This window comes from Arachis ipaensis, chromosome B10, assembly GCF_059453495.1.
Source record: "Arachis ipaensis isolate K30076 ecotype BB chromosome B10, ASM5945349v1, whole genome shotgun sequence".
Classification (NCBI taxonomy): Eukaryota; Viridiplantae; Streptophyta; class Magnoliopsida; order Fabales; family Fabaceae; genus Arachis; species Arachis ipaensis.
In genome coordinates, this window is record NC_142435.1 from 83,072,270 (window position 1) to 83,144,358 (window position 72,089).

General features: G+C 38.5%; 4 non-coding genes and 1 pseudogene across 4 annotated transcripts; 3 read left to right on the forward strand and 2 right to left on the reverse strand.

The window, feature by feature from the left end:
* Nucleotides 1-5,543: 5,543 nt before the first annotated feature.
* LOC148580640 (uncharacterized) lies at nucleotides 5,544-6,059 on the forward strand (annotated as a pseudogene).
* A 9,390-nt stretch (nucleotides 6,060-15,449) lies between these two features.
* On the reverse strand, nucleotides 15,450-15,556 carry LOC148580641 (small nucleolar RNA R71). The gene has a single exon (XR_015895680.1). It is a non-coding gene; the product is annotated as a small nucleolar RNA R71 (small nucleolar RNA).
* A 20,076-nt stretch (nucleotides 15,557-35,632) lies between these two features.
* Nucleotides 35,633-35,741, reverse strand: LOC148580642 (small nucleolar RNA R71). The gene has a single exon (XR_015897748.1). It is a non-coding gene; the product is annotated as a small nucleolar RNA R71 (small nucleolar RNA).
* Nucleotides 35,742-47,826: 12,085 nt separating this feature from the next.
* LOC148580643 (small nucleolar RNA R71) lies at nucleotides 47,827-47,934 on the forward strand. Its single transcript, XR_015899537.1, has one exon. It is a non-coding gene; the product is annotated as a small nucleolar RNA R71 (small nucleolar RNA).
* A 10,895-nt stretch (nucleotides 47,935-58,829) lies between these two features.
* On the forward strand, nucleotides 58,830-58,933 carry LOC148580644 (small nucleolar RNA R71). Its single transcript, XR_015899148.1, has one exon. It is a non-coding gene; the product is annotated as a small nucleolar RNA R71 (small nucleolar RNA).
* Nucleotides 58,934-72,089: the final 13,156 nt, after the last annotated feature.

Sequence of the window (72,089 nt, forward strand, 5' to 3'; positions counted from 1 at the left end):
CAAGAAATTGTAAAGGAAAAGTAAATCAAAGCATGAATTAAACCTAGATCTAAGATGAAAATTAACCTAACCTAGTTCTAGAGAGAAGAGGGAGCTTCTCTCTCTAGAAATCTAACTAAAGGCTCATATTGGCTAAACTAATTGCTCCCCCCTTGCCCAAGCTTGAATTCTGCATGAAATAGCATTAGAAATGAGTTGGGTTGGATCCAAAGTGCTTCAGAAATTGCTGGGGGCGATTTCACCTTAGTGGGCCACGGCAGAATCGGCACGCACGCGTATATGGCGCGTGCGCGCCCCTTAACGCAAAGCAACATATAACAAATTTTATATCATTTCGAAGCCCCGGATGTTAGCTTTCCAACTCAACTAAAACCGCCTCATTTGGACCTCTGTAACTCAAGTTATGGTCGATTGAGTGCGAAGAGGTCGGACTTGACAGCTTTATGGTTCCTTCATTTCTAAATGAGTTCTCCCACTTTGTATGCTTTTCTCCTCATTTCTTCCATCCAATACTTGCCCTATGAAACTAAAATCACTCAACAAATACATCAAGGCATCGAATGGAATTAAAGTGAATTAAAATTACCAATTTTAGGGCCTAAAAAGCATATTTTCACATTTAAGCACAATTCAAGGGAGAATTACAAAACCATGCTATTTTATTGAATAAATGTGAGAAAAAGGTGATAAAATCCCCCAAAATAAGCATAAGATAAATCATGAAATCGGGGTTTATCAAATCTCCCCACACTTAAACTAAGCATGTCCTCATGCTAAAATCAAGAAAGAAGCAAAAAGACATCAACATTTATTCAATGCAAACTAACTACATGCAACCTATCTATATGCAATCTATCTACATGAATGCATCCACTTAGTCAAAATAAATCAATTCCCAAGAATACATATACAAACACAAGGGCTAAGGCAATAGCAATCACTCAACCCACAATTGAATTGAATTATTAAAAAGATTTTACAAACTTGCAAGAAAAGAGATGATCATGGGTGGAAACATGTAATTGAGCGATCGAACCCTCACTAGATGTGTATCCGCTCTAGGCACTCAATTGTATGGGGTTGATTCACTCAATTCTCCCCTAATCATGCTTTCCAAGATTTGTTTTTCATCTAACAATCAACAATTATTTCATGCATGCATACAAATATCATGAGGACTTTCCCATAGGTTGTAATGGGGCTAGGGTCAAGGTAGGGTGCATATGGTCAAGTGAGCTTGAAATTCGAATCTTTGATTAACTTAAACTTCCCACTTAACCTATGACAACCTATACAATTTTAAACAAACCTAACTACCCATTCTTCACTTTTTCACACACTCATGCATTCTCTTTTTGATCACCACCCATATGCATTGACTTTTATTGAACTTTGAACTTTGGGGAATTTTTGTCCCCTTTTTATTGTAATTCTTTTTTTATATATATATTTTTTTCTTTTTGTTTTTCTCATTTTTTATTATTATTATTTTTTTTCTTCACAAGAACATCAATGCATATGGTTTATACATGATTAATACATGAGTATGTATCCAATTCCCATGATTTTTCAACAAAAATGTAAACATACTTTTATCTCTACCCAATGTTCCCAACTCTCCCAAAATCAAATGATGAACACTCTCACTAGCCTAAGCTAATCAAAGATCCAAATTAAGTGATATTTATTATTTTTCACTTAGGCTTGTAATGTGCTACAATTAAGAACAAATGGGTTAAGCATAGGCTCAAATTGGTTATCAATGGAAGATAAAAGGTAGGCTTATTTGGATAAGTGAGCTATTTGAACAATGGCCTCAATCATATAAATGCATGTATTCACAAAATAATGGACATATAGAATTAAACAAATCAGAGATTACAATCATAGGAAGAGAATAATGCACACAAGAATGAAAATAACTGGTTATATATGATGTAACCACACAATTAGGCTCAAATCTCACGTGCTTGTGTTCTTAGCTCAAAAATCATGTTCTACAAAGTATATAATTCAAGCAAGTTCTAAAAAAAAATTTTTTTTTCAATTTGGGTGCCCTATAGATAAAATCCTTGGAAAATATCATGATTTTGACTAAGCTTAATATATGCATAGGCAATGCAACCAAAAATCCTAAAAGACCTAAAAATGAAATGTAAAAGTGTTGGGATTAGGAACTTGTCACCCAAAAATGTCGAGCGGTCGGACGACCTCCCCACACTTAAAAGTTTGCACCGTCCTCGGTGCATCCAAAGATGAACAAGGGGGTATGGCGACTTTCCTAGTTGCGACCTTCAGTTGGTAGGTCAACCGATGCTGCGTGTTCTTCCTTCCGCTTCCATTTTTGCTTATGGTGCATCGATCATGAAAAATAAAATAAACACCATAAGATGGGAAAGTACAAAAGCAAGGAAGCGTGAATTGTTAGAATGAGGTGAATCACTAGAATTGAGTGAGTGAATTAGTATGACATTAATGAAAAATAGGTGTATGGGTTCTAACTTGCATGCGGTTTAGAACTCACACTCTAGTATTTAAAAATCATGTCACAATTATACAAAATAAAACATGCACTTCACTCATTCTAGTGTCCTTGAGATACTTTAAAAGACTTGTAGGCTAAAACAACCTAACAAGTAGTGAAGAAGCATAAAAGCATTCAAGCAAAAATCAAGCGATTGTGAAATTGGATAATGCATAAACATTGATTGATGTGTAGGTAGAATTACTGAAAAAAATGGTATATGAAACTCACACAACAATCAATGACACATGTTGAAGTTGTTGCAACACCTAAGTGACATAGAGGTGAAACACATGGATGCTATGGAACTTAGGAAAAGGATGTAGAAGTAAAATAAAATCAATCACATAGCAAGCATGGTCCACAAAGCTTGAAAAGCTCAAAAATACGTCACTAGGTAAGCTTTCGATCCAATTTCACAATTCCACAATCTCAATGTATGAAATAGGTGATGATCAATTAGAACAAGCATCCCAAAAAAAATGCATTAATAATGTACAATTGCCTAACAATAGATGATGAATGCATGGTGGCCAAAACATGCAATTCAAAGAGGTAAGATGCATGAAGGCAATGTAACAAGTACTTGGTATTCAAAAGTGTTAAACATGAAAAATTCCAAACCAAGTAATAAATTGCAACCTCAACAAAGGAATCTAACAATGACAATAATGACAATGATGTTAAACTAACATCCCATTAGTAATAAGCAACAGTAAACGGTAAACAAGATTAGTAATCCAACACTTATAATGGAAAACAAAAATTAAACTAACTAACTAACTAAAAGAAATGGTGTTATATGATGCTTGGTAGTGTTGGATGATATTTTAAGAATGAAAACGAAAAGAGAAGAAGGAAAGAAATGGAAAGAGGAGAAGAAAAGGAGGTGAGTGAAACAGGGCAATCCACGCGTGTGCGTCATGTGCGCGTAAGCGTGGATTGATGAAATGGAGGCGGCGCATACGCGTACATGGCGCGTCCGCGTCGATGGCTTATTTTGAGAGGGGCGCGTATGCGCAAGGTGTGCGTGCGCGTGCCTTGGGCACATAGTTGGCACACTTCAGGCACAACTCTCGGGTGAATGTATGGGAAGTGGAAAAATTCAATCCACGCGTACGCGTATATAGTGCGTCCGCGTGGATGGCCGAAATTGCTTGATTCACGCGTACACGTGGAGTTCGCTTGCGCGTGGGTGGTGCTTTGTTTTTCAAAATTTTTCTATATTTTTCACCAAACCAAGCATTCCAAACCTCCAAACAACTACCAAAACATCATAAAACCTTATTTAACCTACTAGACTACCAAACAAACTTATCAAATTAATCAAGACATGAGATTAAACCTATTTTACCAATATGTACAAAAGGGAAAATGAAAAGATGTTACCATGGTGGGTTGTCTCCCACCTAGCACTTTTGTTTATTGTTCTTAAGTTGGACTTATGGGGAGCTCTTCATCAAGGTGGCTTGTGCTTGAATCCATCCTTGAACATCCACCAATGCTTGGACTTCCATTGTGCTTCGTCATTCAAAGTTAATAACTCCAAGCTTTAATGGAGTTCTTCACAAACCATAGGCTCCCAAAGTTGATTTTCCTTGTGCAATCCAGGATCCCACACTTTGTTTTCTCACCCGTCCTTGAGTTGATCATGGTGGTTTCCTCCGGGTGGCAAGAGAGATGAATTCTCATGGAAGTACCAAACTATCCTCCTCGATCCATCCAATTGAGCACTAGTCCAACCTTTACTCCTTGAACTTCAACCATAATGAGCCTTGATTTGCAACACCAACCATGAAACATCTTTCTTTTACGCTTCATCCCACAAAGCATCCTAAGTTGACCATCCGTTTCAAGCAAGCCATATTTGTAACATCCCGCATTTTTGAAAAATCTAAATATAAATAAATTGTGATTTTACCTTATTGAGTTTAAACTTTATAATTTTAGAAATTATTTTATTAGAAATAATTAAATAGATTCGAAGATAGTTTTATTTTGAATCAATTAATATTTTTAAGTAATTTTATTATAATAGAATATTTTGTATAATTTTAGTAATTGAAAAATAAGAAAGAATTGTATAATTTAATTCAAGTAACTTTTATTCTGAAAAGGGTATGATTTATTTTATTAATTTGATATCTTATTTTATAAATTAATCAATTAAGAGAAATTGAATTCGTTTTATTAATATTTGGAGTTAAGTTAATTAATATTTTTGTGTACATTCTTATAATTGGTTATTTTATATAATTTCAAATTAGAATTCAGTAATGAAGGTGTTATATAATTAAATTTAAGAAATTTCTATTATGAATAAATTATGATTTATTTTATTAGTTTGAACTCCTAGAAATTATTTTATTAGAAATGATTAGATTGATATTTATAAATACTTTAAGTTTAAGTCAATTAATATTTATGTACAACTTATATTATAATAAATTATTTTATAAATTGAAATTAAAGTTTCAGAGATAGAAATATAATAGAGATTTGTATGATTTAATCTAGAAAATTGATATTTGAATTTAAATTGTACTTTACAAAATATAATTAACTTGTTCATTTTATAATGTAAATTAGAAATAATTGATTGCACTTAGCCATATGTTGATAAATAATGTTCCTAAATATTTTTGATAAAGTATATTTGGTTTTAAAATAACTCTACTCATCAATTTTATCAAAATATCTATTCATATCTATCTATATTCATTTATAAAATCCTAATTTTAACCCTAATATCATAAATTCCTAATTTATAACCTAAATTCCTAAATCTACAATCAGAAAAGGAAAGAAAGGGCATGGGGAGCTTAAGGGGGGGAAAACAGAAGGGAAGAAAGAAGGAAATGGAGAGCAGAGGGAGAGGGTGACGGAACAGAGAAGAAGAGGGAGAAGTGGATCGTCATCGGGGAGGGAGGAGACTGCTGCCGCAAGGAGCCCGTGCCACCATCGTCGTCATCCTCGTGAACTGCAGCGTCGCCGTTCAACCTCGTCCCGCCGCGTCTCCATGGTCGCCGTTGCTGCGAGATCGCCACCGTCGAGAAGCTGTCGTCGCGTCTTGTCCTGCCATCACCACCGTTGCCCTGGAGCTCGCCCGCCGTCGTCGTTGAGGGGCCAGCAGAGAGAGAGAACGAGCGCGGGTCAGGGTCGCCACCAAGGAGAGGAGCTATGCTCCACGCCGCCGTCGCCACCAGTCTACAACCACCACTGCGAGGGTTCCATCGCCGTCATTCCAGTGTCGCCGTTCGTGCCCTTCGTAGCCGTCGCCGTCGCCGAGCCATTGCATCGCCGGACATCATCGCTAGAGGACAGAATGGAGAAGCTAGCCAGTTCTGCTTCTGCCTCTGGTTTTTGGAATCTGAGAAGACGCAATCGCCGCTGCTGGAACTGTTATTGTTGGCGTGGCCCTGTTCTGGCTCTACTCTGAATTGTTACTGCTGCTGTTTGGCTGATGCTGAAGCTTTCCATCACCACTGGAGCTACCCGGAAACCCTGTTGTTGCTGCTCCGATCATTTATTGTAAGCTATCTGTAGTTCCAATTTTATTGAACTCCTTTCCATTTCCGACTCCATTGAATTTGAACTCTATTTTGTTGCCACCGTGGTTACTACTGCGAGAGTGAAGAATGAATCGGAAATAATGCTGCTGCCATTGATTGGAGATGCCAAACTATTGCTGCTACTACTTTGAGATGATATGGCTGCTATTAAGGTTGTTGTTCATGAGTGCAGCATTCCCAATTTCTATGGATTTCGACACTTTGAGGTAAGGGGTTTAAAACGATTTCAATTTAAGAATGCCTACAAGGTTTATTGAATAACTGCAAATAGATTTAATAGCTGTGAGTAATTGATTGATTATGTAATTATTAAATTGTGGCTGAAATTGTGATTGGAATGGTTGAGATTGTGATTTGGAATTGTTGATTTGTGATATTGATTGATTATGTGGATTGGGAATTGCTTGATGACTAATTGTTGAGAATTTCTGAATTTTAATGGGTTATGTTGGATTTGTTGCCGTTGAGTTGTTATTTGGTATATTGTAATGTTAATGAAATTGGTTGGTGATTGATTTGGAATTGGTTTTGAGGGGTTTTGAAGGGTTGGATTTCGAATATTAAATAGATTGCTGAAAAACTGATTTTTGAAATTAAAAGGTGACTTTGGAAGTGAATCCGTTATTCAATGATAATCGAAATGATATAAGAGTAAAGGCTGAGTAAAGTATAATAAAAGTTGTTGTTGGGACTCAATTTTGAGAAGTTTGAATGAACTATAGAACTAGTTATGATTTTTTCAAAGTTAAAATGTAAAACTTGATTTTCTGCATTATTTTTAAAGGAAGCCGGAAACTTTGAAAAACTATAACTATTTCTGTGATTATCGGAATTGCGTGGAACTAAGTCTGGATTGAGTTTGGGGATATAGGGAACTGGACTGCTGAATTTGAGACTTTTTCACTAAGTTTATGATTTATGGTGAATTTTTGAATCATGGATGTCAAAACTGGTTTTTCTGCAGAACGTTTAACGCAGCAGCAACTTGATTCCTCTATTGGAAATTCTGCAGTTTGAATTTTGAAATGGAACCAATTTTAAATAAAACTTTATTCCTATTGTTTTAATGCCGTAAAATTTCAGAACAATTGGACTTGTATTTTTAAAGACATGAATTTTTGAAGGATGATGCATTATGCAGAAAAAGCCAGATTCTGTTTTCTTAAATTAGTAACTTTGGGAGTTTATAACTTTTGATCCTGGATAGATATTGAGATGCAACTAATTGGAGATGAAAATTATGTTTAGTATATGTGATTTAAATTTCAGGATTTTCCATGTTTTAATAAGTGAGTTATGGGACTTGGAAGAGGTTGTGTTCAATGATTTGTAAAATAGAATTCTGCAGAAAATTACCTAACTTCCAAGCTACGTAACTCCTTCATTAAAAATGGTATGACCCTAGAACCAATTGAGAGAGAAATTTGGATGAGTTATATTTAACCATATTAATTTTGAAGGTAGTTGGATTTAATTTGGATTTTATATGAAATTTCAAATGTTGTATGGTGCTGCTGTCTTCTGGTTTTAAAACACTGCAGAACAGTCACGGTTTTGCTTATATTCCCGAAGCTATAGTCAGCGAAAAAATATGATTTTTGATTTAATAGAAAGCTTTATTCAAGACGGTCACATGGATATAAGGTTTGCACAATTCCAAATTCATTTGATATTTTAAAAACAAAATGGAAATCAGGCTGCCAAGTTGTGTTGGTAATTATTTTGGATATGGAATTTAAGAGATAGATTTTCTATTATCAAATGTTTTTGACAATATATTGCTGTGGCAAATGCTGAAAGAGGCTGATGAACTGTTGAGAAAGAAGGAACCCGTAAGGGTGGATAAGTCCTATTTTTAAAGGAGATTATGTCCAAATTTTTATAAAAAATATAAGGACTTAATCAACATAAATATTCAAGGCTTATTTAATAATAATAATTTCAATGATTCTTTTAAGAAAAGAATATTTGATCTATGAGATTGTTGGTAGGGGCGTGGGTCTAGTCCCGCTTGTTCAGTGCGTAAACCATTATGCAGGGATGGTGGTTTTGTCCCGCCTGCAGTGAGGACGGTGGTTTTATCCCGCTCACGTATTGATAAATTGTTCAGCAAGGACGGTGGTGTGATCCCGCTTGCATATTATTTTATGTACCCAGTAAGGATGGTGGTTTAATCCCACTTACTGTGGAGGCAAGGACGGTGGTTTAATCCCGCTTGCGTGTTCCGGGTAAGGATGGTGGTTTAATTCCCGCTTGTCTATGGAACCTACGGATAAGGATGGTGGTCTAATCCTGCTTATCCGAGTTGGGTCTGGCAACATAACCGACACGTGAGCTCATGGCCAGTAGGACAGGCATGCATCATATGCATCTATGTGACATTGTTTGGGTGTGTATATTGTAATTGGTTTGCCTAAGTGAATAATTCTGTTAACTGCTAATTGCTATACTTGATATAATTGCTCTTGATTGTGTTTGAACCTCATTACTTGTGTTTGTAACTGATTGGCTGGATTATGGTGAATTGGGTGCTGGTTGAATTGCTTGGGCCTGAGGCCGTGATTGGATTGTGTTTGAGGTTTAGTAAGTATGAAAGATTGAGCTGATTCAGCATAGACTTAATGAACCTATGCTTGGAACAGATTAGTCATTCATACGGTCTAGGAAAACTTTTAAGATTTTTATAAAGGAAAATATGGGTTTAGAATTTTGGATAATTAACTGATGCTTTATAAGATTTTGGATTTTTGAATGTTATGCGGTTGGTTTTCAAAATAAAAGGTTGACACGGCGAGTAAAGATCACTGCAAATGAAAACAGTTTTTCTTTTAAATACTTTTGAGTTAAATTAACTATTTGCGTTTTATTCTTTACTTTCACGGCATTCTCTACCTCTACTGAGAACATGTGGTTTGGTTCTCACCCCCAAATTTTCCACCCTTTCAGCGACAGGTTTGAAGACGCAATTTGAAGCTGCGAGCGATCAGTAGGCTTTCTTTATGGTCTTAATTGCTTTCATAGAGTCCCTCGCTATTGTCCTTTGAGATTTTATTTTACATAGAGGGGTAGGTTTAGTATATTGTATTTGAGTTTTTTTTGGTCTCTTTTGTATAAGAATTATTATCAATAATATTTATGTGATTATTGTTATTTGTGAATGTTTGAATTATGACTTTAATGAATAAAAAAAAAAACAACAAAATTTTCTGGAATTTTCTTAAAACTGAAACGCGAACTCGATACAAAGGCTCGATAATTAAGTAGTTAATACTAGAGAAGGTTACGTAATGTTCTTTCTAGTGGAAATACCCTGACTTAAGCAAGGTATTTTGCTGGACGGGACGTTACAATATTCGAGTGGGATAATAAAGATAATAGAAATGAGTTTCATCCACTCAAATGAAAGTGTAGATGGCAACCTAGGTAAAGGTGATTCCAAGGGTCTTGATAAAGCGTATTCAATTCCCATCCTCCTTTTTCTAAGGACTTCCACCTCTCCACAAGATTTCTTAATTTCAACCCTTTGTTCAACAATTTTATCTAAACATTTTCCCTTACTCAAATCACAAATGGGAGGACGAGAGATATTTACCTCCACATTGCTTTCAAATCCAATGGGGGAAAGTTCTTCATGTTCAAAGGATTTTTCACCACTAAGACTTGGTTCTTGATCTTCCTCACCAAGGGAACTTAATTCTTGCTCTATCCCATCCGATTCTTCATAAGGGATATGCCTTGGAAGGTGTGCACTTTCCTCCCTAGCATCAATTTCAATCATTTTGAAGGGGTTTTCTTCAATCCTAGACTCCCAAGGTGGTTCCGCATCTCCTAAGTCTTCAACCACTTCTTCCTCTTGTTCAATAATCTCTACCTCATCCTCTTGTTGCATTTCTTGCTTTAACTCCTCTTCTTCACCTTGGAGCTTCAAGTTCACTCCCTCACTAAGCTCCTTCGTTGCTTTTCCACATTCCACAATGGAAGTGACTTGATCGCATAGGCTTAGGCGGGATGAGACTATGTTGCCAATGGCTTCTACCATGATAGCCATTTTTGCTCTTAACTCCTCAAAATTCTTTTCATCCTCCTCGTGTTGCCTTAATATATGAGATTGAAGATCCCTTAATTCTAGCATAGAGGTTTCATCGAGAGGTGATGGTGGAAGAGAGGGTTCATTGTTTGGGGGAAAGGTATTATAGTTGGAAGGTGGTTCTTCTTGGTAGAGTTGTGGTGGTAAGTAGTATTCATCTTGTGGTTGAAAGTTTTCATGTATTGGAGGTGGTTCATCTTGGTAATAATATGGAGGGGGTGGTTCTTGAAAATATTGATGTTGGAGTAGGGGTGGCTCTATGTGTGGTTCATATGGCTCATATGTTTGTTGGTAGGATGGATATGGATTAGGGTCATATGAAGATGGTTGGTAAGAAGGGGCTTGTGAGTATGGTTGAGGGTTATATTGAGGATATGGCTCATAGGTGTATGGTGGTGGTTCTTGGAAGTCACAAGGGGATTCACCATAACCATTGGATTGGTATGCATCATAGAATGGCTCTTCTTCATAGTGTGTTGATAGAGGTTGTTGCCATGAGGATTGATCATATGCATATGGCTCCTCCCACCTTTGATTATCCCATCCTTGATACAAATCTTCATTGAAGTTCCCATTTCTTACAACATAGTTGTAATCACACTCATAGCCAAAGTGAAAATTCATGGTGAAAAGTGAAAATAAGAAATTAAAGCTAACAAGAAATAATGAAACAAAGTCCTAAAACTAGCAAAAACTAACAAGCAATCCAAAAATCAAGCTATTCACAATATTCACATATATACAATGACCAATAACATAACACCATTGATGTGTGAACTTTTGTGTGGTATAGAATTCCACTAATGAATGAAATCTTGTTGCAAGTATAGTTCTACACCAACAAAGAGTCCTCACATACAAAAATTTTGGTTGTCACGAATAACAAACCCCAAATAAGAAATAACTGGAGTATTTTGGACTCCGGGTCGTCTCACAAGGAATTGTAATGAAGTGAATGATTATTGGCTATGAAGGGGTAAAGGGGGGTTTGGTTGATAATTGGGCAAGAAAATAAATGGCAAGAAAAGTAATTCGAACAAGTAACTAAAGAAAGCAAGTAATAAAGAGAGACATTCATGGCAAAGATTGAGATCATAGGCTTTCTATCCTAGTCATGCAATGATTAATTCATCTTATTTAGTCAACTCCAACAAATAGGGAGAAAGTCAAACAAGATTAATCAATCATACCACAATAATAACAAGAATTTATCTCATTACGTCATCTCCAACATTGGAAGAAGGTATCATGTTATCCTCATACTCGGAGAAAGTCTAACAAGACTAGCTAATCTCAATCCAAAAGTCCTAATCAACTTACTAATTTAATTAGCAAAAGATTAGCGTCAATGGAAACAATATAAGCTAACAACTCTAGATCACCAACATGAGTTGGGTTTTTATGACTCAAGATTGCCTAATTACTCTCTCCAAGCCAAGAATGCTAAAAATCTACTCTAACATCCAACCAAGCATTTTGTCAAACACTTGGAAGGCATACATGGAAAGCATAGCAAAATAGCAAGGAAAGTAAATCTACACTACTCAATTGCAAGGAATTAAACAACAACAAATCAAATCAACAATAAAGGAACATGAATCATAAATTGCATTAAAGAAAAATGGAAGAGCAAAAGTGTATCAACAACAAAGTAAGCAATTACAAGAATGAAATGAAAAATTAGAGAGAGGAAGAGTAGAGGAACAAGAAATTGTAAAGGAAAAGTAAATCAAAGCATGAATTAAACCTGGATCTAAGATGAAAATTAACCTAACCTAGTTCTAGAGAGAAGAGGGAGCTTCTCTCTCTAGAAATCTAACTAAAGGCTCATATTGGCTAAACTAATTGCTCCCCCCTTTCCCAAGCTTGAATTCTGCATGAAATAGCATTAGAAATGAGTTGGGTTGGGCCCAAAGTGCTTCAGAAATAGCTGGGGGCGATTTCACCTTGGTGGGCCACGGCAGAATCGGCGCGCACGCGTACATGGCGCGTGCGTGCCCCTTAGCGTGAAGCAACATATGGAAAATTTTATATCATTTCAAAGCCCCGGATGTTAGCTTTCCAACGCAACTAGAACCGCCTCATTTAGACCTTTGTAGCTCAAGTTATGGTCGATTGAGTGCGAAGAGGCCGGACTTGACAACTTTACGGTTCCTTCATTTCTTCATGAGTTCTCCCATTTTGCATGCTTTTGTCCTCATTTCTTCCATCCAATACTTGCCCTATGAACCTAAAATCACTCAACAAATACATTAAGGCATCGAATAGAATTAAAGTGAGTTAAAATTACCAAGTTTAGGGCCTAAAAAGCATATTTTCACATTTAAGCACAATTCAAGGGAGAATTACAAAACCATGCTATTTTATTGAATAAATGTGAGAAAAGGTGATAAAATCCCCCAAGGGTGTATTGGTAAAGATTTTTTTCAGTAAAATTGCGTTGCAAGTATAGCTCTACCAACAACAATCCTCGGGTGTCAAATTTAGAAGAGGGATTTGGTTCTCACAAGTTTAACCCCAATAGAAATAACCCAAGTATTCAAACCTCAGGTCGTCTCACAAGGAATGGGCAAACATATGCTTCAACATTAGTTAGAAATCCGGGTTTGTGAGTTATGAGCATGAAAATAAATTGGAATCTTAACAAGCAAGTAATCTTAAATTGCAACATACTAATTCAATTAACTAAGCAAAACATGAGCAATTCCAATGAATAAGTAACATTCCACTTAATTCTATTATAAACCAAACAAGTAATTATAACTAAAGCAAATAATTGACAAAGTTGGTTTTCAAATATGAATAATAAAAACAACTCTTGGCTAGGCATGGGAATTGGGATCACCATCCTTGTCTAACAACCATATCTTGACAATTATAAGGAACCAAGCTCATTAAGTCTACCCTCAAAGTCTTAAGTACGTGACATCTACTCCTAGACTTGAAGTACGTCAAATGGCTTTGATCACATCAACCCATAAGTCCCAACCTACCTACTAATTAGATTAGTAGTGGGTTGGCATCAATGAGTATCAAATTGACCACCAAGGGCTCCCAAATCATCAAATCCATTAGACCCAATGACTCAAGTTTACCCAATTCCCTTGACCTAGGCCAAGAGTAAAGAAGACTACTCCATAATCAAAGTAAACAATTCATCGAACACATGGTAAGCATTAACAAAAGACATGTTCAAAATAACAATTAAATTAGAATCTACAAATACCCACTAACAATTATCAATATACAATCATCAAAACAACAAGACTAAACATAGAAATCATCAATGTAACATCAACAAGTCAATAATCAGAACATTCATGAAATGGGTATAAAATGACAAGTAACAAGGATTCATAAACTATCACAAGATATAAGCAAAATTGTAGTAAAGAATTCAAATTGAACAATTAAAACTAGCAATTAACAAGATCCAATTCATAAATCAACAAGGGAAGATCAAATTAAAACTAGATCTAGAGAGGAACAAGGGTTTCTCTCTCTAGAATCACCCAAGAACCCAAAAACTAGCAAAAAATTATGTCCTAGTGTAAAATGATTGATCCCCCCTCTCCCCCTAGCATCCTTGGGTCTTTTCCATGCAGAAACAGCTTGGAATTGGGCCTCATGAGCCTCAGAAATTGCCAGGCACGATTTCCTTTAATGAGGTCACGTGCAGCTTCCCACGCGTGCGTGCCATGCGTGCGTGCATGCGCGTCGATAGGAATCTTCTGATCCGCGCGGATGCATCCATCCTTGCACGCCCCTTCCAGCCAACCTCATCCACGCGTGCGCGTGGAGTGCGTGGGCGCGCCGATGCTGCTTTTTCCAAGATCTCAATTCTTCATGTTCCTCCCTTTTTGTACATGCTTTCTCCCTCTCTTCTAAGTCATTCCTACCCTATAACTCCTAAAATTACTCAACAAATACATCACGGCATCGAATGGCAATAGAAGAGGATTAAAATATGGCAATTTTAAGGCAAAATAAGTATGTTTTCCATCATGGAGCAATATTGGGAAGTGAACACAAAACCATGCATTTCTTGTGAATAAGTGTGAGAAATGTTGATAAAATCCCCCAAAATAAGCACAAGATAAACCACAAAATCGGGGTTTATCACTTTCCCATTTACAATTAAGTCAATTATGTTTCTGCACTTTACATTATTGCCACTTCTTTTTCTGCACTTCACTGCTTTTATTTACCTCTGAGTCATTTATGTTTCTGCCCATTTATAATTCTGCAATCACAATCTATTTTGTTTAGCTTGACTAATTCACTAATTGATTAAAATTGCTCAAATCTACCAATCTATGTGGATACGATCCCACTCCACTGTGGGTTATTACTTGACGATAATTTTGGTGCGCTTGCCAAAAGAACGAATTCATCAATTTTTGTATGGTGAGTGAATTCCGTTCATCAAGTTTTATGGCGACGTTGACGGGGATTGGTTTGATTTTGACAATGACTAAATTGATTGGAGAACTAGATTAAGCAATTTAATTACCTTGCTATTTTTTTTAGTCCTTCAATTTTTCTTGCTATTCTGTTTTCTTTTTACTTTGATTAATTTTGTCATTCATTGTTCATATTTCCATTCTTCTAACTATTTGATTAATTACATCAACCAAGCTAACCACTAATATTGACAAGAGTGATTCCTTCACTTGCCCTCTGCTTGCCGTTTGTTGAATGTATGACAAGTAGAAGGGAAAAAACTTCATCCTCCTTCGATAGTAAACCTGAGAGGACCCTCCTGAGATTAAGAAAAGAGGCAATAGGCAAAGGCATAGTTGGAGAGGAAGTAGTGGAGGAAGATCTGAGAACCACTATAGAGGAAGAGGTATATAACAATGTTGGAGAGGATACTGGTAATCATATTGGACAAGAGAGCAGAGTCTTAGGCTCCTACATCAATTCAAATCTAGGAAACTGTGGCAGCAGCATTCTGAAGCCAACAATCCATGCTAACAATTTTGAGTTGAAACCTTAACACATCACACTTGTCCAGAATAATTGTTCACAAGGAGAAGGTTCTCAAGAGGACCCAAACCAACATCTTACTACATTCTTGAGGATCTGTGACACTGTAAAGTCCAATAGTGTACACTCTGACACCTACAAGCTATCTTTGTTCTCTTTCTCACTCAAAGATAAGGCAGCAAAGTGGCTGGAAGCATTTTCCAAGGAGAGCTTAACTACATGGGATGATGTTGTGAACAAGTTTCTAGCAAGATTCTACCCTCCACAGAGAGTCAATAGACTAAGAGCCGAGGTGCAAACTTTCAAACAGCAAGATGGTGAAACACTTTATGAGGCCTGGGAGAGGTTCAAAGATTTGACAAGGAAATGTCCACCGGATATATTCAATGAGTGGGTACAACTACACATCTTCTATGAAGGGCTATTATATGAGTCAAAGCAATCAGTAGATCATTCTTCAGGAGGCTCACTCAACAAGAAAAAAACCATTGAAGAAGCCATAGATGTCATAGAGACGGTGGCTGAGAATGAGTATTTCTATGCTTCAGATAGAACTCAAAAGAGAGGAGTAATGGAGCTCAATTCCATGGATGCCTTGTTAGCCCAAAACAAAGTGATCACTACACAACTAACAGCTTTGAACAAGAAGATGGAGAAGAATCAAGTCTCAGCCATTCAAGCCCAAGCTCCTCAACAAGAAGGAGATGCACTAGAAGGAGGGAATTGGGGGTTGTGAATGTAAGAGAGAGCAAGCAATGTAAATGGCAAGAAATTAAAGTACAAAAGGTTAACTTGGCATGCAAGAAAGTAGAAGTCAAAGCAACTAAAAGCAATGAAGATGGCAATTAAAAGCTAAAAAGGAATCTTGGTGAGAATTGGTTAATTAAGGATTCCTATCATAATTGTGGACCACAAACATGGTAACTATGTGTAGATTAATCCCAATCAGTCAACCCTACATCGAGAATAAGTCAATTAGGCATAATTAATTTCAATCCACAAGTCCTAATCAACTTACCAATTAACTTAGTGAAAGATTAGCGTTAGTGGAAACTAAATGAATTAACAACCCTCACGCAATATGGAATGGACATCCACCACTCAAGTTCACCCAAACCACACAATTTCTCAACCAAGAGGGAGAAAAACTATGCAAAAATCCAAACAAGCATGTTATCAAACACTTGGTGGGCATGAAAAGAAAGCATGGTAAATGACAAGAAATAATAAATGCTACAACTACCAATTGCAAGGGAAATAAAGATAGCAACTCAATAAAGGAATAAAGAGGCATGAAACATAAAATTGCATTAAATGTAAATTAAAGTAACAAGAGTGAAAATACATAAAAGTGGCAAAAATGGAGAAAGTGACAAGATAAAATAATGAAATTAAGACAATAGAACAAGGAAAGGTAGAAGAAATTAAAGTAAAACAAGAATTAAAAAGGCAAATTAAAAGGAAAGTAAACTAAGAACCCTAATTTCTAGAGAGAAGGGGGAGCTTGTCTCTCTAGAAAATGAACTACATGATAAAAATCTACCCTAACTGCTCCCCCTTCAAATGGAGTGAGGCCTTGCTTAATATAGGGAGAATCAGCATCAAAAAGTTCAAAAACTAGGTTCTGGAGGCCCAGAAATCACCCCAGCGATTTCCATTAAATGAGTCATGCGCTGGGACGTGTGCGTACGCATGCACACATGGTTTTGTGGCTTTTGTGCGTACGCACAGGTGGTTGTGAGCACGCACACTCCAATGTGTGCTTCTCCTTTGTTTTCTTCATGTTTTTGCCCTTTGTGCATGCTTTTCCATCACTTCTCCCATCCATATTAGCCTCGTAATCCTGAAATCACTCATCAACCACATCAAGGCATCGAATGGAATAAAAGTGAAATAAAATTTAGCTATTTTAAGGCCTAAAAAGCATGTTTTCACAATTAAGCACAACTCTAGGGAGAATTACAAAACTATGCTATTTAGAGGAATAAGTGTAGGAAAAGTTGATGAAATCCACCCAAATAGAGCAAATAAATATCATGAAATGTGGATTCATCAGCCATAGACTCAAGCATTACCTAGGAGACTCACTGGATGAGAAGAGAGTGAGCTACAACCTCAGCTGAGAATGGAAGAACGTCAAGCTAGTGACGATAAAGAAGCACTAGTTGGGAGGCACCCCAACACTTTATATCCTTTTGATTTATCGCTTTCTTAGAAGTAGTTAAAAATTTTCCAATTTAGGAAGTTTAAGTTTCAGTTTAATATTTGTGTTTCATTGCCTTCTAGAGGTAGATTGTAGGTGGTAGATTAGGAAGTTTTAATATCAATTTTTGGTAGTTAGAAAAGGCTTACATTCTATTTTCTTTTATTCTGGAAATGCAATTTGATGAATATATGTACTAATGATGAGTAATTGGACTGAGAACTAGCTAAAAAGCTAAGTTTGGTGTGGCCACCAACCCACTTAATCTAGGCTTACAACCAATTGAATAATTAATTTAAAGAGTAAGCCCATAGATTAAGTTTGGCGTGGCCACCACCACACGAAGATCACCTAGCAAGCCCAATGCCATGCAAGTTAAAAGCATTTAATAAATTGGTGAACACATAAAAGTTGGTTTTAAATGTGTTCTGAAGGAGGTTAGAGGTGAAAGAATGCGAAAGGATGAAAATTAATTCACCCTCATAAACACATTAAAACCCAATGATGAACCAAATTTATTATGATGCAATAGGATTAAGGTTGGTGTCCTAAAGGACACTCATCAGTTGCTATTTCATTGGTTCAAACTATGAGAAATGTAAAGGGTTCTTTTGTCATTACTATTGGGGTTTTCGGTTTTATTTTTAGGAGAGAGAATGGGGCCCACATGATTGATATCTCAAAAAGCAAGAATTCAAAGTGTACTTGCACTTTGGAACTCAACACTTGCAAGAAGCCAAAAGTGATTAGGGTTGGTGCCTCTTCCCATGCTAGGTGCTACTTTCCAAGTGGGAAAACATTGAAGTGCTTTCACTTCCCACCGTCCAGAGTACACTTCCCACCCCTATAAAAAGCCCCTCACTTTCCCACCTCCCTTCACAAATTAAACCTCAACCTCATACACAGAAGAACCCCCACACTTTCCTCCTCTCTTCCCCTTACCTTTCTTTTCCTTTTCTTTTCCTTTTCTTGATTGGGACAATCAAGTCCTAAGTTTGGTGTTGGAGTAAAACTGTGTTTTGCTTATTCTCTTGCAATATTCCCCAACCTTCTTTAAACTTTCAAGCACCCTTTTCTCACCCCAATGGCACCACCAAGAGCCTCATCATCAAAGAAAAGAAAGACCAAGGAACCAATTTCTGGATCCTCAAGTTTAAGATTCAATGAGTATAGGTTCCTCTCATCATTCAACCAAAACCAATTTTATGGTTGGGTGAGTGAGAGATAAATTATCCCAGAGGTTGGTTCCCAGCTAGGAAGGTGGTGGAATGCTTGGTGAGAGAGTTTTATGCCAATGCTGTACCTCAACGTAGGCAAGCCTATGTCTATCTCAGCTATGTGAGGGGAAAGGCCATTGATTATAGCCCCTCCAACATAGAGAGGATGCTAATGGTGAATTGGACAAACTCCACCCGGAGCTATGAGGAAAGAATGAAGCAACAAGACCCAGGATTTGATGAAATCCTCAATGAGATCTATGTGCTGAATGTGCAATGGATAAACGACAAGGATGAGAGGCCCAATCAGATGAGAAGAAGGGATTTGAGCCCCCAAGCTAGAGGGTGGCTGGATTTTGTGAGAAGGTTTCTAATTCCCACATCCAACACTTCGGAGATAACTAAAGAGAGAGTTGTGCTCATATACAGCATAATGAGAGGAGAAGGGAGCCTAGAGCTCAAGGTTGGCATTCCCCAGCATCATCCAAAGGCTGTGTGATGAAGCAGGGGTAGAGAAAATTATTGATGAAGTGCTAGTAGAACAAGAAAAGCCCATAACTGCCAAGAAGATGGCCAAAGTGGTGGGTGTCAACCCACTTGAGAGGAGAAGGGAGCATAGAGCTCATGCTCATGTACCACAAGGGCAGCCACAATAAGAGGAAGAAGCCGAAGAGGAACCACATTTTCTAGCACTCCAACCACCACCAGACCAATAATACCAACAATTTCCTGAAGGATTCAACTGGAAACAACTGCAAGGAGACGTACACCAAATGAAGGGAGACCTACATCATCTGAGAGAAGATGTCAACCAACTCAAGGATAATCAACAAAAGCAATGGGACTAAGTGAATGAGAATATACAACAACTCCAAGGAAGTATGAAACACCTGAAGGAGCAGCAAGACCAAATCAACTGGGGAGAGATGCAAGGCAGCCTAAGAATGATTTTGGAACAACAACTACATCAAATGGGGGGCCTTGCTGAGTTCAAGCATCTTTATGAAGCAAGAACTGTAGCAAGAGGAGAATATGACTGCTACGCACAAACAAAATTGACCTACTTGTGCAATGCAGTAGCCAACATGAATCCCAGTTATCCTACCTATATGCAGAAGATGGAGGAACTCAGTGCAAGGCAGGAAGAAATAGCATACCAGCACAAAGAAATTGTGAAATCCTATATGAGAAGGCTAGGATTTTGGAAGCCCAAGGACAAAAAGGCACAAGAGGGATCCTTCAAGAAAGATGACTCCTCCCCCTCCAAAAAGAAAGACAAAGGAAAAGGGCCAACGAACTGAAGCTACTCAAGGTGGTTAAGTCCCATGGTTGACACTCTCTAAATTCTGAATTCTGTTTAAGTTTTCTTTATGTTTTAATTTCTATTTGAGAATAAATAGTAATGCTAGGATAGTTTATGTTTAAAGCTTTTTTTATGCCTTGAAGTCTTTTGTGAGTCCTTTGAAGTACAAGAAAGAAAATGCAACGTTAATTTTAAGTCTTTTCAACATCAATAAAAGAATAGTTTGTCTCCATAAGAGTTGTTGTGAGTTGTGCAAGAACAAGTGGTAAAAGAGACTAAGACCAAGAGAGGCCATTTAAAAACTAAGAGACAAGGAACTAAGTGTAGAACCTTAAATAAACTAAAAAGAAAATGAGACATGAAAGGCAACTAGGTTAGAAGGTATGACAAGTAGAGGTTAAGGGGTGTTCCTTGAATATCTATAGAACCAAGAAGTAGCAAGTAATAAAGACCCAAGGCTCTGAGCATCAACTACTAGAATAGAAAGAAACATTAAAAAGCTCAAAAGAGTTGGAAACTCTAGTCGATGCTGGTGGTGAAGATGTATCAAGAAGAGACCTGGGCAAGTAAATTCCTAGGGGTGCTTCAACACCTAGTACCCTAAAACCAACTGGTTTGGGAGTGCTAATTGAAAGCCTAACTAAAAGGTTATCTTGAGACAAAACACTTAGAGTCGTGGTCAATAAATAAAAAAGAAAGAACAACCAAAAGAAAATGAAATAACTCTTACTACTTCAAGGTGACAATCAATAAAAACGACCCCTGAAGCTTATACTTGAAAGAACCCTCAAGGATCTAGGAGTTCTTTGTGGTATTGAAACAAAAATATTCATGCATGTGTTAAACACTTAGTCCTATCCTTACTCAATTTTGCATCCCTTCAAGGTCAAAGTCTCAATTTATAAAAGGACTACTCACATTGATTTGCTTGGGACAAGCAAAGCTTAAGTTTGGTGTTGTGATGACTTGCATCATCTACCCTTTTTTCTTGTCTAAAAAGGACTATAAAAGAGCATAATCTCATTTGATCATCGTAATTTAGGAATTAATTGATGAATATTATAGTACATTGCTTTGAAATGGGGTTGTACTGAATTTCAGGTGGAAAAGAGCATCAGAAAGGGAAGAAAAACAACAAAACAAGCTGGGTGTGTGAAACTGGCGTGCCACTTGGAACAAATGCCACAAAATTGTATGGGCGTAGCATGCCAGGAGCTGGGTGTGGCACACTAGTATTGAAGTCCAGAGGGGAATCTCAAGCAATTATATGGGCATGGCATGCCAGGAACTGGGCGTGGCACGCCAGTGTAGTTTTTCAGAGAGCAATAATCAAGGCCACTAAAGGGGCGTGGCACGCCAGGCTGGGCGTGGCATGCCTAACCCCTCACATACTATGGGCGTGCTACTTGAGCCATGGGCGTGGCACGCCAGTTCATCACTCCAGAAGGGATCATCACCTGGGCGTGCCCCTTGGTATCGAAGGCGTGGCACGCCAGCTTCAAAATGACACTTGGGCGTGCCACTTGATGAGCTAGGCGTGGCACGCCAAGCTTAAGAAAGCCACAAATGAATGGGAGTGTGATGGGTGGAAATTTAGATTTCCACACAAAACTCACCGGCAAGTGTACCGGGTCGTATTAAATAGTAATTACTCACAAGAGTGAGGTTGATCCCACAGGGATTGATGGATTGAGCAATTTTAGTTATGTAGTTAGTTTAGTTAAGAAAACAGTTGATGTATTGAGTGAATTATGATCAACAGAAGCTAAATTGCATAAAAATTAAAAAGGAGAGGGGAAAGTGACAGAAAAGTAAAGTCCAGAAGAGTAAATTGCATGAAACTTAAAGTGCAAGAAAGTAAAAGAGCTTAAACTTAAAATACAAGTAATATAAATGACGGAAACTTAGATTGCAAGAAATATAAATAGTTGAAGCTTAATGTGCAAGAAATCTAAATTACTGAATCTAAATTGCTGAGGAACTTAAATTGCTGGAAGAGTAAAGGGATTTGGGGGCTCGGATTTAGAATTGAACAAGAAAAGACAAGCTAAAGTAAATCAGAAAGCTGTGAAATAAGAAATGCAGTTTAGTTACCAAGAAGAAATGTAAAATTACTTGAAGAAACAAAACAAAAAGAAACTTAGCTCAATTGTGAAATTCTAAAAGAGAAATTAAAGATCGAAGAAGAGCAATGAGATTAGGAAACAGATCTAGATCTCAATTACTCCTTTGATCAAACAGAAAAGAAATTTCAAAAGAAATAAAAAGGAAGACAGTAAATGAAACTTAAATCCAATTCTCCAATTCCCTAAACAGAAAAGTAGATATTGCAGATGAAGAGAATGAAAACAGAAAACTAAACTCAGATCCAATTCTTAGAATAATTGAGAAAAGAGGGAAAAGATGATTCTCAAACTTAGAATCAATGAAGCTCTTCAATCTCAACTCAAATTCCAAGAACAGATAGCAGAAGTTGCAGAAGAAAATGAAAATGCAGAAAGAAGAACTCATATCCAAATTCAAATTCCCAAATGCAAAACAATTGACAATTTAAAGTGAGCTAAAGGCAAAACTAAAAGTGAGCAAAAGGTTTAAAAAAAAAGGTCCTCTACAAATCAAATTAACTCCTATTTATACACTTTCTATTTTTTGGTTTTCAAAATTTGGAGTGGGCTTTTCAGGTTGGTGAAGAAGTGGATCCAAGATGGCATTTGTTTGAAAATGGTCCATTGGTGCACTTGTTTGAAAATGGCTTAGGGGGCTAGCTCCAGTGGAGCGCTGATAAACCCATATTTCATGAGTTCTTTTGTGCTTAATTAGAGTGATTTATTCAACTCTTCACCTACTTATTCACATTAATTGCATGGTTTTACTTTCCCTTCCTTATTATGTCATGTTGTGAAAAACATGTTTCCTAAGCTTTAAAAATTAATTATTTTAATTACCTTTATTTCCATTCGATGCCGTGATTAGTGTGTTGAGTAGTTTCAGATTTTCTAAGGCAGAATGACTTAAAAGATGAAAAAGGAAACATACTAAAATGGAAGGAGAAAGCAAAACGGAGCTTTAAAGAAACTGGTATCCACGCGATTGATGCCAAGGCATCTTAGGCTAGTTTCACTAGCCTTTTTCTTTTATTTTTAGTTGTTTTATGCATTTTCTTGAGCCTTAAGTAATCATTTTGGGCCAAATAGTCATGCTTGTCTTAAATCATTCAACATGAAGATTTTGATGCAATTTCCATGAGTTTTAGTTATATTACTTGAAAGCTATGAATGGAAAAATTCTCATGAATTTTTGCAAGACTTTGATGCAATTGTTTGGATGATTTCAGGGAAGAAGAGGCTAGGCAAGGAAGCAATAAAATCAATAAAGGAAGCTTGAATATCACATGTGGAGTTTAAGTTCCAGTTTAAGCTTAAACTGGAACTTAAACTACCAAGCCATATAATGCTGGAATTGAAGTTTAACCTCCAGTTTAACCTTAAACTGGAGGTTAAACGCCAGAATGAAAAGTCTCACCAAGGAAGCATTCCACGTTTAACCTCCAGTTTGACCTCAAACTGGAGGTTAAACGCCAGAATGATAATGCCACTCAGGAAGGAGTTCCACGTTTAACCTCCAGTTTAACCTTAAACTGGAGGTTAAACGCCAGAATGGGAAGAGCACCAGGGAGCTTAAACGTGTTCGACCAAGAACTCTCCTCCAGGGTTGCTCCCTCCATTTCCACGTTTAAGCTCCAGTTTGACCTCAAACTGGAGCTTAAACGTGTTCGACCTCCAGGGCTACCTTTTCCATTTCCACGTTTAAGCATCAGTTTAACCTTAAACTGAAGCTTAAACGTGTTATATGGAACAGCTTGACCATGCCTTCTTCAAACATAAATAACTTGAGCTACAAAACTCCAAAGGAGGTGATTCAAAATGAATTGGAAAGAAGACATCTAGAGCTTTCCAAGCATATATGGCATGCATGGTGGATACTAAAAATTGAGGGAGAAAACAGCCCCGTAATGTGCATAGAAGAGCATAGTACCAACATGCAATCAGGCCAGCTGACCTCTTCACCTTCCATGGAGTATAACTCGAGTTGTAGAGATCCAATTGAGGTGCTTCCAGTTGCGTTAGAAAGCTGACATCCATAGCTTTCCAACGAGGTATAATAGTCTATATTTGGCATCAAATTGGCAAGGTTGACAAGAGAACAAAGTGACGACTCAAGAAAGGGGGTGCAACATTTGAGTGTAGTTTAATGGATCATTATCCTTTTTGGATCAATTATGTCACTCAGCCCTTCAAGCAAGCAAGGCCCATCAACAACACCAAATCAAGGCCACAAGAATCATCTAGAATAGTTTATTTTCATTTGATTGTAATTTGCTTTGAATTTCATTTTCATTTTGTAATTTAGGGAGCCTATTTAAAGGCCTTAGTTTCTGCATTTGAGGAAGACACGGGGGATTGAGGGGGAATCCAGCCCCTGAGGGGGAGAACTTTGGATCATTTTCTTTTAGTTTTGTAATTGAATTCAGAGCTATGACTCACTAAACCCCTTTCATTGGGTTAGGGAGCTCTATTGTAATTCAATGAATCAATAATAGTTTATCTTCTTCTTCAATCTTTTCTCTTGAATTTTGTTAGAAAGCTTCTCGATCTAATTCCATTGGGTAGTTGTCTTGGGAAAGAAACTACCCATAATTGGAATCCTTCGGAACCTTGGGAAAGGAATGGAGGATTCATGCTAGAGAAGCTTTCTCACAGTGAATTGGATTGGGGTTTGGATGGATATTGTGACATGTAATCCTACCAAATTGTGGTTCATGAAACTGTGTGGTAAAATCAGTGATCGAGCATCATCTCTTCTTATGAACATTTAAACCAAGGGATTGGGAATTTGTTTGTTTTTAGAGAGAATTGGTGAGCCAAGGGATTGGGATCCAATCATATAAGATTGCCAAGCAAAATTCAATGAACGCATTGGTTGAGGAAGAGATAAACATGTTTTGATTCGGAGATCTCAATATCTCCTATAACCCAATGAATTCCCCATTTCTGATCTACCACTTTCTCTTTACATTCTGCAATTAAATTCATGCAATCACCCCATCCCTTTTAATTTCAGCAATTTAGCTTCTCGCTCTTTAATTCATGCAATTTTACATTCCGCAATTCTCATCTAAATTTTGATTCCGCTCAACTAGAACATACTTCTAATCCGAATTGCTCACTCAACCAATCCTTGTGGGATTCGACCTCACTCTATTGTGAGTTTTTACTTGACGATAACCGGTGCACTTGCCGGAAGGAATTTTGCCGATCGTGCAATTTCCTAAATCGTAGCATAACAAGTTTATGCGCATCAGCGATCGCATGGATGACGCGATCGCGTGCCAAGGATGAATCAGCAGCGACGCGGCCGCATGACTGACGCAACCGTGCGCCTTAAGCAGAACGCATATGATGCGGTCGCATGACTGACGCGACCGCGTGGCAAGGAAAAGCTCCGAATGACGCGACCGCGTGACCCACGCGGACGCGTGACAGAGGCCACGCACCAGAAATTACAGAATACGCCCCCAGCGAATTCTGAAGCCCTTTTTGGCCCAGATCCAAGTACAGACAGCATAGACCAGAGGTTATAAAGTATGGGAATGCTTCAATTCAAAGGGAGCTCGCATATTTTTACCTTTCAATGATTTAGATTTAGTTGAGAGGGAGATCTTCTCTCTCTCTTTTAGGATTTAGGATTTCTTCTTGTTTTAAGAGTAACTCTGGATCCCAGGTTTAATGTTCTTTTAGTATTACTTATATTTATTTATTCCAACATTTGAATTGATTATTATAATTTGATTTATGAATTCTCTCATGTTACAGACTGTTATTTGAATTAATGATAATTGAGGTATTTTCAGTTTATGATTGTTCTCTTTGATTTAAGTTACCATTGCTTCCCATCTAAGGACCTCTTTATCATTCCAGCAATTTTACTTTTCCCCTTTTGGTTCTGGTTAAGAATTTAGTAACTCAACAGTTATTAAACTCAACATAATTGATAATCGTTATCTTGCTGATTGAGCTGAACTTAAATAATCCCAACCTTTTCTGAGGAAATAATTAGGATTCGAAAGTCAATTTAATTAGTCCCTTGACTTTCCTTTGCCCTGGTGAAAGTTGACCATGTGGAGTTTAGATTCAACTTTCATTATTGTAGAGAGAGATAACTAAGTTGGACTTCTTATTTCTCTACCTTGCTAAAAGTTGCTTTACAGTTATTATTTATTCTCAATTGCCATTTAATTCACTCGTCATTTAAATTACTTGCTTCTCACCTTCTAAACCCCGATTATAACCTTTATAGCCAAGAATAAGAACATACTTCCTCGCAGTTCCTTGAGAAGACGACCCGAGGTTTGAATACTCGGTTAACAATTTTTAAAGGGGTTTGTTACTTGTGACACCCAACACATTTGTACGAAGGGATTTTTGCCAGTTTAGAAACTATATCTACAACGCAACCATTTCTATGAATTTCTTTACTGGTAGAAAACCCGACGTCAAGCGCTCAGTGAAGAAAGGTAACGTAGCGCTCCCTTGCTTAGTGTGCCTCCCTTCGAGCCAAGCATGTTTCACTTTGTGCCAATATATAGCGCTCAGTTGGAAATTTCCAACATAGCACCCCTTGCTTCCACGGTTCCCTCTTCGAACCCTGCTGGCTTCCTTTTGCTAGCAATTTCCTTGTAGTAGCTCGGTGAGAACCTTTGAACGTAGCACTCCTTTGTGTGCATGGTTCCCCTTTCGAACCCTTGGCTGCCCCATTTTAGGAGTGTCGCACCTTATTTTTCTTTAAATGGGCCACGAAAACGATGAAAGAGTTAACGTAGCGCTCCTTTGATTTGAGCGCTGGCCTTGCTAGTTGAGTTTCCTTGTAGCGCTAAGTTGGGAAACTCAACGTAGCGCCCTTGCTTTTCTTGCTTGATGTGCCTTGGTGCTCCCAACTAGCGTTCGCTCTTTAAACGCTACGCTCATTTTTTGAGCGCTGGCCCTTGCTCCTTTGGCTGAGCGCCACGCTTCAATATTATAGGCCACACTTTGATAAGGCACGCTTTCATGGTTCTTTCTTTTCTTCACCATTTCTTCACCTACAAGCAACCAAACAAACATATCAAAGTATCACCAAATTCACAAGGTTTCTAAATCATTCATAAATAAAACTAATTCTAGTTTAAACCTTATAATTTTATGTTAATTAAATAATGGTTGATTAATTTAACTTAACCATGAAAATCCACTCCAAATCACTTACTTATAGTGTAAGAAAGTGCATAAAACCTAATGAAATAAGTGAAAAATACTTGAAAAGCTAGCTTAAGATGACTTGTCATCACAACACCAAACTTAAATCTTGCTTGTCCCCAAGAAAGCACTAAACATAAGAAGAAATGAAATGAAACAGAGAAGCATACATGTCCTTATTTAGCAGATAATTGAACTTGGTTCATGGGGTTTTATGCAGACAAATGTAGCTCAAATATTCTTAGCTATTTGATATGGAATGTCTCTTTGATGATTCACTAGAGTTGCTGCTATAATGCCTTGCTTTTTGATTGATCCCTATTATCTTTTTCTTTCTTTTTTTTGCTTAGAAAGCTTATTTATTAATGAAAGCTTGGTAGCAAGTGTTGCAGCAGCCTTTTGGCTCAATTTTTGCTCAACACTTCTTCACCACAGACACTTGGCTCATAATTTCTTCCTAGGAACATTGATGCCTAGCATCTCTTTGGATTACTAAATGCTTTGTAACTAGATTGCTCTTGATAATGGACTTTCGGTTGGCAATCTATTGATTAGCATGCAGAAATTGTGTGTAGGCGTTTGAACTTAGTTTGGTGTGTGAACACCAAACTTAGTTTCTTGCCAATGTTTTTTATACAACAAACCAACCATATATGAAACCTTGTGCCTTTGCTGAAGGTCACAAAACTAAAACTAGAAAACAGACAGTGGCTAAGTAGTTTCTCTGATTGCTTGGAGCTAGCAATTATTTATGCAGAAGGTGAAAATGTGTTTTCAAGTGAGATTTTTGGTGGAACACCAAACCTAGCATCCTTCATTCTCCCTTAAATTGTTTTGGTGTGCAACACCAAACATAGCTCCTTGCAATACAGATAAAGCCACTTGACCTTTTTATTGAAATAGTTAGGAAAAGAAAACTACCTCTGGTTAGGTTGCCTCCCAACAAGCACTCTTTTAATGTCACTAGCTTGACATTCCTCATTCTTGCTCAACTTAATTCTTGAACCTCCTTCTCTTTGTTCCAAGGGCCTCCCAAATAATGCTTTGCTCCGTGGCCATTTGCTGTGATTGTGTCCTTTGTAGCCTCATCCAGAAGGTCAAGGCTTACATAAGGGAGAACATTTGTGATCAAATAGAGGCCAGTCCATTTAGACATGAGCTTGCCTGGGGAAATCTTGAGCCTGGAATTATATAGGAGTACTTGCCGTCCTGGTTTGAACTCTCTTTTCAGAATTTTCTTGTCGTGCCACTTTTTAGCTCTCTCCTTGTATATCTTTGCATTCTCATAAGCTTCTAGTTTGAATTCATCTAGCTCATTGAGTTGCAACAACCTTTTTTCTCATGCTGCTTGAGGATCAAAATTGAGGAGCTTAGTGGCCCAGTAAGCTTTGTGTTCTAACTCCACAAGAAGGTGGCATGATTTTCCATAGATCAGCTGAAATGAAGACCTTCCTATAGGGGTTTTGAATGCTGTTTTATACACCCATAAGACATCATCCAGCTTTCTGGCCCAATCTTTCCTGGTGGTTCCCACAGTTTTCTCCAGAATCCTCTTCAACTCCCTATTTGCAAGCTCTGCTTGGCCATTGGTCTGTGGGTGATATGGTGTGGCTACTTTATGCATAACCCCATATTTGTGAAGTAATTTCTCCACCTGTTTATTGCAAAAATGACTGCCACCATCACTGACAAGACCCTTAGGCACTCCATATCTAGTGAAAATGTACTTCTTAAAGAATTGAAGGACAAGTTGTGCATCACATGTGGTTGTGGCTATAGCTTCCACCCACTTTGAGACATATTCCACTGCTACCAGAATGTATTTGAAGGAGTACGAAGGGGTAAAAGGGCCCATAAAATCAATGCCCTAAAGATCAAATAGCTCCACTTCAAGAATGAAATTTTGAGGCATCTCATTTCTTTTTGATAGTCCTCCAGCTCTTTGGCACTCATTACACTGATGAACGAACTCTCTGGCATCCTTGAATACAGTTGGCCAATAGAATCCACTTTGCAGTACTTTGGCAGTTGTTCTGTCTGGTCCAAAGTGTCCACCATAGGCTGAACCATGACAATGCCACAATATGTCTCTCATCTCAGTTTCAGGGACACACTTCCTAATCATTCCATCCGGACATCTTTTGAACAAAAATGGTTCATCCCACAAAAACTTTCTGGCTTCATTGAGTAGCTTTTTCACTTGTTGCTTGGAGAGTTCTTGAGGGATCTTCTTTCCCACCTTGTAGTTTGCTATGTCAGCAAACCAAGGTGCTTGTTGGACTTGGAAAATATGTTCATTAGGAAATTTCTCGTTCACTTGCTGTGGTACATTTTGATTGGCCTCTTGTGGCACTCTTGACAAATGATCTGCCACCTGATTCTCACTCCCCTTCCTATCTCTTACTTTAATATCAAATTTTTGTAGCAGCAACACCCATCTGATGAGTCTGGGCTTTGCATCTTGTTTAGACATAAGAAACTTGAGAGCAGCATGATCAGTATACACTATAACTTTTGAACCAATCAAGTAGAAATGCATACTTGAGATGAATAGGTAGAGGCTTTAATTCTTGTTTTGGCACCTCCTTTGTCTTGTCTTGTTTCACCTCTTTCTAAATGGAAATTTCAGCTACTTGTTCTTCCATTGTCTCTTGATCTCCTTCCCCTTCTTCTTCTTGATGCTTATGATATTTGGCTTCCAACAATTCTTCCATCGAACCTTCTATCATATCCACTCTCATGTAGTTCTCTTGCTCAGGGAGATGTTGCATTGATTTGAAAACATTGATGACCATTTGCTCATTGTGCACCCTGAAGATCATTTCTCCTTTTTCTACATCAATAATAGCTCTTGCTGTGGCTAGAAATGGTCTTCCTAGGATAATCGAGTTATTTTCTTCCTCTTATGTATCCAAGATCACAAAGTCTACAGGGAAGATAAACTCTCCAACCTTCACCAATAGATTTTCCACAATTCCATTGGGTGTCTTGATTGATCTATCGGCCATTACAAGTGACATCCTGGTGGGTTTGATTTCTTCTATGGCAAGCATTCTCATCATTGAGAGGGGCATCAAGTTGATGCTAGCACCTAGATCGTAGAGAGATTTCTCTAATGTCATCTTGCCTATGGTGCATGAAACAACAAATCTCCCTGGATCTTTAAGCTTTGGTGGAATACCCCTTTGAATTATTGCACTACATTCTTCAGTGAGCATGACGGTTTCCTTCTCTTGCCAGCTTCTCTTTTTGTTGATGAGCTCCTTCAGGAATTTAGCATACAGAGGCATCTGCTCTAATGCTTCAGCAAGTGGGATGTTGATTTCCAGCTTCTTGAGGACCTCAAGGAACTTAGGGAAATGTTGATCGTTGAGTTCTTTTTGTAGTCTTTGAGCATATGGCAGAGGAGGTGTGTGAATCTTCTCCACCTACTTCGGTCCTTGAGATGGTTCCTCCATTACTTGATTCCCTTTCCTTAAAGCTTGGAGCTGCTCATCTTTCTCTTTAAGCTCCTCTTGATCCTGCTTGTTTTCTTCCTTGTCGCTGGCTTCATCTTTCTCAGCTGGCCCCTTGTCATTCTCCATAGGCTTCTTGTTGACTTTCTTGTCATTCACCAAGGTTCTTCCACTCCTTAATTGGATAGCTCTGCATTCTTCTTTGGGATTCGGAATGGTATCATGATGCCAGGGCATCTTGGCCAGTTTTACTAACCTTCTTCTTTACTATTTTATGGTAGTTTCATGCATTTTCTTAGTAAATAAGCATGTTTTGGGTGAATATACACTTACATCTTGATTCAAGAAAACATTGTGAACTTTACATGATTTCATGAGAATTATGCATGAATTGAATGATAAAATGGATGATGCATGATCTCATGACTTGAAACAAAGCTTTGATGCACCTTGTTTGTTTGATTTCAGGACAAAGGAAGCTAAGAAGAGCCACGTTAGCAGCCACGTTAGTCTCACTAACGTGACCACTAACGTGGAACGGGAGCAAGCTTGCAACGTTAGTGGTAAAGTTACCACCAATAACGCCTTTGAAAGCCATCATAACCCACGTTAGTTGTTATATTAGTTACATTAACGTGGGAACTAACGTGGAAGAAAAAAGAAGCTCCAACGTTAGTGGTAAAAGTAAGCACCACTAACGTTCTAAAAGGCTACACATAGCCACGTTAAGAGTCACGTTAATCTAATTAACGTGAACTCTAACGTGGAGTAAGAAGAGATTGCCAACGTTAGTGACACTCAGAGGCAAAAAGCTACTAGTCCCACTCTTCTTTTTATCCTATTTGATTTTCAGTTGCTTGGGGACAAGCAACAATTTAAGTTTAGTGTTGTGATAAGCGGATAATTTATACGCTTTTTGGCATTGTTTTTAGTTAGTTTTTAGTATAATTTAATTAGTTTTTACTATGTTTTTATTAGTTTTTATGCAAAATTCACATTTATGGACTTTACTAAGAGTTTGTGTGTTTTTCTATGATTTCAGGTATTTTCTGGCTGAAATTGAGGGACCTGAGCGAAAATCTTATTCAGAGGCTAAAAAAGGAATACAGATGCTGTTGGATTCTGACCTCCCTGCACTCGAAATGGATTTTCTGGAGCTACAGAAACCCAATTGGTGCGCTTTCAATTGCGTTGGAAAGTAGATATCTAGGGCTTTCCAGCAATATATAATATTTCATACTTTGCCCGAGTTTTGATGACGCAAACTGGCGTTCAAACGCCAGTTTCTGCCATATTCTGGCGTTAAACGCCAGAAACAGGTTACAAACTAGAGTTAAACGCCAGAAACAGGCTACAACCTAGTGTTTAACTCCAAGAAGAGTCTCTACACATGGAAGCTTCAAAGCTCAGCCCAAGCACACACCAAGTGGGCCCTGAAAGTGGATTTCTGCACTATCAGCACTTAGTTACTCATTTTCTATAAACCCTAGTTACTAGTTTAGTATAAAAACTACTTTTAGAGATTTATTTTGTATCCAGTTTTCATATTTCGAAACTGAGACCATTGATCACGTTCTGGGGGCTGGCCATTCGGCCATGCCTAAACCTTTTCCACTTATGTATTTTCTACGGTGGAGTTTCTACACCTCATAGATTAAGATGTGGAGCTCTGCTGTTCTTCATGAATTAATGCGAAGTACTATTGTTTTTCTATTCAATTCAAGCTTATTCTTATTCCAAGATATTCACTCGCACTTCATCCTGATGAATGTGATGATCCGTGACACTTATCATCATTCTCACCTACGAACGTGTGCCTGACAACCACTTCCGTTCTTTCTGCAATAGCTTGAGTGTGTATCTCTTAGCCTCCATTCTGAAAGATCAGAGTCTTCGTGGTATAAGCTAGAATCAATTGGAAGCATTCTTGAGATCCAGAAAGTCTAAACCTTGTCTGTGGTATTCTGAGTAGGATCTGGGATGGGATGACTGTGACGAGCTTCAAACTCGCAAGTGTTGGGCGTAGTGACAGACGCAAAAGGATCAATGGATCCTATTCCAATATGAGTGAGAACCGGCAGATGATTAGCCGTGCGGTGACAGCACACTTGGACCATTTTCACTGAGAGGATGGATGGTAGCCATTGACAACGGTGATCCCCCAACATACAGCTTGCCATGGAAAGGAGTATGAATGATTGAATGAAGATAGTAGGAAAGCAGAGATTCAGAAGTATTTCTATCTTATTTTATATTTTATTTATATTTTAATTATCAAAACCTCAAAACCATTTGAATCTGCCTGACTGAGATTTACAAGATGACCATAGCTTGCTTCAAGCCGACAATCTCCGTGGGAGCGACCCTTACTCACATAAGGTTTATTACTTGGATGACCCAGTGCACTTGCTGATTAGTTGCATCGGAGTTGTGAATAAGTGCTGAGATCACTAGTTCGCCATACCAAGTTTTTGAATCACAATTTTGTGCACCAAGTTTTTGGCGCCGTTGCCGGGGATTACAATTTCGTGCACCAAGTTTTTGGCGCCGTTGCTAGGGATTGTTCGAGTTTGGATAACTGGCGATTCATCTTGTTGCTTAGATTAGGTAATTTTATTTTAATTTTAAGCTTTTTGTTTTTATTTTTTTTATTTTAAAAAATTATAAATAAATTATTCTATGCTCTTCAGAATTTTTAAGAATGAATTCTGGAGTTTCATGATGATTTGTTGAAGTCTGGCTGGCTGTGAAGCCATGTCTAATCTTTTGGACCGAGGTTTCAACTTATCATCACAAGAGCTTGTTGATTTCTATCAATCTTGCTGTTGAATGTAATGATCTGCTAAAGCTTGGCTGGCCATTGGCCATGTCTAGTGTTTTGGACCGGAGCTTTCACTGAAAGCTTTGCTGGCTAGTAAGCCATGTCTAATTCCTGGACCGGATTATAGACTAACATTGCATGATTCCTGGATTCTTATTAAAAATTTTGAAATCCTTATTTTTCTTTTTCAAAATAATTTTCGAAAAATCCAAAAAAATTTACAAAATCATAAAAACCAAAAATAATTTGTGTTTCTTGTTAAAGTCTATTGTCAAATTTTAAGTTTGGTGTCAATTGGAACCTTTTAATTGTTCTTAAAACTTTCGAAAATTCATGCATGTGTTCTTCAAGATCTTCAAGTTGTTCTTGATGATTCTCTTTGTTTGATCTTTAATTTTTCTTGTTAAGCGTCTTTTCTTGTTTTTCATATGCATTTTCAATTTGTTAGTGTCTAAACATTAAAAATTTCTAAGTTTGGTGTCTTGCATGTGTGTCTTTTCTTAAAAATTTTCAAAAATAAGTTCTTGGTATTCATCTTGACATTCAAAGTGTTCTTGGTGTTCATCTTGACATTCAAAGTGTTCTTGCATGCATCATGTGTTTTGATCTTGAATTTTCATATTTTGAGTCATTTTGATGTTTTTCTCTCTCCTCATTAAAAATTCAAAAATCAAAAAATATCTTTCCCTTATTTTTCTCATAAATTTCAAAAATTTGGATTGATTTAGTTAAATGTTTTAAAAATCTAGTTGTTTCTTATGAGTCAAGTCAAATTTTCAAATCCTATCTTTTCAAAACCTTTCCAAAAATCAAATCTTTTTCATTTTTCTTTCAATTTTTTTTGAAAATTTTAAAAAATTGATTTTCAAAATCTTTTTCTTATTTTTATTTCATATTTTCGAATTTAAATGCTAACAATTAATGTGATTGATTCAAAAATTTTAAGTTGTTACTTGCCTAGTAAGAAAGGTTCAATCTTTAAATTTTAAAATCATATCTTTTTGTTTCTTGTTAGTCAACTAATTAACTTTAATTTCAAAAATCAAATCTTTTTAAATTTCTTTTTCCAAATCTTTTTCAAAATGAATTTCAATCATATCTTTTTCAAAACTTAATTTCAAAATCTTTTCTAACTTCTTATCTTTTCAAAATTGATTTTCCAAATCTTTTTCAATTAACTACTTGACTTTTTGTTTGATTTTAAAAGTTTTCTATTTCAATCATATCTTTTTCAAAACCACCTAACTAATTTTCTCTCTCTAATTTTCGAAAACTCCTCCCCACTTTTTCAAAATTCCTTTTAATTAACTAATTATTTTAAATTTTAATTTTAATTTTATTCCTTTTTATAATTTTCGAGTACTAACTAATAATTAAAATAAAAAGAATATTTTTCCTTTTATTTTAATTTAAATTCGAATTCTTCTCTCTCTCATCTCTTTCTATTTATTTATTTATTTACTAACACTTCTCTTCTTCTTATAATTCGAACCCTCTCCCCCTCTCTGTGTTCGAATTCTTCATCTTCTCTCTTCTTCATTCTACTCTTCAATTCTTCCACTCACATAAAAGAATCTCTATACTGTGACATAGAGGATTCCTATTCTTTTCTATTATCTTCTTTTCAATATGAGCAGGAACAGAGATAAAGACATACTTATTGAAGCTGATCCTAAACCTGAAAGGACTCTTAAGAGGAAACTAAGAGAAGCTAAAGCACAGTCCTCTGGAGACGACCTGACAGAAATTTTTGAAAAAGAAGGAGACATGGCCGAACCCAATAATAATGCCAACAATGCAAGGAAGATGCTTGGTGACTTCATTGCACCCTCTTCTGACTTCTGTGGAAGAAGCATCTCAATTCCTGCCATTGGAGCAAACAACTTTGAGCTTAAGCCTCAATTAGTTTCTCTAATGCAACAAAATTGCAAGTGTCATGGACTTCCATTGGAAGATCCTCATCAGTTCTTAGCTGAATTCTTACAAATCTGTGACACTGTCAAGACCAATGGAGTTGATCCCGAGGTCTACAGGCTCATGCTTTTCCCTTTTGCTGTAAGAGACAGAGCTAGAACATGGTTGGATTCACAACCTATGAAAAGCCTAAACTCTTGGGAAAAGTTGGTCAGTGCTTTCCTGGCTAAATTCTTTCCACCTCAAAAGATGAGCAAGCTTAGAGTGGAAATCCAAACCTTTTAGACAGAAGGAAGGTGAGTCCCTCTATGAAGCTTGGGAAAGATATAAGCAATTGATCAAAAGGTGTCCTTCTGACATGCTTCCAGAATGGAGCATCATACGTATATTCTATGATGGTCTGTCTGAGTTGTCAAAAATGTCATTGGACCATTCTGCAGGAGGATCTCTTCATCTGAAAACCCCTGCAGAAGCTTAGGAACTCATTGAAATGGTTGCAAATAACCAGTTCATGTACACCTCTGAGAGGAATCCTGTGAACAATGGGATGCCTCAGAAGAAGGGAGTTCTTGAAATTGATACTCTGAATGCCATATTGGCTCAGAATAAAATATTGACTCAGCAAGTCAAAATGATTTTTCAGAGTCTGAATGGATTGCAAGCTGCATCCAACAGTACTAAAGAAGCATCTTCTGAAGAAGAAGCTTATGATCTTGAGAACCCTGCAATGGCAGAGGTGAATTACATGGGAGAACCCTATGGAAACACCTATAATCCTTCATGGAGAAATCATCCAAATTTCTCATAGAAGGACCAACAGAAGCCTCAAGAAGGCTTCAATAATAATGGTGGAAGAAATAGGTTTAGCAATAGCAAGCCTTTTCCTTCATCTTCTCAGCAACAGACAGAGAATTCTGAACAGAGCCATTCTGGCCTGGCAACCATAGTCTCTGATCTATCCAAGATCACACTAAGTTTCATGAAAGAAACAAGGTCCTCCATTAGAAATTTGGAGGCACAGGTGGGTCAGCTGAGTAAGAAGATTACTGAAACTCCTGCCAGTACTCTCCCAAGCAATACAGAAGAAAATCCCAAGAGAGAGTGCAAGGCCATAACCATGACCAACATGGCCGAACCTGGAGAGAGTGAGGAGAACGTGAGTCCCAGTGAGAAAAGCCTCATGGGACGTCCTCTGGACATAAAGAAGTTTCCCTTTGAGGAACCAAAGGAATCTTAGGCTCATACAGAGACCATAGAGATTCCATTGAACTTCCTTCTGCCATTCATGAGCTCTGATGAATATTCTTTCTCTGAAGAGGATGAAGACATCACTAAAGAGCAAGTTGCTAAATATCTAGGAACAATCATGAAGCTGAATGCCAAGTTATTTGGTACTGAGAGTTGGGAGGATGAACCCCCCTTGTTCACCAATGAACTGAATGCATTAATGAGGCAGACATTACCTCAGAAGAAACCGGATCCTGGAAAATTTTTCATACCTTGTACCATAGGCACCATGACCTTTGAGAAGGCTCTATGAGAACTGGGGTCAGGGATAAACCTCATGCCACTCTCTGTAATAGAGAAACTGAGAATCTTTGAGGTACAAGCTACAAGAATCTCACTAGAGATGGTAGATAAATCAATGAAACAGGCTTATGGACTAGTAGAGTATGTGCTAGTGAAGGTTGAAGGCCTTTACATCCCTGCTGATTTCATAATCCTAGACACTGGAAAGGATGAGGATGAATCCATCATCCTTGGCAGACCCTTCCTAGCCACAACAAAAGCTGTGATTGATATTGACAGAGGAGAGTTGGTCCTTAAGTTAAATGAGGACTACCTTGTATTCAAGACTCAAGGTTCTCCTTCTGTAACCATGGAGAGGAAGCATGAAAAGCTTCTCTCAATACAGAGTCAAACAAAGCCCCCACATTCAAATTCTGAGTTTGGTGTTGGGAGGCCACAACCAAACTCTAAGTTTGGTGTTGAGAGGCCCCAACCCTGCTCTGAATATCTATGAAGCTCCACAAGAGCTCACTGTCAAGCTATTGTCATTAAAGAAGTGCTTATTGGGAGGCAACCCAATGTTATTTACTTATATCTATTTATTTTCCATTGTTATTTTATGTTTTCTTTAGGTTGATAAACATGTGAAGTCACAAAAACAACTGAAAAATAAAAAACAGAATGAAAAATAGCATTAAAAATAGCTCACCCTGGAGGAAGAGCTTATTGGCATTTAAACGCCAGTAAGAGTAGCAGAATGGGCATTAAACGCCAAGTCTGGCACCATTCTGGGCGTTTAACGCCAGAAACAGGCACTAGACCGGCGTTTAATGCCAGAAACAGGCACCAGATCGGCATTAAACGCCAGAAACAAGCACCAAGTTGGTGTTAAATGCCAAGAAAGGGAGAAAAGCTGGCGTTAAATGCCAGAAACAAGCAGCAACCTGGCATTTAACGCCAGAATTGCACTCTAACGGCGTTTTGCATGCCTAAATGGAGCAGGGATGATAAGTCCTTGACCCCTCAGGATCTGTGGATCCCACAGGATCCCCCTTGCCCCACCTCTTCTTCTCTCTTCTCCACACCTTTTCATAACACTCTTCCCCAAATACCCTTCACCAATCACCTCTATTTCTCTTCCCAAGTACCCTTCACCAATCACCTCCATATCTCTTCCCCAAATACCCTTCACCAATCACCTCATTCACTCTCCCCCAAAACCCTATCTATCTTCAAATTCAAAACCCTTTTTCCCTCCCAAACCCAACCCCAACTACACGAACCTAACCTTCCCCCACTCCTATATATACCCATCATCCCTCCTTCAATTTCACACATCACAAACACCTTATACCCCCTTGGCCGAATTAACCCTCTCCCTCCATCTCCTCCATTTTCTTCTTCTCCTCCTTCATTCTTTCTTCTTTGCTCAAGGATGAGCAAACATTTTAAGTTTGGTGTGGTAAAAGCATTGCTTTTTATTTTTCTATAACCATTTATGGCACCTAAGGCCGGAGAAACCTCTAGAAAGAGGAAAGGGAAGGCAATTGCTTCCACCTCCGAGTCATGGGAGATGGAGAGATTCATCTCAAAGGTCTATCAAGACCACTTCTATGAAGTTATGGCCAAGAAGAAGGTGATCCCTGAGGTCCCTTTCAAGCTCAAAAGGAGTGAGTATCCGGAGATCTGACATGAGTTTAGAAGAAAAGGCTGGGAAGTTCTCTCCAATCATATTCAACAAGTCGAGATCTTAATGGTTTAAGAGTTCTATGCAAACGCATGGATCACTAAGAACCATGATCAAAGTATGAACCCGAATCCAAAGAATTAGCTTACAATGGTTCGGGGGAAATACTTAGATTTCAGTCCGAAAAATGTAAGGTTGGCGTTCAACTTGCCAATGATGCAAGAAAATGCACGCCCCTACACCAGAAGGGTCAACTTTGATCAAAGGTTGGACCAAGTCCTCATGGACATATGTGTGGAAGGAAATCAATGGAAAATTGACTCTAGAGGTAAGCCGGTTCAACTAAGAAGGCTTGACCTCAAGCCAGTGGCTAGGGGATGGTTGGAGTTCATCCAACGCTCAATCATTCCCACTAGCAACCGGTTTGAAGTTACTATAGACCGGGCTATCATGATCCATAGCATCATGAATGGAGAGGAAGTAGAAGTTCATGAGATTATACCTCAAGAACTCTACAAGGTGGCTGACAAGTCCTCCACTTTGGCAAGGTTAGCATTTTCTCACCTCATTTGTCACCTCTGCAATTCGGCTGGAATTGTCATAGAGGGAGACATCCTCATTGAGGAGGACAATCCCATCACTAAAAAGAGGATGGAGCAAACAAGAGAGCCCACTCATGGACCTCAACAAGAGCATGAGGAAATTCCTCATCAAGAAATCCCTGAGATGCCTCAAGGGATGCATTTTCCTCCACAAAACTATTGGGAGCAAATCAACACCTCCCTAGGAGAATTAAGTTCCAACATTGGACAACTAAGGGTGGAGCACCAACAGCATTGCATCCTCCTCCATGAAATTAGAGAAGATCAAAGAGCTATGAAGGAGGAGCAGCAAAGGCAAGGAAGAGACATAGAGGAGCTCAAGAGCATCATTGGTTCTTCAAGAGGAAGAAGACGCCACCCTCACTAAGGTGGACCCGTTCCTTAATCTCCTTGTCTATTTATCTATTTATTTTTTCTATTTTTCGAAAATTATGCTTTATGTTTTTTTTATATTTGTGTCTTCATTACATGATCATTAGTGTCTAGTATCTATGTCTTAAAGCTATGAATGTCCTATGAATCCATCACCTTTCTTAAATGAAAAATGTTTTTAATAACAAAAGAACAAGAAGTACATGATTTCAAATTCATCCTCGAAATTAGTTTAATTATTTTGATGTGGTGACAATACTTTTTGTTTTCTAAATGAATGCTTGAACAGTACATATTTTTGAATTTGTTGTTTATGAGTGTTAAAATTATTGGCTCTTGAAAGAATGATGAAAAAGGAGAAATGTTATTTGATAATCTGAAAAATCATAAAATTGATTCTTGAAGCAAGAAAAAGAAGTGAAAAACAAGGCTTGCGAAAAAAAATGGCAAAAATAAAAGAAAAAAGAAAGAAAAAGAAAAAGCAAGTAGAAAAATCCAAGGGCTCTTTAAACCAAAAGGCAAGAGCAAAAAGCCAGTAACCCTTTAAACTAAAAGGCAAGGGTAAAAAGGATCCAAGGCTTTGAGCATTAATGGATAGGAGGGCCCAAAGGAATAAAATCCTGGTCTAAGCAGTTAAACCAAGCTGTCCCTAACCATGTGCTTGTGGCGTGAAGGTGTCAAGCCAAAAGCTTGAGACTAAGCGGTTAAAGTCATGATCCAAAGCAAAAAGAGTGTGCTTAGGACACCTCTAATTGGGGACTCTAGCAAAGCTGAGTCATAATTTGAAAAGGTTCACCCAGTTATGTATCTGTGGTATTTATGTATCCGGTGGTAATACTGGAAAACAAAGTGCTTAGGGCCACGGCCAAGACTCATAAAGTAGCTGTGTTAAAGAATCAACATAATGAACTAGGAGAATCAATAACACTATCTAAATTCTGAGTTCCTATAGATGCCAATCATTCTGAACTTCAAAGGATAAAGTGAGATGCCAAAACGGTTCAGAGGCAAAAAGTTACTAGTCCCGCTCTTCCTTTTATCCTATTTGATTTTCAGTTGCTTAGGGACAAGAAACCATTTAAGTTTGGTGTTGTGATGAGCGGATAATTTATATGCTTTTTGGCATTGTTTTTAGGTACTTTTTAGTATAATTTAATTATTTTTTACTATGTTTTTATTAGTTTTCATGCAAAATTTACATTTCTGGACTTTAGTATGAGTTTGTGTGTTTTTCTATGATTTCAGGTATTTTCTGGCTGAAATTGAGGGACCTGAGCAAAAATCTGATTCAGAGGCTGAAAAAGGACTACAGATGTTATTGGATTCTGACCTCCCTGCACTCGAAATGGATTTTCTGAAGCTAAGGAAACCCAATTGGCGCGCTCTCAATTGCGTTGGAAAGTAGACATCCATGGATTTCCAGCAATATATAATAGTTCACACTTTGCCCGAGTTTTGGTGACACAAACTGGCATTCAAACGCCAGTTTCCTGCCCTATTCTGGCGTTAAATGCCAGAAACAGGTTACAAACTAGAGTTAAACGCCAGAAACAGGATACAACCTGGCGTTTAACTCTAAGAAGAGTCTCTACACATGAAAGCTTCAAAGCTCAGCCCAAGCACACACCAAGTGGGCCCCAGAAGTTGATTTCTGCACTATCTACACTTAGTTACTCATTTTCTGTAAACCCTAGTTACTAGTTTTGTATAAAAACTACTTTTAGAGATTTATTTTGTATCCAGCTTTCATATTTCGAAATTGAGACCATTGATCACGTTCTGGGGGCTGACCATTCGGCCATGCCTAGACCTTTTCCACTTATGTATTTTCTACGATGGAGTTTCTACACCTCATAGATTAAGATGTGGAGCTCTGCTGTTCCTCATGAATTAATGCGAAGTACTGTTGTTTTTCTATTCAATTCAAGCTTATTTTTATTCCAAGATATTCACTTGCACTTCAACCTAATGAATGTGATGATCCGTGACACTCATCATCATTCTCACCTATGAACGCGTGCCTGACAACCACTTCCGTTCTATCTGCAATAGCTTGAGCGTATATCTCTTAGCTTCCATCTCGAAAGATCGGAGTCTTCGTGGTATAAGCTAGAATCAATTGGTAGCATTCTTGAGATCCGAAAAGTCTAAACCTTGTTTGTGGTATTCCGAGTAAGATCTGGGATGGAATGACTGTGACGAGCTTCAAACTCGCAAGTGTTGGGCATAGTGACAGACGCAAAATGATCAATGGATCCTATTCCAACATGAGTGAGAACCGACATATGATTAGCCGTGCGGTGACAGCGCACTTGGACCATTTTCACTGAGAGGACGGATGGTAGCCATTGACAACGGTGATCCCCAACATACAACTTACCATGGAAAGGAGTATGAATGATTGAATGAAGACAGTAGGAAAGTAGAGATTGAGAAGCAACAGGCATCTCCATACGCTTATTTGAAATCCCACCAATGAATTACATAAGTATTTCTATCTTATTTTATATTTTATTTATATTTTAATTATGAAAACCTCATAATCATTTGAATTTGCCTGACTGAGATTTACAAGATGACCATAGCTTGCTTCAAGCCGACAATCTCCGTGGGAACGACCCTTACTCTCGTAAGGTTTATTACTTTGACGACCCAGTGCACTTGCTGGTTAGTTGCATCGGAGTTGTGAGGAAGTGCTGAGATCACTAGTTCGCCATACCAATTTTTTGAATCACAATTTCAATGGTGCGCAGAAATTGTGATTACACTTTGATTATGTGAAATTCATTGCTCTTTCTTTCCCTGGTAATGGCGCCAAAAACATGATGCCAATACCATGGTTCACAACTTCGCACAACTAACCAGCAAGTGCACTGGGTCGTCCAAGTAATACCTTACGTGAGTAAGGGTCGAATCCCACGGAGATTGTTGGTATAAAGCAAGCTATGGTCACCTTGCAAATCTCAGTGAGGTAGGGTTAAATGTGATTGGATTAGATAATTAAAAGATAAATAATAAAGGATAGAAATACTTGTGTAATTTATTGGTGAGAATTTCAGATAAGCGAATAGAGATGCTTTCGTTCCTCTGAACCTCTGCTTTCCTGCTATCCTCATCCAATCAGTCTTACTCCTTTCCATGGCTGGCTTTATGTGATACATCACCATTGTCAATGGATACTTTCGGTCTTCTCTCGGGAAAATGATCCAAATGCCCTGTCACGGCACGGCTAATCGTCTGGAGGGATCACCCTTGTCAATGGTTTCATCTTATCCTCTCAGTGAAAATGGTCAACGCACCCTATCACGGCACGACTATTCATCTGTCGGTTCTCGATCATGCTGGAATAGGATTTACTATCCTTTTGCGTTCTGTCACTACGCCCAGCAATCGCAAGTTTGAAGCTCGTCATAGTCATTCAATCATTAAATCCTACTCGGAATACCACAGACAAGGTTTAGACCTTCCGGATTCTCTTGAATGCCGCCATCATTCTAGCTTACACCACGAAGATTCTGATTAAGAGATCTAAGAGATACTCATTCAATCGAAGGTAGAACGGAGGTGGTTGTCAGGCACGCGTTTATAGGGAATGATGATGATTGTCACGTTCATCACATTCAGGTTGAAGAGCGAATGAATATCTTAGAAGCGAAATAAGATGAGTTGAATAGAAAACAGTAGTACATTGCATTAATCTTTGAGGAACAGCAGAGCTCCACACCTTAATCTATGGAGTGTAGAAACTCTACCGTTAAAAATACATAAGTGAAAGGTCCAGGCATGGCCGAATGGCCAGCCCCTCTGATCTAAGAACCAGGCGTCCAAAGATGTCTAATACAGTAGTAAAAGGTCCTATTTATAATAAACTAGTCACTGGGGTTTACAGAAATAAGTAATTGATGCATAAATCCACTTCCGGGGCCCACTTGGTGTGTGCTTGGACTGAGCTTGAGTGCTTCACGTGTAGAGGTCCTTCTTGGAGTTGAACGCCAGTATTTGTTCCAGTTTGGGCGTTCAACTCTGGTTTTGGTTCCTTTTCTAGCGCTGGATGCCAGAATGGGGCAGAGAGCTGGCGTTAAATGCCAGTTTGCGTCGTCTAAACTTAGCCAAAGTATGGACTATTATACATTGCTGGAACGCCCTGGATGTCTACTTTCCAACGCATTTGGAAGCGCGCCATTTCGAGTTCTGTAGCTCCAGAAAATCCACTTTGAGTGCAGGGAGGTCAGAATCCAACAGCATCAGCAGTCCTTCTTCAACCTCTGAATCTGATTTCTGCTCAAGTCCCTCAATTTCAGCTAGAAAATACCTGAAATCACAGAAAAACACAAAAACTCCTAGTAAAGTCTAGAAATGTGAATTTAACATAAAAACTAATGAAAACATCCCTAAAAGTAACTAGATTCTACTAAAAACATACTAAAAACAATGCCAAAAAGCGTATAAATTATCCGCTCATCACAACACCAAACTTAAATTGTTGCTTGTCCCCAAGCAACTGAAAATCAAATAGGATAAAAAGAAGAGAATATACTATAAATTCTAAACTATCAATGAAACATAGCTCCAATCAAATGAGCGGGACTTATAGCTTTTTGCCTCTTGAATAGTTTTGGCATCTCACTTTATCCATTGAGGTTCAGAATGATTGGCATCTATAGGAACTCAGAGTTCAGATAGTGTTATTGATTCTCCTAGTTCAGTATGATGATTCTTGAACACAGCTTCTTTATGAGTCTTGGCCATGGCCCTAAGCACTTTGTTTTCCAGTATTACCACCGGATACATAAATGCCACAGACACATAATTGGGTGAACCTTTTCAGATTGTGACTCAGCTTTGCTAAAGTCCCCAATTAGAGGTGTCCAGGGTTCTTAAGCACACTCTTCTTTTGCTTTGGACCTTGACTTTAACCGCTCAGTCTCAAGTTTTCACTTGACACCTTCACGCCACAAGCACATGGTTAGGGACAGCTTGGTTTAGCCGCTTAGGCCAGGATTTTATTCCTTTAGGCCCTCCTATCCACTGATGCTCAAAGCCTTGGGATCCTTTTTATTTGCCCTTGCCTTTTGGTTTTAAGGGTTATTGGCTTTTTGCTCTTGTCTCTTGGTTTTAAGAGCTTTTGGCTTTTTCTGCTTGCTTTTTCTTTTTCTTTCTATTTTTTTTTCGCCTATTTTTTTTTTTTTTGCAAGCTTTGTTCTTTGCTGCTTTCTCTTGCTTCAAGAATCATTTTTATGATTTTTTAGATTATCAAATAACATGTCTCCTAGTCATCATTCTTTCAAGAGCCAACATATCTAACATTCTTAAACAACAACTTCAAAAGACATATGCACTGTTCAGGCATACATTCAGAAAACAAGAAGCATTGTCACCACATCAATATAATTAAGCTAAGTTCAAGGATAAATTCGAAACTCATGTACTTCTTGTTCTTTTGAATTAAAACATTTTTCATTTAAGAGAGGTGATGGATTCATAGGACATTCATAACTTTATGACAAAGTTACTAACTACTAATGATCATATAATGAAGACACAAACATGGATAAGCACTTAACATAGAAAACGAAAAATAGAAGAAATAAGAACAAGGAATGAATCCACCTTAGTGATGGTGGCGTTTCCTTCTTGAGGAACCAATGATGTCCTTGAGCTCTTCTATGTCTCTTCCTTGTCTTTGTTGCTCCTCCTTCATTGCTTTTTGATCTTCTCTTATTTCATGAAGGATGATGGAGTGCTCTTGATGTTCCACCCTTAGTTACTTCCAATAATTGTGTGGAAGAAAATGTATCCCCTGAGGTATCTCAGGGATCTCTTGATTTGCAGTCAAATGTTCTACCACTGAGCTATAGACTCTTGATGGAAGCTTTTGTCTTCCCTTTCCTCTTTCTAGAGGTTTCTCTGGCCTTAGGTGCCATCAATGGTTATGGAAAAAACAAAAAAGCTATGCTTTTACCACACTAAACTTAGAATGTTGCTCGCCCTCGAGCAAAAGAAGAAAGAATATAAGAAGAAGAAGAAGATATGGAGGAGATGGAAGGATGTGTGTATTCGGCCATATGGGTGGGATTGGGTGGGAGAGAGATGTTGAATTTTGAAGGTAGTGGGTGTATGGATGTGAGTGGTAAATGGAAAACAGAAGGGATGATCATGAATGAGAAGAGAGATGATGAGGTAGGTGGGGATCCTGTGGGGTCCACAGATCCTGAGATGATCCTGTGGGGTCCATAGATCCTGAGGTGTCAAGGCATTTACATCCCTGCACCAATTTAGGCATGTAAAATTCCCTTGCACACAACTCTGGGCGTTCAGCGCCAGGTTGGTGCCCATTTTGGGCGTTCAACACCCATTTGTTGCAATTTTTCTGGGCGTTGAACGCCAGACAGATGCTCCTCCAGGGTGTGATTTTTCTTCTGCTGTTTTTGATTCTGTTTTTGATTTTTTTGTTTATTTTGTGACTCCACATGATCATGAACCTATAAAGACATATAACTAAGAAAAATATAGTTAGATAAATAAAAATTGGGTTGCCTCCCAACAAGTGCTTCTTTAATGTCAATAGCTTGACAGTGGGCTCTCATGGAGCCTCACAGATTTTCAGAGCATTGTGGAGACTCTCCAACACCAAACTTAGAGTTTGGATATGGGAGTTCAACACCAAACTTAGAGTTTGGTTGTGGCCTCCCAACACCAAACTTAGAGTTTAACTGTGGGGGCTTTGGTTGACTCTGCTTTGAGAGAAGCTTTTTATGCTTCCTCTCCATGGATGCAGAGAGAGATCCTTGAGTTGTAAACACAAGGTTGTCCTCATTTAATTGAAGGATCAATTCTCCTCTGTCCACATCCATCACAGCTCTTGCTGTGGCCAGGAAAGGTCTTCCTAGGATTATGGATTCATCCTCTTCCTTTCCAGTATCCAAGACTATGAAATCAGCAGGGATGTAAAGGCCTTCAACCTTTACTAACACGTCCTCTACTTGTCCATAAGCCTATTTTCTTGAATTGTCTGCCATCTCTATTGAGATTTTAGCAGCTTACACCCCATAGATTCCTAGTTTCTCTATTACAGAGAGGGGCATGAGGTTTATCCCTGAACCAAGATCACACAGAGCCTTAAAGATCATGGTGCCTATGGTACAAGGTATTATGAACTTTCCAGGATCCTGTTTCTTCTGAGGCAATGTCAGTTGATCCAGATCACTTAGTTCATTGGTGAACAAGGGAGGTTCATCTTTCCAAGTTTCAATACCAAATAATTTGGCATTCAGCTTCATCATTGAACCAAGAAACTTGGCAGTTTGCTCTTCAGTAACATCCTCATTCTCTTCAGAAGAGGAATACTCATCGGAGCTCATGAAGGGCATAAGGAGGTTCAATGGAATCTCTATAGTCTCTAAATGAGCCTCAGAGTCCTTTGGTTCCTCAGAGGGAAGCTCCTTATTGATCACTGGACGTCCCAGGAGGTCTTCCTCCTTGGGATTCACGTCCTCCTCTCCCTTATTGGGTTCGGCCATTTTGGTTATGTCAATAGCCTTGCACTCTCCTTTTGGATTTTCTTCTGTATTGCTTGGGAGAGTGCTATGAGGGATTTCAGTGATCCTTTTACTCAGCTGGCCCACTTGTGCTTCCAAATTTCTAATGGAAGACCTTGTTTCATTCATGAAACTCACTGTGGCCTTAGATAGATCAGAGACTAAGTTTGCTAAGCTAGATGAGTTCTGCTCAGAATTCTCTGTCTGTTGCTGAGTGGATGATGGAAAAGGCTTGCCATTGCTAAAACTGTTTCTTCCACCATTATTAAAGCCTTGTTGAGGCTTTTGATCCTTCCATGAGAAACTTGGATGATTTCACCATGATGGATTATAGGTGTTTCCATAAGGTTCACCCATGTAATTTACCTCTGCTATTGCAGGGTTCTCAGGATCATAAGCTTCTTCTTCAGAAGATGCCTCTTGAGTACTGTTGGATGCAGCTTACATTCCATTCAGACTCTGAGAAATCATATTGACTTGCTGAGTCAATATTTTGTTCTGAGCCAATATGGCATTCAGAGTATCAATCTCAAGAACTCCCTTCTTCATAGCCGTCCCATTATTCACAGGATTCCGTTCAGAAGTGTACATGAACTGGTTATTTGCAACCATGTCAATGAGTTCTTGAGCTTCTGCAAGCGTTTTCTTTAGGTGAATGGATCCACCTGCAGAGGTATCCAATGACATCTTAGATAACTCAGACAGACCATCATAGAATATATCCAGGATGGTCCATTCTGAAAGCATGTCAGAAGGACATTTTTTGGTCAGTTCTTTGTATCTCTCCCAAGCTTCATAGAGGGATTCACCTTCTTTTTGTCTGAAGGTTTGAACATCCACTCTAAGCTTACTCAGCTTTTGAGGAGGAAAGAACTTGGCTAGGAAATCCTTGACCAGCTTATCCCAAGAGTTCAGGCTATCTTTAGGTTGAGAGTCCAACCATACTCTAGCTCTGTCTCTTACAGCAAAAGGGAAAAGCATGAGCTTGTAGACTTCAGGATCTACTCCATTAGTCTTAACAGTATCACGTATCTGCAAGAATTCAGTTAAGAACTAAAAAGGATCTTCAGATGGAAGTCCATGAAACTTGCAGTTCTGCTGCATCAGAGAAACTAATTGAGGTTTCAGCTCAAAGTTGTTTGCTCCAATGGCAGGAATGGAGATGCTTCTTCCATGTAAATTGGAATTAGGTGCAGTAAAGTCACCAAGCATTCTCCTTGCATTATTATTATTTTCGGCTGCCATCTCCTCTTCTTGTTCGAAAATTTCTGAAAGGTTATCTCTGGATTATTGTATTTTAGCTTCTCTTAGTTTCCTTTTCAGAGTCCTTTCAGGTTCTGGATCTGCTTCAACAAGAATATTCTTGTCCTTGCTCCTACTCATATGACAAAGAAGAGGACACAGAAAAAATAATAATAATAATAATAGGGAACCTTTATACCACAATATAGAGGTCCTTGTGTGAGTAGAAGAAAAGAAGAAGAAAATCTGAACTCAGAGAGAGAGAGGGTTCGGATTTTTGGGGAGTGAGGGAGAGATGTTAGTAGATGAATAAATAAATAAAATAAGATGAGAGAGGGGAAATTTCGAAAATAATTTTTGAAAAAGAGTTAGTGATTTTTGAAAATAGTTTTTGAAAAAGGTTAGTAGTTTTTTCGAAAATTCAAAATAAAAATAAAATAATTAGTTAATTAAAAAGAAATTTTTTAAAAAGGGGGAAGATATTTTCGAAAATAGAGGAGAGAGTTAGTTAGGTGATTTTGAAAAAGGTAAGAAACAAACAAAAAGTTAGTTAGTTAGTTGAAAAAAAATCAATTTTGAAAAGATAAGGAGTTGGGAAGTTAGAGAAGATATTTTGAAATCAAATTTTTGAAAAAAGATAAGATAAGAAGATATTTTTGAAAAGATATGATAGAAATTAGTTTTTGAAAAAGATTTGAATTTTTAAAATCACAATTAATGACTTGATTCACAAGAAATCACAAGATATGATTCTAGAACTTAAAGTTTGAATCTTTCTTAACAAGCAAGTAACAAACTTGAAATTTTTTAATCAAAACATTAATTGTTATTGTTATTTTCGAAAATTTGGTATAAAAATAAGAAAAAGATTTTTGAAAAATATTTTTAGAATTTTCGAAAATAACTAAGAAAAATGAAAAAGATTTGATTTTTGAAAAAGATTTTGAAAAAGATAAGATTTTTAAATTGAAAATTTGATTTGACTCATAAAAACAACTAGATTTTAAAAATTTTTGAAAAAGTCAAATCTAATTTTCGAAATTATGAGAGAAAAGAGGGAAAGATATTTTTTTTTATTTTTGAATTTTTAATAATGAGAGAGAAAAACAAGAAAAATGATGCAATGCATGAAATTTTTAGATTAAAACAATGAATGCATGCAAGACTGCTATGAATGTCAAGATGAACACCAAGAACACTTTGAATGTCAAGATGAACACCAAGAACATATTTTTGAAAAATTTTTAATGCAAGGAAAACATGCAAGACACCAAACTTAGAATTCTTTAATGCTTAGACACTAAGAATTCAAGAATGCATATGAAAAACAAGAAAAGACACAAAACATGCAAATGCAAAGATCAAACAAGAAGACTTACCAAGAACAACTTGAAGATCATGAAGAACACTATGAATGCATGATTTTTTTCGAAAAATGCAAGATGCACATGCAATTGACACCAAACTTATAACATGACACATGACTCAAACAAGAAACACAAAAAATATTTTTGATTTTTATGATTTTCTAATTTTTTTTTTGGATTTTTATTTTATATTTTTCGAAAATTATTTAGAAAAGAGAAAAATAAGGATTCAAAATTTTTAATATGAATTCCAGGAATCTTATGCTCTAAAGCTCCAATCAAAGGGTCAGGCATGGCTTAATAGCCAGCCAAGCTTTAGTATGTAACTCAGACATGACACGTCTAACATACCCTACAGTCGTATTAGACATGGCTTTACAGCCAGCCATGCTTCATGAAACACTAGAATTCATTCTTTAAAAATTCTGAAGAAAATTACATTTTTGAAAACACATTTTTTTTTTCGAAAACAAAGGAGAAATTTTTGAAAGATTTTTGAAAAATTTTTGAAAACAAAACAAAAAGAAAATTACCTAATCTGAGCAACAAGATGAACCGTCAGTTGTCCAAACTCGAACAATTCCCGGCAACGGCGCCAAAAACTTGGTGCGCAGAAATTGTGATTACACTTTGATTATGTGAAATTCATTGCTCTTTCTTTCCCTGGTAATGGCTCCAAAAACATGATAACAATACCATGGTTCACAACTTCGCACAACTAACCAGCAAGTGCACTGAGTCGTCCAAGTAATACCTTACGTGAGTAAGGGTCGAATCCCACGGAGATTGTTGGTATGAAGCAAGCTTTGGTCACCTTGCAAATCTCAGTCAGGTAGGGTTAAATGTGATTGGATTAGATAATTAAAAGATAAATAATAAAGGATAGAAATACTTATGTAATTTATTGGTGAGAATTTCAGATAAGCGAATAGAGATGCTTTCGTTCCTCTGAACCTCTGCTTTCCTGCTATCTTCATCCAATCAATCTTACTCCTTTCCATGGCTAGCTTTATGTGATACATCACCATTGTCAATGGCTACTTTCAGTCTTCTCTCGGGAAAATGATCCAAATGCCCTGTCACGGCACGGCTAATCGTCTGGAGGCATCACCTTGTCAATGGTTTCATCTTATCCTCTCAGTGAAAATGGTCAACGCACCCTGTCACGGCACGGCTATTCATCTGTCGGTTCTCGATCATGCTGGAATAGGATTTACTATCCTTTTGCGTTCTGTCACTACGCCCAGCAATCGCGAGTTTGAATCTCGTCACAGTCATTCAATCATTGAATCCTACTTGGAATACCACAGACAAGGTTTAGACCTTCCGGATTCTCTTGAATGCCGCCATCATTCTAGCTTACACCACGAAGATTCTGATTAAGAGATCTAAGAGATACTCATTCAATTGAAGGTAGAACGGAGGTGGTTGTCAGGCACGCGTTCATAGGGAATGATGATGATTGTCACGTTCATCACATTCAGGTTGAAGAGCGAATGAATATCTTAGAAGCGAAATAAGATGAGTTGAATAGAAAACAGTAGTACTTTGTATTAATCTTTGAGGAACAGCAGAGCTCCACACCTTAATCTATGGAGTGTAGAAACTCTACCGTTAAAAATACATAAGTGAAAGGTCCAGGCATGGCCGAATTGCCAGCCCCTCTGATCTAAGAACCAGGTGTCCAAAGATGTCTAATACAGTAGTAAAAGTCCTATTTATAATAAACTAGTCACTAGGGTTTACAGAAATAAGTAATTGATGCATAAATCCACTTCCGGGACCCACTTGGTGTGTGCTTGGACTGAGCTTGAGTGCTGCACGTGTAGAGGTCCTTCTTGGAGTTGAACGCCAGTATTTGTGCCAGTTTGGGCGTTCAACTCTGGTTTTGGATCCTTTTCTGGCACTGGACGCCAGAATTGGGCAGAGGGCTGGTGTTGAACACCAGTTTGAGTCGTCTAAACGTGGCCAAAGTATGGACTATTATACATTGCTGGAAAGCCCTGGATGTCTACTTTCCAACGCAATTGAAAGCGCGCCATTTCGAGTTCTGTAGCTCCAGAAAGTCCACTTTGAGTGCAGGGAGGTCAGAATCCAACAACATCAGCAGTCCTTGCGAAGGGCTAAGAGGCTACGTTAGTGATCACGTTAGTACCACTAACATTGAAGTTAACGTGGATCAACTGGTTTGGAACGTTAGTAACAAAGTTATCGTCACTAACGCTTTCGAACCCAAGTTTACACTTAACGTTAACGCCACTAACGTCCTAACTATCGTCCTACCATGCCTAACTCACATTCTTTCTACGAGCAAAGCTGACCCCACTGAAGACTGTTACTGCTTCAACTAAAGATCAAGGGCCCATATCCAAGACTTGAAGAGCTAACTAGAAGATCAGAAGAGTAGTATATATAGGGATAGTTTTGAATGAAAAAAAAGATCTGTAATTTGGGGAACTACACTTTGTACATTTTACTTTCTCTGCAACTTCTAGTTTAATTTCAGAATGTACTCTTCTCATTTCTAGAGCTATGAACAACTAAACCCCTTTAAATTGGGTTAGGGAGCTCTGTTGTAATTTGATGGATCAATTATAGTTTTCATTCTTCTTCTTCTTTCTTTACTCTTGATTTACTAGAAAGCTTTCGATCTTAAATCAATTGGTTAGTTGTATTGAGAAAGAAACTCTCCATAATTGGATCTCCTCTGAGACTTGGAAAAGGGATGAGGTGATCATGCTAGAATTGCTTTCTCATGTTGAACCAAATTGGGGTTTGGATGGATATAGTGACATAAAATCCTACTAACACTTTGATTTCAAAATACATGTGGTATAATCAGTGACCATACTTCATTTCTTCCCATGAGCAATTAAATCATAGAATTAGGTAACTGTTCACGCTTAGAGAGATTGGGGTGCCAACGAATTGGGATCCAATCACTTAAGATTGCCAAGGAGATCAATGAATGCATTGATTGAGAAAGAGATGAGAATGAACTTGATCCGGAGAATGCAACATCTCCTAAGCCCAATGAATCCCCCATTTCTGATCTTACCCAACTCTTCTTCTTGTACAATGACAGCTTCTTCTACTTGTTCTAGTACGAATTCATTCTCTGTCTTGTCCACTGGAGTCTCTAGTGTTTCCTTCATGCTACGCTCATCATTAGATTTTCCACATGGGGCTGTGGTTGGTCCTTGAATGTTCGCGCGTCTAGAAGCTAATTGAATTACTGTTTGCTCCAGTTGTCGAATGGTTGTTTGAAGTTTATTTACTGTTTCCTTGAGGCAAACTTCTGATTCTCTAGGTGATGGATTTGGACATAAAACATAGGGAAGTGGTGGTGCTTGGGAGTGATTGGATTGGAACTGGGGTAGGAAAGGATCATACGGTGGCGAATGGTGAAGAGAAGCTTGTGAGTGTGGCGGTTCGAGGTTATGTTGAGAGGATGGTCTATAGGCACGGGGTGGGGCTTGTTGGTAGTTACAAGGTTGTCCACCATATCTTTCAACTGGGTATGCATTGTAGAATGGTCGTTGTTCATGATATCTTGGAGGGTGTTGTTGCCTGAAGGATTGATTAGATCCTCTTGGCTCCATCCATCCTTGATTGGTCTGACCTTAATGCATATTCCTGCTGTAACTTCTATTTCCTTCAACAAAGTTAGACCCAAACTCAAAGCGAGAGGGGTGAGAATTCATGGTAGCAAATAAAGATAAAAAGGAGAAACAAAAATAAATAAACAAGCAAAAGAAAAATATTTACAATAACCAATAATAAGGCACACGTTAGCAGTTCCCCGGCAACGGCGCCATTTTGAAGAACTGAAAATTGATGGTTTAGACGTTATAGTAAACTCTCGTTGTAAGTATAGTTACTAAACCAAGCAATCAACCGTTCTTACAAAAGTTTTGGTTGTCACAAGTAACAAACCCCTTAAATAAATTTTTAACCGAAGTATTCAAACCTCGGGTCGTCTTCTCAAGGAACTGTAGGGACGCATGTTCTTACTGTTGGTTATGGAGGTTGTAAATTGGGGTTTTGAGAATGAAGAGCGAATAGTTTAATTAGCAAATAAAGTAAATGAAGAACAAGTAATTTAAATAGCAAGTGAAATAAATAAATGACTATAAATAAACTTTTGGCAAGGTATGAGAAATTAGAGGTTCTATCCTCGCTATCCTTATCAATGATGATGAGAATTGAATCTTAATTCCACTTTGTTAACCTTTACTAAGATAAAGGAAGGTCAAGGGATTAATTGGTTTGATTTTCGGATCCTATTTATTTCCTAAGAAAAGATTGGGATTATTGAAGTTCAATTCAATTAACAAAGATAACAATTATCAATCATGTTTGAGTTTGACAACTCCTGAGTTACTGATTTCTTAACCAAAACCAAAAGGGGAAGTAAATCTACTGGAATAAAAATGTCTTCAGAATAAAAGCAACAATAGCATAAATAAAAGAACGCCATGTCAAACTGAAATACTTCAAATAGCATTAATTCAAATAAAATTCTGTAACATAGCAGAATTCATAAATCAAATTACAAAAGTAAATAATCAATTGAAGTAATGGAATGAATAAAAGTGAAAGGGAAGCTTAAAGCAAAGGAACATTAAACCTGGGATCGAGGGTTACTCCTAAAGAGAGAAATCCTAAATCCTAATCCTAAAAGAGAGAGGAGAGAGCCTCTCTCCAAAACTAATTCTAAATCATGGAAAATAACTAAATTGGCGAGCTCCCTTTGAATGGATGCATTCCCTCACTTCATAACCTCTGGTCTATGCCTTCTAGAATTGGATTTGGGCCAAAAAGGACTTCAGAATTTGCTATGAGCGTTTTTTGCAATTTCTGGTGTGTGGCCTCTGTCACGCTTCCGCGTGGGTCATGCGGTCGCGTCATTCGGAGCTTTTCTTGTCACGCGGTCGTGTCGGTCATGCGGCTGCGTCATATGTGTTCTGCTTAAGGCGCACGGTCACGTCAGTCATGCAGCCGCGTCACTGTTGATTCGCGCTTGGCATGCGTCCGCGTCGCCCATGCGATCGCGTGGATGCCAGTTTCTTCAGAAACTCCGTTTTGCGCTTTCCTTCCATTTTTGTATGTTTCCTTTTTCATCCTTTAAGTCATTCCTGCCTTAGAAGATCTGAAACTACTCAACACACTAATCACGGCATTGAATGGAAATAAAGGTAATTAATTAAAAATAATCAATTTTAAAGCATAGGAAACATGTTTTTCACATACATCACATAATAAGAAGGAGAAGTAAAACCATGCAATTAATATGAATAAGTGGGTGAAGGATTGAATAAATCACTCAAATTAAGCACAAAATATATCATAAAATATGGGTTTATCAAGTAGCCTAACCTTCCTCCAGAATCACTTTTCTCAGCTAACTTCCGAATGCCTTGAGCTATGAGTTCGTGAACCTTGATCTCTCCCCCTATGAGTATACATTGCACCATTGTTGCTCTCTTAAGGTTCACCTCTGAGTTGTTTCCGGCGGGAGGATGGATCTCCTTACAATTTCAAACCACCCCTTTGCTTCAGGGGTGAGATCCCCTCTCTTAATGAATTTGGGCTTCCTATGGGAATCTTGTACCCAATCTACTCCTTGTATGCAGATATCTTTCACAATCTGGTCATAATTGGGACTGCTATCTATTCTGGATTGATAGCTCTCTTCTGCAAATAGTATGGTTTATAGCTTTAACACCCTCATGATGTTCATGGGACTAAAATCCACTGTTACCCCTCTTACAAAGCTTATATAGGATTCATCTGCCCTATCATACCTGACGGCGTTTGCATAAAACTCTTTCACAAGAGTTGCGTTTACTTTTGTGACCGGATCAGTTAGGAGCTCCCATCTTCTCTTTTCCACCTTCTCTGTGATTTTGGGGCACTCAGTTTTCTTGACTTGAAAACCTAGCTCATATATGATCTCTTTATCAGCCATCCACCTAAATTGTAATGCATGGTGAAAGGTTCTAAATTTCATTTCATCAAAAGGGCGTTGCTCCATAGGCTCCTTCCCTTTTCTTCTTTTAGAGCTCGACGATGCCATGAGTGACCTTTGATTTCAAATTTATAGAAGTATGGATGATTGCATCTTAAAAGATGTAGCTATGAGAGTGTGTGAAAAAGCTTTCGATGGAGGAAGAAGTTTTGAGGGTGTTTTTTGGAAGTAAGAAATATAAGGAGAGGGTTCTGGAATGTGGGACGATACGGAATGAGAGGGCCACTTTTATGGAAGGGTAATGAATAAGTGGAAGGTGTGGATCAATCTTTATGGGTTAAGGATGGACGGTTGGGGTTTGGCATGAAATGAGCACAAGGATTATCACTTTTATGAGGTTCTTGGTTCGGTCTCCAAGGATATCCTTCTTCTAATGTTGCAAGGCAACACTTTCCAATGTACCCCTTTTGAAGACATGTGTATAGTCCCCTTTTGGGAAGTGGCCGAACCCCCTTCTCAATTGGTCTCATCAATTCTGTTCAATCCTTCCTTTATTTCCTACACAAGACAAAAGGAAAGCAAAAGTTAGCATTGAATTTTTGGTGGCAAAAGTTAAAGAGTGGACTGGCTACTTTTTAGATTTTTGTTTTTAAACATCTAAATGCTATCCATGAACGCAAACCAACTGACCTATTTAGTGTTCATGTATGCAATATTTGTGACACCAAACTTAGTTTGTGACCATGTAGTGTAAAAAGAGTTGATTAAGGCTCTAAGATTAACACGATATGAATTGTGTTTATGTCCTTATAGTGTGCCTTGAACACCAAACTTGTTGTTTAGTATATGTTGCATACAAGGTTTCATCTAAGTGTTTGTCAAAGTTGAATTGGGATTCATGAACCTTGCTTTATTAACTACTTTAAACACCCTAAAAAAAGGATATAAAACATGGGTTGCCTCCCATGAAGAACTTCATTAGCATCATTAGCTTGACGTTTAGCCTTTGTCGGGGTGGTTGGTAATGCCTCAAATCTTCCCCTCTCGTAGTGAATCTATCTCTATTGGCTCCATTAAGAATCTCCACATGTTCCAAGGAGAGAATTCTGCTGATGGTGTACACTTGAGGTAGCTGAGATGGAATGGTGGGGAGATGAGGTGGAATAGCTGGGAAATGAGTAGAGATTACTTCATCCCCTGGAGAGAAATCCTCTGTAGGGATCTTCTTGTTCCTCCATCCCATTGGCGCCTTCTTCCTTGTTTCTTTTAATGCTACCCTGCTCCTTGTGGCCTCTTTTTCTAGGAAAATTTTGTTGCTGGTCTCATATGACTCTGGTGGGTTTAGCTTCTCTTGGGTTTTCCTTAGCTGTTGTGCCTTCTGACAGTATTGTTTCTCAACCAAAGGGATTCCCAGGGGTATTGTTTGTGCTTCAGTGCTTGTTTCTTCCACCTGTGCCTTATTGTGATCCTCCCTTGATTCCTTGTTTTCTTGATCTGCTTCTTGTGAGGGTTTGAAGACATTGAAGGTAAGTTGTTCATCATGTATCCTCAGTATTAGCTCTCCTCGCTCCACATCTATAAGTGCTCTGACTGTGGCTAGGAATGGTCTTCCCAATATGATTGGATGGAGGTGACTCTCTTCCATCTCCAAGATAACAAAGTCTGTGGGAAGGAAGTAGTTTCCAACCTTCACCAACACGTTCTCAACCACTCCTATTGCTTGTTTTTTACTTTTGTCAACCAACTTGATGATTACATCCGTGTGCGTTAGCTCATTGATCTGAAGCTTTTTCATGAGGGATAAAGGCATTAAGTCGATGCTTGCTCCCAGGTCACAGAGTCCCTTATCAATCCTTGTTTCTCCTATAGCACAAGAAATGTGAAAACTCCCTGGGTCCTTTCTTTTTGTAGGCAACTCTGTTTGAATGATAGCACTACACTCCTTATTCATCACTATTGTTTGCCCTCCCTTTAGTGAATTTTTCTTGGTCAGCAGCTCTTTCATACACTTAATGTATGAGGGCATTTGTTGGAGAGTCTTAATGAATGGTATGTTTACATGGAGACATGCAAATATGTCGAGGAACTTTGAGTACACTTTCCTTTCTACGCCTCACTTGAGTCTCTGGGGAAAAGGTGCATATGGGTTCAGAATCTCCTTATCCCTTAACTCCTCCTTATGTGTGGGGTTGGTTTCTTGGTCACTCTCTTCTTGCTTCTCTACTGGAATATTTCGAGAGTGTTCTAATGGTTTGTTCAGTTCTTCCACACTCCCCTCATCACTTATAATGATCATCTTGCGTTCTTCCCATCTTACTTTCTTTGCTTTACCTCTCGGGTTTTTCTCCGTGTCACTTGGGAAGCTATCAGTAGGCTTAGGAATCTGCTGAGAGAGATATCCCACTTGAGACTCCAGCCTCTTGATGGTGTCTCTCTGGTTTTTGATATTAGCTCGTACTTCATCCTTGAACACTCTATTGTCTTGGACTTCCTTGCATATACCTTCAAGTAGAGTCTCAATTCTGGAGAGTCTATCTTCGAATGGTGATGGTGGGTTGAGGTTGGAAGGGTGAGAAGGGCCATTTTGGTTTTGATATAGATGTTGAGAGGTATTATTGGGTGGGTGTTAATATGATCTCTGTGTAGAATGTTGGTGAGTTGCATTGTTGTTGGGGTTGTGACATCTCTCGTCTTAGCCTTGATCTTGTTGATTTCCCCACCCAAAGTTTGGGTGGTTCTTCCAACCAGGATTATAAGTTTTGGAGTATAAATCATGGGTCTGTCTAGGTGAGTTCCCAATATAGTTGGCTTGTTCTCGGTCACTCTCTTCCTCTGTATTTACTCTTTCTTGAGCTGCTGATGAGGTGGTGACTGCTGCAACTTGGTTTCTTTCCATTTTCTTAGTAAAGTCAGCCAGCTGCTTGGTGATCATCTTGTTTTGAGCCAGCAGTGCATCCATGTGGTTCAGCTCCATCACTCTTCGAGTGTTGCTCCTTTCAGAAGCATAGAAGTAGTCATTCTCAGCTACAGTCTCGATGACATCTATGGCTTCCTCAATGGTCTTCTTCTTGTTTAGAGATCCCCCGGATGAGTGGTCTACTACCTTCTTTGATTCATAAGAAAGACCCTCATAGAAAATGTGTAATTGTACCCATTTATTGAACATGTCTGGCGGGCACCTTCTTGTTAAGTCCTTAAACCTCTCCCATGCCTCATAAAGAGTTTCACCATCTTGTTGCCTGAAGGTTTGTACCTCAGCTCTCAACCTGTGGATTCTTTGAGGAGGGTAAAATCTCGCCATGAATTTGTTCACCACATCTTCCCACATTGTTAAACTCTCCTTCGGGAAAGATTCCAGCCATTTAGATGCTTTATCCCTGAGTGAAAAGGGGAACAAAAGTAGTCTATAGGTGTCAGAATGAACACCATTAGACTTCACAGTATCACATATCCTTAGAAAGGTGGTTAGATGTTGATTGGGGTCTTTTTGGGCGCTTCCTCTGAATGCACAGTTGTTCTAAACGAGGGTGATGAGCTGGGGCTTTAGTTCAAAGTTATTGGCATGTATGGTTGGCTTTTGGATGCTACTTCCACAATTTCCTGGGTTTGGATTGATGTAAGAGCCTAGAACTCTTCTCTCTTTCCCAGCATGATTTACTGGGCCTTTTCTGGCATGGTTGTGAGCTTCTTCTTCATGGTGATTCTCCATATTCTCCTCCATGTCTGTTTTAAAATACTCTTCCTCTTCCTCAGCACCAACGACTCACTTCCCTCTTGCTTCCCTCCTTAATCTAAGGAAGGTCCTCTCAGGTTCAGAATCAAAGGAAGTTGAAGCCCCGCTTCTTCTACCTGTCATACAACCAACAAAGCAAAAAGCAAGAAAGAAAATGAATGAAGAAATTACTCTTGTTAGAATGGCTGTTAGTGTGAGTGGTGCAATGTATCAAATAGTTAGTGGGTTAGTGAACTAAATTGTAAACAACAAAGAAAAAAACACAACAAACGGGCCAGGGAAAAAGGGAAGAAAATAACTAAAACTGAAAGTAAATCACTCAGATGGAATTAAACAAAACAAAAGAAAATTGCTCAATCTAGTTATCCTCTAACTTAATCATTGTCGATACAAAATCAATCCCCAACAACGGTGCCATAAACTTGATGCACGGAAACTTGTCTCTCAACAAATTTCCCTTCGTCAAGTATACCGAATTGTCGTCAAGTAAAAACTCGCAATAGAGTGAGGTTGAATCCCATAGGGATTGATTGGTTAAGCAACTTTAATTAGAGGAATGTTCTAAATGAGATAAGCAGAAATTGAGTTGAGAAATTGCAGAAAATTAAATGGCGGGAAAGCAAATAACAAAAAATGTAAGTGCTGGAAATAAATGGCAGAATGTAAATTACAGAAAGTAAATTGCAGAATCTTAAATGGGAATTTAGGGAGTTGAGCATAAAAGTAAATGGCAAAAGGTAAAGAGAATGGGTAAGATCAGAAATGGGAGATTCATTGGGCTTAGGAGATGTTGCATTCTCCGGATCAAGTTCATTCTCATCTGTTCCTCAATCAATGCATTCATTGATCTCTTTGGCAATCTTAAGTGATTGGATCCCAATTCCTTCGCAACCCAATCTCTCTAAGCTTGAACAATTGCCCAATTCCTTGATTTAATTGCTTATGGGAAGAGATGAAGTATGGTCACTGATTATACCACATGTATTTCCAAATCAAAGTGTTGGTAGGATTTTATGTCACTATATCCATCCAAACCCTAATTTGGTCCAACATGAGAAAGCAATTCTAGCATGATCTCCTCATTCCATTTCCAAGGCTCAGAGGAGATCCAATTATGGAGAGTTTCTTTCCCAAGACAACTAACCAATTGATTTAAGATCGAAAGCTTTCTAGTAAATCAAGGGAAAAGAAAGAAGAAGAAGAATGAAAACTATAATTGATCCATCAAATTACAACAGAGCTCCCTAACCCAATGAAAAGGGGTTTAGTTGTTCATAGCTCTGGAAATGGAAGATGATAGAGAAGAGTACATTCTGAAATTAAACTAGATGTTGCAGAGAAAGTAAAATGTACAAAGTGTAGTTCCCAAATTACCGATTTTTTTTAATTCAAAACTATCCCTATATATACTACTTTTTTGATCTTCTAGTTAGATCTTCAAGTCTTGGATATGGACCCTTGATCTTTAGTCGAAGTAGTTCCAGTCTTCAGTGGGCTCAACTTTGCTTGCAGAAAGAATGTGAGTTAGGCATAGTAGGATGTTAGTTAGGACAATAGTGGCGTTAACGTTAAGTGTAAACTTAGGTTCGAAAGCGTTAGTGACGATAACTTTGTTACTAATGTTCCAAACCAGTTGATCCACGTTAACTTCAACGTTAGTGGTACTAACTTGATCACTAACGTAGCCTCTTAGCCCTTTGCAAGCGTTATTGACACTTACTTTTACCAATAACACTGCTCTTTGTCCCTCTTTCCCACATTAATGATCCACGTTAGTGTAACTAACGTGGCCCTTAACGTGGGCATGCCAAAACTTGAGGGCGTTAGTGACATTTACCTTTGTCACTAACGCTTCAAAACGTCCCTTCCTTCTATGTTAGTGGTTCACGTTAATGGCATTAACGTGACCACTAACGTGGGTGTGCTTGCCATCTCCAACGTTAGTGACAAAGGTTAGTGTAACTAACGTTGGCATATCATCCCTTGCTCCACGTTACCATTCACGTTAGAGGTCTTAACGTGACCACTAACATAGGCAATCTTGGCTTGATCCAGCGTTAGTGACAAAGGTGAGTGTCACTAACGTTGGCGATCTCTTCTTACTCCACGTTAGAGTTCACGTTAATTAGATTAACGTGACTCTTAATGTGGCTATGTGTGGCCTTTTGGAACGTTAGTGGTGCTTACTTTTACCACTAATGTTGGAGCTTCTTTTCCCTTCCACATTAGTTCCCATGTTAATGTAACTAACATGGGTGATGATGGCTTTCGAAGGCGTTATTGGTGGTAACTTTACCACTAAGGTTGCAAGCTTGCTCCCATTCCACGTTAGTGGTCACGTTAGTGAGACTAACGTAGCTGCTAACGTGGCTCTTCTTTGCTTCCTTTGTCCTGAAATCAAACAAACAAGGTGCATCAAAGGTTTGTTTCAAGTCATGAGATCATGCATCATCCATTTTATCATTCAATTCATGCATAATTCTCATGAAATCATGTAAAGTTCACAATATTTGCTTGAATCAAGATGTAAGTTTATATTCACCCAAAACTTGCTTATTTACTAAGAAAATGCATGAAACTATCCTAAAATAGTAAAGAAGAAGGTCAGTGAAACAGGCCAAGATGCCCTGGCATCACTTGCATCATCTACCCTTTTTTCTTGTCTAAAAAAGACCATAAAAGAGCATAATCTCATTTGATCATTGCAATTCAGGAATTAATTGATGAATATTATTGTACATTGCTTTAAAATGGGTTTTGCTAAATTTTGGGTGGAAAAAAGCATCAAAAAGGGAAGAAAAACAACAAAACAAGCTGGGCGTGTGAAGCTGGCGTGCCACTTGGAACAAACGCCACAAAATTGTATGGGCATGGCACGCTAGTATTTAAGTCCAGACGGGAATCTCAAGCAATTATATGGGCGTGGCACCCCAGTGTAATTCTCCAGAGAGCAATAATGAAGGCCACTAAAGGGGCGTGGCACGCCTAACCCCTCACATACTATGGGCGTACCACTTGAGCCATGGGCGTGGTACGCCAGTTCATCACTCTAGAAGGGATCATCACCTGGGCGTGCCACTTGGTATCGAAGGCATGGCACGCCAGCTTCAAAATGACACTTGGGCGTGCCACTTCATGAGCCAGGCGTGGCACGCCAAGCTTAAGAAAGCCGCAAATGAATGGGCGTGTCACCTGAGCAGCATGGCGTGGCACACTAGTACAAGATTCTAGAGAAGAGGTTGAAATCCCAAAAGGCTGGGCGTGCCACTTGGTATCAAAGGCGTGTGATAAACCCCATATTTAGAGTTTATCTTGTTCTTGATTTGGGGGATTTCATCACCTTTTACACACATTTATTCAATGAAATAGCATGGTTTTATGATTGTCTCCTAATTTGTGCTTAAGTGTGAAAACATGCTTTCTAGGCCCTTAATTAGCTAAATTTAACTCACCTTTGATTCCACTAGATGTCTTGATTTGTTTGTTAGTGATTTTAGATTGAAAAGGCTAGGAATGGACCAAAGGAATGAAGAGAAAAGCATGAAAAGTGTAGAAATCATGGAAAAGCCAAAGATTTGAGAAACATCATCCACGCGCACGCGCACGGTACACACATGCGTGGATTGCGAAAACTTCAAGGGGCGCGCACGCGCACTGTGCGCATACGCGCCGATGGGCGCACGTGATTTTTTAAATAGAAAACGTGCCCAGCGATTTCAACACAAGATAAACCCTACAAATGTGGTTTATCAACCTCCCCACACTTAAACCAAGCATGTCCTCATACTTAAACCAAGAGAGAAACAAGGGGTATCAACATTTATTCAATGTGAAGTAATCTAAATGCAACCTAAACTATATACATCTATCTATATGAATGCGACTAAATGCAAAATGATTCTACCTACTTGGTTAAAAATAAATCAATCTCCAGGACATACATGCACAAGTAGGGCTAAGGTCCCTTGACGACTCATGAATTCTACCAATTTAAATATCAAAATGAAGTTCAAGTAGACTTGCAAGAAGAACGCTCATGAAAGTTGGGAATCAAGGAATTGAGCATCGAACCCTCACCGGAAGTGTTTGCACTCTAGTCGCTCAAGTGTGTAGGGTCGATTCTCTCAATTCTCCCCTAATTATGCTTTCTAAGATTTATTTTTCTTCTAACAATCAACATATATTTCATGGATGCATAAAAGTATCATGAGGTCTTTTCTTTAGGTTGTAATGGGGCTAGGATTAAGGTAAGGATGCATATTTGATTAAGTGAGCTTGAAATTTGAATCTTTGATAAGCTTAAACTTCCCACCTAACCTATGACATCCTATGCAATTTCAAAGCTAACCTAACTACCCATTTTTTTCTCACTTTTCCACACACTCATGTATTCTTTTTCATTTTACAACACTTATGCATTGACCCTCATTGAGCTTTGCTTGGGGCATTTTGTCCCCTTTTATTTCTTTCTTTTTCTATATTTTTTTCTTTTTTTTTCACATTTATTATATTTTTTTCTTTTTTCTTTTATTTTTTCTCATTTTTCTTTCTATATACAAGATCATCAATGCATAAGGTTTTACATTCATTACACATGAGCATGTACCCAATTCCCAATATTTACAACAAAAATACAAAACTACCCTTTTATTCACCCAATGTGCCAAGATTTCCCACACTTAAGTGACACACACAATAGCCTAAGCTAATCAAAGATCCAAATAGGGGACTTTTATTATTTTTTGCTTTACGGCTTGTAATGTGATAAAATTAAAAACAAAGTGGGTTAATCGTAGGCTCAAATTTGGCTAACAAAGGAAGATAAAAGGTAAGGCTATTTGGGTAAGTGAGCTAAATGAAATGATGACCTCAATCATATAAATGCATGAATACACAAAATAATGGACATAAAAAATTAAACAAATCAAAGATTACAATCATAGAAAGAGAATAATGCACACAACAAGGAAAATAAGTGGTTATAAGATGTAACCACGCCATTAGGCTCAAATCTCACAAGATTGTGTTCTTAGGTCAAAACCATGTTCCAAGATATATTCTTTCAAGAAAGTTCAACAAAAAATTTTCAAATTGGTAGGGTGCCCTAAAAACAGTTTCTTGGAAAAGAAATCATCACCCAAACCAACTAGTCCCATTAAGAAAGAAGTGGTAAAAATATGTACAAATTCTAACTAGCATGCAACCTAACATGCAATGCAATAACTAATCTGACATTGGTGTTGAAAAAAAGGAAATTGTTACCCATGGAGATCGGTCGAACGACCTCCCCACACTTGAAGATTGCACCGTCCTCGGTGCATGCAAAGAAGAGCAATGTGGATGGGTTGTTACAATTGATGAGCTCCTTCAAATGATTGTGCAGATGACTTGTTTGTTGCCCCATTTAGAAGCTTTTCCTTTTCATCCTTCTTGGTGGCCAACCTAAAAGGAAAGAAAAAGAAAGAAAATTAAGCCTACAACAAAGATATTAAAGCAAATAGAACATAGGCGGGGGCTAATGCCAAATAAGAGTATGGTTCTTTACTACATGGTAGCTAAGCATGTGAATAAGAAAACAATGTAAGCTAAGGCATATCATGAAGCTTGATGCAAGAGTAAAGTCAAAGCATGAAGGAGCATATTGAGCATCAAGATCAAGTAAGAAAAAGTGGGTCATGAATGACAATATGAGGTCATATCAATGCACAAAGACACAAGAGTCATACAAGATGAAGCATTGATTTAAAAGTTTCATTACCCATCAATATCAAAGAAGTCAAAAGGCACCAAAATAATGCAAGAAATTCTCAACAACTGAGTAAGAGAATTCAACACCATTATTAAAATAAGAAACTCGAGAAAAAAAAAGTAAAAACACGCTATAAAAACAAAATGAAAATCCAAAGAATAAAAGTATGCGAATGCAATGGACAAAAGAAAATGGAAGATGAGAAAAAAAACTCTTTTTTTTACCGGCGCGGATGCGTCATGCACGCTTACGCGCCGATGTGCATTTTGGCCTAAGGGAGCGTACGCGCCAGGTGCGCGCACGCGCGGGTGAGGTTGGCCTAAAGGCATAGTGCTGGCCCAAGTTTGGCCCAACTCTCTGGAGCATATACCAGGTGGGCAGGTGGCGCTATCGGCGCACGCGCGCACAGTGTGCGTACGCGCGCATTGCGCAATTAGCTTGATGGACGCGTACGCGCCAGGTGCGCACACGCGTGGATTGGTTTGCGCCTTAGTCTCAATATTTGCACAGTGCAGGCCTAACTCTCGGATTTTTGGCTGGGGGTGAAATTTTTGCATCCACGCGTACGCGTACATGGCGCGTTCGCGTGGATGGTCGAAAATGCTTGATGCACGCGTACGCCCCAGGTGCGCGTACGCGTGGATGGTGCTCTGTTTTTCAAAATTTTTCTATGTTTTTGCACCAATCCAAGCATTCCAAACCTCCAAAAAGCTACCAAAAGACCCTAAAACCTTATTTAACATATTATACTACCAAATATACTCAACAAACTAACTAAAAACAAGAATTTAAACCAATTACCAATATGTACAAAAAGAGAAAATGAAAAGAAGTTACCATGGTGGTGTGTCTCCCACCTAGCACTTTTGTTTATTGTCCTTAAGTTGGACTTATGGGGAGCTCCTCTCAAGGTGGCTTGTGCTTGAAGCTATCTTGGAACATCCACCAATGCTTGGTTCTCTATTGTGCCCCAAGATTCCTTATTTGTTGCACCAAGTGTTGATGGAGTTCTTCACAAGCTTGGGGCTCCCAAAGTTGATCCTCCTTGTGCGATCCGGGATTCCACACTTTGTTTTCACACCTCTCTTGAAGTTGACTCTCATTATTAGCCCATCTGGGTGGTGAAAAAGGTGAATTCTCTATAAAGTGACCAACAATCCGTCTAGACCCATATAGGTGAGCACCACTCCAACCTTTATATCTCATGTTTGATGTATCAACCATAATGAACCTTGATTTGCAACGCCAACCACGTAACATCTTTCTTTTACACTTCATCCCACAAAGTTCCCTAAGTTGGCCATCCGTTTCAAGCAAACCATATTCAAGTGGGATAATAAAGCTAATAGAAATGAATTTCACCCACTCAAATGAAGGTGTAGATGGCAACCTAGGCAAAGGTGATTCCAAGGGTCTTAACAAAGCATATCCCATCCTCCTTTTTCTAAGGACTTCCACCTCTTTACGAGATTTCTCAAATGTAATCCTTTGTTCAACAATACTACCTAAGCCTTTTCCCTGACACAAATCATAAATGGGAGGATGAGAGAAATTTACCTCCACATTGCCTTCAAATTCACCGGGAAAAGGTTCTTCAAGCTCAAAGGATTCTTCACCACTAAGACTTGGTGCTTGATCTTCCTCACCAAGGGAACTCAATTCTTTCTCTATCCCATCCAAGTCTTCATATGGAATATGCTTTGGAAGATGCGCACTTTCCTCCGTAGCATCAAATTCGATCTTCTTGGAGGGGTTTTCTTCAACTATATGCTCTCATGGAGGCTCCGCATCTCCTAAGTCTTCAACTAATTCTTCCCTTTCTTCAACAATTATAGCTTCCTCCAGTTGTTCCAATACAAAGCAACTTCCCTCATTCTCCACCAATCTCTCCTTCATGTTACGCTCCTCATTTGATTCTCCACATGTAGCCATGGGAGTTCCTTGAGTGTTCAAGCATTGGGATGCTAAACGGTTTACCACCTCATCCAAGGAGGCCGTGAATTATTGTACATCCCTTTTCATCTCCTCTTGTCCTTGAACAAGAACATCAAGGATGTCATCCATTGGAGGTTGGGGTGGTTGGAAGTGTTCATCAATTTGGGGGAAGGATTCATGGTAAGAAGGTGGTTCTTCTTGGTAGAGTTGTGGTGGTTCAATATTTTCCATTCTTTCCACTTGTTGCACAACACACTCCATGGTTGCTTAAAATTGATACAATACTTCCTTGAGATGATCCATTGACTCTTGTTCCTCTTGGATATCATGAGTATGATCATATGGCTCTTGGATTGAAGGACATGAATATTCTTTCATGGGAGGTTGTGGTGGAAAGTAGTATTCATCTTGTGGTTGAAAATTTGCATGCATTGGCGGTGGTTTATCTTGGTAATAGCATGGAGGGGGTAGCTCTTGAAAATGTTGATGTTGGAAGGGTGGTGGCTCATATGGCTCATATGGTTGTTGGTAGGATGGATATGGATTAGGGTCATATGAAGATGGTTGGTGCAAAGAGGCTTGTGAGTGTGGTAGATGGCTATGTTGAGGATATGGCTCATAGGCATATGGTGGTGGTTCTTGAAAGTCACAAAGAGATTCACCATAGCTATTGGATTGATATGCATCATAGAATGGCTCTTGTTCATAGTGCATTGGTGGAGGTTGTTGCCATGAAGATTGATCATATGCATATGGCTCCTCCCATCTTTGGTTGTCCCATCCTTAATACACATTCTCATTGTAGCCCTCATTTTCTACAACATAGTTAGAACCAAACTCATAGCCAAAGTGAGAATTCATAGTGAAAAGAGAAAATAAAATTCAAAAGCTAATAGAAAAATAATGAAACAAAGTCCTAAACTAGCAAAGACTAGTAAGCAATCCAAAAATCAAGCTATTCACAATATTCACATATATACAATAACCAATATCATAACACCATTGCAATTCCCCGGCAACGGCGCCATTTTAATGAGAGGACTTTTGTATGGTTTAGAATTCACAAATGAATTCTCGTTGCAAGTATAGTTTCTAAACAAATAATAGTCCTTTCATATAAAAATTTAGTTGTCAAAAGTAACAAACCCCTAAATTTATAAACCGAAGTATTCAAACCTCGGGTCGTTCTCCCTAGGAATTGCAAACAAATGTTCTTGTTATTGGTTATGAAGTATAATTGGTGTTTTTAAGTTAAGGAACAAGGAATGTAAATTGCAAAAGAAATAAACTAATAACTAAGAAAGCTCTTGGCAAGATGTGAGAACTAGAAGTCCCATCCTAATTATCCTCCTCAATTGTGATCAAAATTGTCCATTGCTATAACTTAGTTAACCTCTAATCATGGAGGAATGTCAAGTGGATGAATCAACTTGATTCCACAAGTCCTAGCCAACTCCCAAGGGAAAGACTAGCTTTAGTGGTATCCAAATCAATTAGCAACTTCTAATTATCAATCTACAAAAGAATTAGATAACTCAAGCGTCACTAATTACTCTACCAAAGCCAAGAGGGGAAAATTCTATACTAAAATCCAATCAAGCATTTTATGAAACACTTGGAAGGTGAAAAAGGAAGCATAGTAAATTGATAACAAAAATAGAATCTAACAACATGAGAATGTAAGAAATCAACAACAACAATCAAAGAAAACACAATTATTATGAATTACCTCATATTGAATTGAAAGAAAATGAAAGGAACAAGAGTAGATCTACAACAAAATATAGAAGCAACATAAAGGAAAAGCAACATAAAGGAAATTACAACATAAGAATAGAAGAGAGATCATTGCAACAACAAATAATTGAGAAGAAAAAATAGAAGAAAAGTATGAATTGAAACCTAGATCGAGATTTTTAAACTAAACCTAATCCTAATTCTAATCCTAGAGAGAAGTGAGAGGGCTACTGGTGTTGACTATTGAGGACCGCGCGACGATGAAGACGATGCGAGCTACTGCCTGCTGGTGTTCAGAAGATGAAGACGATGGAGATGGAGGGCTACTGGGCAGGGAACCAGGCAACGATGGGGGGTTACTGGGGCTGAGGACCAGGCGACGGCGGTGGCTGACGACCCGAGACCGCGGCGACGAAGGAGGGCGACTGGGCGGCTAGGGTTCACGGCGGCTAGGGTTCACTGATTCACTCACTGTGAGATGAATCATGAATGAATGCGTGAATGGGGGTCGAGGGGGGAAGGGGGGATGGGGTGCTCCGTGCTCCACGATCGGGTCGGGTCGGGTGAGTTTTTTTTTTTTTTTAATTTTTACAATAAAACAGCGTCGTTTAGCAGAACCGGGCAGTCACCGATTCGGTCCAACCGGCCAGTTTTTGGCTGGTTTGCCGGTTCTTCAGCGGTTCTTTTTGGCGCGGTTTTAAGAAGGGGACCGGACCGTTTGCATCACCGGTTCGCAGTTAAACCGGTCGAACCGGCCGGTCCGGTCCGGTTTTTAGAACCTTGTTTATTATTATTATTTTATTTTACTTGTCATATAACATATTCCCTCCTTACTTCCAAAACCCCCAATTTACAATCTTCATAACCAATAATAAGAACATACTTCCCTGCAATTCATTGAGAAGACGACCCGAGGTTTGAATACTCGGTTATCAATTTCAAAGGGGTTTGGTACTTGTGACAACCAAAACATTTGTATGAAAGGACTTTTGAAGGTTTAGAAACTATACTTGCAACGAGGATTTATCTGCAAATTTCTAAATCACGCAAAAGTTCCTCTCATCAAAATGGCGCCGTTGCCTGGGAATTGTAAACGTGTGCCTTATTATTGGTTATTGTAAATATTTAAAAAAAAAATTTTTTTCTTTCATATTTTTATTTTAAAACTTTTATCTTATCTTATCTTATTTTTCAAAATTCAATTTTTTATTAAAAATTATCTCTTTTTCAAAATATTTTCTTTTTAGTTTTTGTTTTTATTTTCTCTCACTACTATGAACTCTCACCCCTTTGGCTATGAGTCTGGTTACAATTATGTTGCAGGAAGAAGAAATTACAATGAGAACAGGCATCAAGGTTGGAACAATCAAAGATGGGAGGAGCCACAAGGATTTGATCAACCCTCATGGCAACAACCACCTCCAATGGACTATCAACAACCACCACCATATGCCTATAAACCCTCTCCTCAACACAGCTTTGAACCGCCATACTCACAAGCCACCTACAACCATTCACCTCCATATGACCCTAACCCGTATCCACCATACCAACCACCTTATGAGCCAAATGAACCATACACAGAACCACCACCTTTCCAACACAACTACTCTCATGAACCACCACCTCAATATTCACCATCTCCATATCATTATCAAGATGAACCACCTTCCTATTATGAACCCTCTCTCCCAACCAATGAATCCTCATATCCACCCCAACCTCCAATGGATGATAGACTTCGTGTTATTCTTCAAAGGCAAGAAAGGATGAATAAGAGTGTGCAAAATTTCGTGGCCACCTTCGGCGAGTTAGTAAATATAATAGCTTCCCAATATTTGAGCACTCAAAGAACTTCCATGGCTACATGTGGAGAATCAAAAGAAGAGCAAAGCATGAAGGAGACACTAGAAACTTCGGTGGACAATGAGGAACATGGCTTTGTATTGGAACAAGTGGAGGAAGCCATAATAGTTGCAGAGGAAGAAGTGGCTGAAGACTTAGGAGATGCTGAACCTCCATGGGAAAGTCAGGTTATAAAACCTCCTTCCAAGGCGATTGAAATTGATGCTGAGGAGGGTGTACAACCTCCAATGCATATCATGGTTAAGGACTTGGAAGAGGTTGATCAAGAGATGAGGATTCAAGAAGAAGAAGCACAACCTCCCATACCCTTGGTAAGTAATGAAAAAGAGATTGAATTGGAAGAAAGCTACCAAGAGGAAGAGGTTGAAATTAAAGAAGTTTGCAAAGAGGTGGAAGTTGTCAAAGAACACAAGGGAGTGGAGCTTGAAATCACCTTGCCAAAGTTATTGGAGACCCCTCCCCCTAGGTTACCATCAACCTTCACAACATTCAAGTGGGTAAAATTCATATCCCTTAGCTTTCTAATCCCACTTGAATATGGGCTAATGAAGACGGATGGTCAACTTAGAGCTCTTTGTGGCATTAAGAGTAAGAGGAAGATGGCTAGTGGTAAGAATTGTCCTGCAAGGTTCATTATGGTTGGAAGCTTTAAGTTTAAACGCAAAGGTTGGCGTAGAGCTCAATTGAATGGGTCTAGGAAGTTGTTTGGACGCTTCAGTGTGAATTCTAAAGCTGAATCACCCGGATGGAATCATGATAATCATCTTGAAGACGGGTGCAAAAGCAAGATTTGGGACCCCGGAATTCATTCCAACAATCAACACTCTTGGGGCCTTGTCACTTGCTTTAACTTACTTGAAGGCTTTCTGCGCCTAGTTTGGGACCCCGGAGGCCATTGGAATCACAAACATTGGTGGAGATTCCTGGATGAATACAAGCATAAGCCACCATAACAGGGAGCTCACCAAATGTCCAACTTAAGGACTCTAACTAAAAGTGCTAGGTGGGAGACAACCCACCATGGTATGATCATTCCTTTTTCATTTAGTTTTATCTGTTTTCAAGTTCTATTTTATTTTATTGTATTGAACCTGGAGTTTTGCATAACATTCATATTAGCATTGCATTCTGCGTTTTTTATGCATATATAAGAAAAAAAAAAGCACGCGCGCGATGCGGCAGCGTCGCTGACGCGTCCGCGTCATGTGGGAAAAATGGCTCCTACGCGACCGCGTCACTCACGCGGCCGCGTGACCTGGAAATCGACGTACGAAGGGTGCATGACCGAAAGTTGTGCGAGAGTGGTGCTGGACTGGTGCTGACCGCACACGCCTTACCACGCGGACGCGTGGCTCACGCGTCCGCGTCATATCCCCATTATGGCCACTCACGCGATCGCATCGA